This window comes from Anopheles coustani, chromosome 3, assembly GCF_943734705.1.
Source record: "Anopheles coustani chromosome 3, idAnoCousDA_361_x.2, whole genome shotgun sequence".
NCBI lineage: Eukaryota > Metazoa > Arthropoda > Insecta > Diptera > Culicidae > Anopheles > Anopheles coustani.
Genome location: NC_071288.1, coordinates 58,969,341 through 59,040,675, shown reverse-complemented (window position 1 = coordinate 59,040,675; position 71,335 = coordinate 58,969,341). Strand labels below are relative to the sequence as shown.

The 71,335-nt window shown below is 42.6% G+C and overlaps 8 protein-coding genes across 8 annotated transcripts in view; 6 read left to right on the top strand and 2 right to left on the bottom strand.

The window, feature by feature from the left end:
- Window positions 1-5,801: 5,801 nt before the first annotated feature.
- On the top strand, window positions 5,802-19,624 carry LOC131263869 (lachesin-like; the record flags this gene model as incomplete). The annotated part of the gene is made up of 7 exons (XM_058266148.1): window positions 5,802-5,955; window positions 6,071-6,441; window positions 7,408-7,558; window positions 8,729-8,883; window positions 15,688-15,834; window positions 16,438-16,903; window positions 19,422-19,624. Coding segments are annotated over 7 exons (1,647 nt in total), but the record flags the coding sequence as incomplete, so codon positions are not given.
- A 14,796-nt stretch (window positions 19,625-34,420) lies between these two features.
- LOC131259453 (alpha/beta hydrolase domain-containing protein 17B-like) lies at window positions 34,421-39,347 on the top strand. The gene is made up of 4 exons (XM_058260953.1): window positions 34,421-35,472; window positions 38,244-38,618; window positions 38,707-39,047; window positions 39,134-39,347. The coding sequence occupies exons 1-3, from the start codon at window positions 35,195-35,197 to the stop codon at window positions 38,921-38,923; spliced, it is 870 nt and encodes a 289-aa protein (XP_058116936.1). The 5' UTR covers window positions 34,421-35,194; the 3' UTR covers window positions 38,924-39,047; window positions 39,134-39,347.
- LOC131263858 (uncharacterized) lies at window positions 38,976-41,258 on the top strand. Its single transcript, XM_058266137.1, has 2 exons — window positions 38,976-38,993; window positions 39,214-41,258. Exons 1-2 carry the CDS (start codon window positions 38,976-38,978, stop codon window positions 41,074-41,076), a joined length of 1,881 nt encoding a protein of 626 aa, XP_058122120.1. The 3' UTR covers window positions 41,077-41,258.
- Window positions 41,259-48,276: 7,018 nt separating this feature from the next.
- On the top strand, window positions 48,277-49,898 carry LOC131259444 (senecionine N-oxygenase-like). The gene is made up of 2 exons (XM_058260944.1): window positions 48,277-48,383; window positions 48,474-49,898. The coding sequence occupies exons 1-2, from the start codon at window positions 48,381-48,383 to the stop codon at window positions 49,794-49,796; spliced, it is 1,326 nt and encodes a 441-aa protein (XP_058116927.1). The 5' UTR covers window positions 48,277-48,380; the 3' UTR covers window positions 49,797-49,898.
- A 486-nt stretch (window positions 49,899-50,384) lies between these two features.
- On the bottom strand, window positions 50,385-52,166 carry LOC131263850 (senecionine N-oxygenase-like). The gene is made up of 3 exons (XM_058266126.1): window positions 52,107-52,166; window positions 51,369-51,761; window positions 50,385-51,290 (listed from the first exon to the last, which is right to left on the bottom strand). Exons 1-3 carry the CDS (start codon window positions 52,164-52,166, stop codon window positions 50,385-50,387), a joined length of 1,359 nt encoding a protein of 452 aa, XP_058122109.1.
- Window positions 52,167-57,197: 5,031 nt separating this feature from the next.
- LOC131259432 (pre-mRNA-splicing factor ATP-dependent RNA helicase PRP16) lies at window positions 57,198-61,871 on the top strand. Its single transcript, XM_058260931.1, has 4 exons — window positions 57,198-57,809; window positions 57,875-60,036; window positions 60,993-61,134; window positions 61,198-61,871. The coding sequence occupies exons 1-4, from the start codon at window positions 57,232-57,234 to the stop codon at window positions 61,787-61,789; spliced, it is 3,474 nt and encodes a 1,157-aa protein (XP_058116914.1). The 5' UTR covers window positions 57,198-57,231; the 3' UTR covers window positions 61,790-61,871.
- A 5,732-nt stretch (window positions 61,872-67,603) lies between these two features.
- LOC131263844 (senecionine N-oxygenase-like) lies at window positions 67,604-68,946 on the top strand. Its single transcript, XM_058266113.1, has 2 exons — window positions 67,604-68,159; window positions 68,243-68,946. The coding sequence occupies exons 1-2, from the start codon at window positions 67,610-67,612 to the stop codon at window positions 68,944-68,946; spliced, it is 1,254 nt and encodes a 417-aa protein (XP_058122096.1). The 5' UTR covers window positions 67,604-67,609.
- Window positions 68,947-69,502: 556 nt separating this feature from the next.
- LOC131259445 (senecionine N-oxygenase) overlaps window positions 69,503-71,335 on the bottom strand; it is a 3,822-nt gene continuing 1,989 nt past the window's right edge. Inside the window, exons 2-3 of the mRNA XM_058260945.1 lie at window positions 70,380-70,938; window positions 69,503-70,314 (exon numbers count right to left, since the gene is read on the bottom strand). Of these exons, the coding sequence (XP_058116928.1) occupies window positions 69,611-70,314; window positions 70,380-70,938 (1,263 nt within the window). The 3' untranslated portion in view covers window positions 69,503-69,610. The remainder of the gene's footprint in view (window positions 70,315-70,379; window positions 70,939-71,335) is intronic.

The following is a 71,335-nucleotide window of genomic DNA, read 5'->3' as shown; positions in this document are numbered from 1 at the left end:
TGAATCCTTATAACCTCATTTGAGCCGTTGTTTTGATTTCAGGCCTTATTGAATTGAAGCAGCTTCACTCAGTTTGTCGTATGATGGGTTCTTGTGATTTGTAGCGGAACTAATCAATAGCTCGAGGAGTGATTTGAAAGCAGAAAAGCTAGTGAAACACGAACTGTTTGCTAGTGACCAGCTGTTATAATCCAACATCAAGAGAAAGTTTGATGAAAAGTTTATCGAATTGTGACCGGGAGCTAGCAGTTGGTTAAAAAATATTGTTTATTTTGAGAGAGCTGTGTGCATTGTTGATTTAAGCGAAACAAAAATGTAATATATGATAAAAATATATGACAATATAAGATAAACATAGCACACACTCTCTCAGTTGCTCTTAAAAATGCTTTTTTGTTCATTATATCACCTGGCACTGAAGACTATTGGCCGGCGGGTAAAACTTGAAGTAACATACTATGTATCCATTGAACAATGATGTTCATCACATCGTTCACATCATCAGAAGCATGTTTCTTACAATCTTCCCAGCCCAAACGTTAGACAGAAACCTCCCAACGGACTCACTGCAATCTATTTCATTTTATACACCCTACATTGGTCAAACTGTTCCAGCTTAGTCACGCCAAAAAGCTGTCGACTTGTCTGCTTTCCGGCTTTCCGATGGCTGCTATTTTATTCAGCAGACTTAAATCGGACGTAATTGAAGCCAATGGACAGGCACAGATTTCAACCGTATCCTATTCCGTTTCCGATCCAATTCCAATCGGAAACCCTCGTGCCAACTCCACACGCTGAAAGCTTTCCCATTATGCTTCACAGAAACGGACCCTGTGCCGGAATTAGTCTCAGCTGAACGCTGCTTTCGGTGCTTCACCGTCCACCCAACATTTCATACTATGTTCAATTATTTTATTGTCCCGATCCAATTTCAATTCACAAATGGTTTCTGATCCCGCCCTCACCCGGTTTCACATTCTTCGGGGTTTACTAAGTACGGAACGTATTCAAATGTGGCAATCGTTCTCGTCAAATAATCCTTCCCACTCCAGGACTTCCACTTTCAAATATATAACGCAGTACATTTCTCTTCCGCCTGATGGCTGTGGTATGTCGTGATCATTCAGAACATTGTAATGGCATTATGCATCGTTAATGCAATTTAATTCAGGTTCGTATTTCCGATTTGTTTCATAAGCTTTCAATTCAATCGAGCCAGTCCACTGGTTTAAGTTCTTCATTTCGTTTCTGTATTGACGTCGTGTAAGGTACTTCCTGCTAATTAAGACGATATTTGATCATCAACATTTTTTCAGAGGGATATTCGTTATATACTATACGTATACTATAAATATCCCACATTACTCACCCAATTGTTATTTATAAGCATAGCATTAATGATTAGCTGTGAAACAATTGAGTTCTTCGCATGCTCCTACAACGACGATTTGTTCGCATCAGCATATTTTGTATCATATCACCAAAGTTGTCTTTATCAATATATGAAAGAAACATTGCCGAAAGATGTTATAAGAACTTGATCACGTGGATCAACCTGAAAGTAGTTTTGTGATAACATAACTTCGCATCTATGTAAGTCAATCAAGTGAACCTCAAGCTTCTCGTTCGGAATTATTTCTGCTGGTAATTGCTTGATTATAATGTACACACTTGCGAATATGGATCGATGGTGCCGGTATGGTTGAAAAATGTTCAAGTTTACCATCTCCGGAAGTGAGCTACCTTAAAAAATCTTTCCCGGTTGACAAAAATTCAAATTTTTTGCAGCTGTCATGTAGTACCAGCAAGTTTTTCCATGGCAGATTGCTGGGACTCTTGCTGGAACTACATAGTACCAGCAACAATGTCAATTTCTGTCAACCGGGTTGTTTATTTTTTCGAAGTTAAGAAAATTAAGTTCAAATAACATACTATTCACCAGATAGATGGAAGAAATAGGCGAAATCAACCGGGTACTCCATTTAAAAGTTGTAAGAATTTCTAGTCCATTTATGAGTTTACTTCTACGCCAAAACCGAACAATTAGAATTAGCACATGATATATTATAATACTAGTGCATTATTTGTTAGATAAGATTTTAATGCAATGCATTCATTATATATATATTCTTTTTTTTCTCTCAAGGTTCACTTTAAACGTGTTTCTTTTATGTGAAAATACATAAACTGATTTCGACAATATGATGACCAAATTGTATATTTTTCTTGATGTCGTTATAAAAATTTTCTGAACAGATACATTTTTGCTACACTTGAACACTTGAGGCCCTGAATGTTTCTATTGATATTGTATAAGCTGTAGTTGGCTCAAGCAGCACCTGATGATGAAATGATTGCCGTCCTAAGACAAACGACAAGAAACACATCCTGCAGGAATGGTAACAAGATATGAATGGTTCCAAGTAATGTATCATAAAACAACGCGTTACTCCCGCATTCGTGAATATTGCCTTCCATTGGCAAGTGATATTTATTTCCATCTTGCGCTCTTGCAAGAAAATCATGGAATGATGGCTTCTTTTAGCAAACGCAAAAATCTTAGATCGTCAACATCTCTATGGCGTACTACAAAACTAATCAGATGAAGCGGGGGTAGTAGCGTGCAGAAGTGAATCTAATTTAAAGTTTCCATAGTTAAGTTTACCAGTTCCCACGCAGATCTAGACACCCCGGTTTTACCATACGCGAACCAATCTCCTTGAAACATTTGAAAAAAAAGGTGCGCCATACACGGCCTCCAAAATTCTGGCACAGCGCTACAACATCACCTTTGTCCAGGAAAATTTTTTTGGTATTGAGTTGTTTCATACGTCGAAAAAATGAGTACGTTGCGCCATGAAGAATTTCATCTGCGTTCATATACAAACAACCGACTATGTGCTATAGACAATGAGCCGCAGCGCTGTACGAGTAGAATGAAAAAAGTTTTTCCGTGCTTTTGCATGATAAAACAGTTCAACGTTCCTTTAGAAGACACGAACCCGACCCGTATCGAATGGGTAGACAAGAACCTCAACTGATGTTCGCCCGACTCACATGGAAGACGATGTTCCAGCAGCAGGACGTGAGAGGAAATTAGATTATACTCTATTATACATATATCAATGTCATGGCAGTAGCACTGTCTCGGCTGCATCTGTACAGGACGAACATGAATATATGCAGAAGCTCCCATAACTAGTGCAATCAAGTTGTAGCTCAGTACTATTGCAAAGATGGAAAAGCTGCACAAAATGCATTTTCCAATTACGCTCTAAGGAAAAGTTATAACGTTATTCGCCCAGTTGAGCGTGGAAAAACGGTGCTTGAAAGATGGTATGTTCCAGGGCAAAAGAAATGTTTCTTTCACTGTACCGAAGATCAAAAAATCATTTTAATCGTTTTGTAAGCCATTTTTATGTACAAAATTTTGAGTACTATTGAATGAACAACAACAATCTACCTTAATTCATGTGCAGGTATTCATGGTATGTTTAAATACTTTTATAAAGCATTTCTCGTATTCAAACCATTGATCTTTTGACATTTCGTTGCGAACGTGGAACCACCTAGTACAAAGCAACTGTTGGTTTCGTGAAACAGAAGAGAAAAAGTCGTATTAAAGAAGGCTTGAAAATGTTCTGAGAGCACTGATGCTGGCAGAAAATGGTGGTTGCGTAGAAATTTCCCCTTTACCATCGTTCCTGTTGATCAATTTTGTTGAATTTCCCTTTTTATACATTCAGTCAAACTGACGAAAACAGCGGAAATATTTCACTTGACAGGACTCTTGGCGGTTCCTGCTTGGTTAGTTTGTATTTTTTGTATGTGTGTTATTTAACTCGCTCTTGCCAGGCGACTACGTTGATTCAGTTTGAGTTTTTCTATCCTACATTTTATGTGCTTCGTTGCTCCCTTTTGTGCCACGGTGTTCATTCCTTTGGTTTGCAATGTTCAACGAAGCATAGACTCTGACCTGACATAAGTTCGTGCCTCGGGAACCCATGTTTGACGCCGTTTTGAAACGGAAAACTTTCAGCGTGACCACCAAAGCAACGAAGAGAAACTTTTTTCACTCTTTCAGTGCTGTTAGCTGCTGGTCGACAGTGATTCAGATTGGTGCGCATTTTCATCACAGCACAAAGTTCGTCGGCACACGTGCCCACCTGTCTATGGTTGTGAATTACTCGATTTGTCACCATACACGCAAGCAACGATGAGCAAGGGAAGCTTCTGGTTGATTAAAATTTAAAACTGACACAATCAACAATAAAACTATCCCGCTCACCCACTCATAGAAGAGACTTTCCTTGAACGTGAAAAAATGGACTACCTTCATTTGGAAATTCAGGGCAAAACAAACAGAAAACTATGCCACCATCACTCAAAGGTACTTTGCCGATGCTTTACCGTTGCATTTTAACATTCAAAATCCTAGCAAAATCATCAGCAAATTTCCACATCGCTTGCCAATGATTTCCACTCTGCTGCGCTTTTGGGTTTCCTCTCAATGGCACGATGAATTCCTTTTTCCCTGTGGAAGTTTCCGTGTACACCAGCGAAACATCATGGAAAAACATTTTTGAACTTGTGCAATATGCTTCGGTGTCATGTACAGGGATTGCAAATTCAGAAAATTGAAAGCTCATGTTATCCCATCAATAATTGTTAACCAACCACGATTGTGTGGTTTAACATTTGTTATTCACACATTGTTCACCAATTCGTCAAACATACCTTTTATTAGTTTGGAAAGCATGCGAAAGAGTATTATTATTTTAAATGTTCTTACACGTTGATAAACATGTTGAGGGTCACATCACCGATCTTATTCATACAGTTAGCTTTTTTGTTTTCATTCCCTATCTCATATCTCAGACACTTCGAATATATTATAATTTATTAAATAAAATATGTTAAGGCTTGGAAAGCTGAGTTTGCTCTGTACATAGACTTAAAACAGATAAACACTATAGCTCATTCTAAAAACAAAGCACATCAAACGGAGAACCAAGAAAAAGTTTATCTTACCTGACCTAACCAATAAGGAAAGACCGTTGTCGGCTATTTTTATAGTTGACTGGACATTAGATTAAAGCATTAGATTACGAGTTATCGGAAACTGGCAAGCTGTTCTGGTAGGTTAAAGAATATCAGTTTTCAAGTCGATTATGTTGCTAGCGGAATGAAATGATGGACTTTCCTAAAGACCAACCGAGCAAAGGACAAAGAAGTATCGTCACCGAAGCGATGCACAGGAATTCATAGAACTCGGACAATATTGAATTTCTCGCGTAAAGTTATAACAGGCCACCCAAGTGAAAACAAATCATTTAACCACAATGGATCACAATTTAATAAGATGAGTTCCTGGAGCACAAGGTATTATTTTTCGTTTCTCGTCTTCACTTTCTGGTTTTATTATATTCTTTGTGCCTTGAATTGTGAATTTCTTGGGAAAGCGTCAATCTTCTTGGATAAATTCGACAAAGATGTTTTTAAAATGGTAAAAAAGGTTAAAAAAGCAGTTCTGAGTTTCATAGTTTATTCTTTATTCCAGAATGTGGAACGTGTGAAGTTTTTTTACATTTGAGAATTATTATTTGCTCCTGCATTACTAATGCATTATTTACTCATGAGCTTACATTTAAACATCAACCATTATGCTTTTAAAAAAAGCGTCCATTATCACAAAAAATGGTAAATGTAATTAGGCAATGAACAATAGTTTATAATTTAGTACTTCTACACCCAACGACCAGCTAGCAAATGCAGTTTGACTCACGTTCATCCACCTTTCCATTCTAGAATCTGTCGCAACACCAACCGGACACTTCCCAGACAGTAATTACATAGAGGAGGACAAATATTCACCTGGGTTCCTCACGCTTGGCCAGAAGTACAGCATAGCCATCGGCTCAACGGTGGTGTTGCCATGCAAAATAAATGAGACAGGTAAGAACAGCGACACTCAGCGGACAACCGGAACTACCATCAGATTACGAAGATGCTCCAGTAAACGACTTTAATTTTCCACTTCTTTACCATCTGTCATCTTGCAACGGAACAGAAAACTCTAGTCAGTACGTACTGGCATGGAAGCGCGACATCGCCGTGCTGACGGCCGCAAATGTTAAGGTTACGGTCAACCCAAGGCTTCGCCTGATGCCGGTCCAGGCCCACTCCGACCAGCACGGGTCGCTGTCTACGGGCTACAACTTGGAGATCCGGGACGTTCGCATTACGGACGCCGGTGATTACATCTGTCAGATCGGTTCAATGGAGCCGAAGGAAATCGTGCATACGCTTGAGATACTGGTGCCACCGAAAATTGACTATATTTCACCGGCGAACAAGCTGGACATCCACAAAGATGCCGCGATACGAATGGAATGTCGTGCGACGGGAAACCCAACACCCAAAATTATATGGTCTAGAAAGGTAAGCGAAAAATATGACAACAACAATGCACTATTAAAGGGTATGAAAAGCGACAAAACGGGTAGGTACTAAAATTACTAGAGCCTTTTTTTGTTTTTTTGTTAAAATAAATCGTACATGCTTGTAACTAAAGCTGATCTTTCCCTTGAATTTTTGAATATTTTAGTGTGTTGGTTAGTAAAATATACAAAATATCTCGGAATGTTGTGTCGAGCTGTGGTTCGCTGCCGAAAAAATGGCTCTGTTCATAGCTTCACTCATCTGTATTCATGATTATCAACCATCACAGTTGGTGACCTTGTTTATACCGAGTTAAGCTGCTCGGCCACAGCAACCTCGAAAATACTCTGCGTGATATGCCACGGAGCCAACATGAACTCTAAACTCGTCAAAATTCTTGACCTCCTGGGCTTTGGCTACCGACTGCCGAATGCTGAAAATAATGAACTTTTCAACGAAAAATACGACAGCGTGTGCCACAGCGGACTCACTTTGCGATTTATGGGATACACTCGCCGTAGCAGCGCACTTTCCAACCGTGGTTTCCCCCAACCGGGGATTACTAAGGATCCTGCGCCCGGCCAATGGATGGACCTTTCGTATATCCAAGAGCTAATTTTGAAGCGACTATGAAGTCCGTTCCGGTCGCCTTGCTCAGTCAGCTTCTGACACCAAAAGCCAAACATGGCCTGGGTTAGAAAATGATATATGCTCGCGCTCTCGGTGGCAACTCCCCTTGGTGATAAAATTCCCCAGCAGGGAAGCGCAGGCATGATGACAAGCACTGCAGGCGTCTCCCCGGGAGACTGACTCATGCAGTCGACCGGGTTTTCCGCAAGCATGTCGCGCAATCGATCCAAGCACAACGAAAGCTATCACAACGCCTCTCAGTGCAGTGCCTCAAATTCCCCGACGCATCCTTCGCCATTTTCCATCTTTCTAATGCTACCCTTTTCTACTTCACAGAATAATGTAATGCCTAATGGAGAAGCCAACAAGACTGGGAACGTGCTGGAAATAGTGCATGCAAATCGGCACACCAGTGGCCATTATAAATGCACCGCTGATAATCGGGTCGGTCAGCCGGACTCCAGGGAAGTGCTCGTCAATGTGCTGTGTAAGTATGGGACCGAAACATTCCAACCGCATACCGTTTATCACCTTCACCATGGCGTCAAGCCGAGCCGTTCCAAACCTGATGAATTCTTGTGATGAGCCACAGAAAAGGGCATAATCTTTTGATCGTGAAAAATTAAAACAAGTTGGCTTTAGCGAATATATTTTAGGGAAATTTTGCAAACATGATAGATACAAAGAAGTTTCAGATTGAGGTTGCTCAAACCAGTTCTACGTGCACTGCAGTTTAACAAAAGAATTACGAACTAAACATCGAACGGATCAGTTCTATTTGATTCCAGTTTCAACCGGATTAATTCGCTTTGAAATTTGAGCACATAGTAAGCAACAAACCAGGAAATTTGCCTCATAAAAATTGCACACCGTACGAAGCAATCCGGCGGCTTTTGCAATGGTCATGCCCGAAACCACACTCACCGAGCCTTTCTGGATTAGACGAAAAATACAGAAGAGCATATCTCATGTCATTTGCCATTACTTATTCAGTCCGTTGCCTATTTATCGCCCTCGGTCCCAAACCGACTGCTGGTCGTCATCTGTCGCTTCTGCATCCGGGCTTAGCCGGCACTGGACGATGCCAGCATTTGGTGCAAGTTGCAGGCCAGCAACACAATCGTCGGAGTGGGCTAACGGCCATGTCGGAAAACTTTCGCCGTATCAACGCACCGTACGTCCTCTGTGGATAGGCATCGGAGGCATGCAAATGCATTGCCGGAACGAAACAATCTCAAAACTTCGTTTCCTGAGTGACCATGTTAGGGAGGGCAGAATGAATCATTGGTACTGGAAAAGTTTGGTCCCGGACTATTGCCTCGTAATGGAATTTCCCTCATTAGACGTATGCAGAGTTAAGCTGAGGGACATGCCGGTCCGGTGTCGAGCGTGCTTAGCAGACATCGTGCAGTGCCATTCTCGTTTCGACAGTAACCCAACACACCGACACAACGACAATCCATTTGCGTCAGATTTTCGCAATTTTCCTTCCGGATGCAAAAATCCTCCTTCCATTTGATTATACCAACACATTTCCGGCTAGCATTTCTAGGTAAAATGTTTGGTTCGGCAGTCGCACAGACTCTCTCCCACTTCGAGATTTCATTTTGAGATTTTTGGCTAAGAATAATTTTAACCGCTTTTGTTCATGTTACAGATCCCCCAGAAATTGAAGTGGAGCAACCGATAGTGCACAGCGGTGTGGGACATGAAGCACAGTTAGTGTGCATCGTGCACGGAGAGCCAACGCCGAGCGTCATCTGGTACCAGGACACGACACAAATTGGAATCACCGAGCAATTCTCACAACAGGTGCGATATAATCTATGCTTCCCGAATATTCAGCTTTTTATTGAGTCTATGTATCCATTTCGGATGTGTTAGTAAGCTGTACCCATTTGGATTTTATTTGCAAAGACAGGGATTTTAAACATGGTCCTTGACACAATTTTCGTAACCTCAAAATTCTTGTTGCTGTTTGCCACCAAAGTACTGCTTCAATGTGATGTACAACCTGTAAAGGCAGTTGTTGCTATAAAAGCAAATTTAAATCTTTCCCATTAAGAACAGGTGCTTGCATCCGTTAGAATTTAACGTTCCGGTAGGAGCCAGGATTTGTAGCGTTCGTGCACATAAATGAATACCGTTTTTGCATTTCAATTAATAATTAACTTTTAATAATGTTCCTCACAAACTATGTCCCCTGTACGGTGGAAGAAAATGTCCTTAGAAATGTAAGCGGTCAGAAAATATGCAAAGTGGAATGAATAATTATTCAGAGAAAAATAGCGCGTCATGCTTCGTGTCGTAACGGGATTGCCTGCATTTACGCAAAGTGTGGAGGAGTGCGCTGACTGAGAATATCTCGCGCACTGGCACCAAAACAACAGAAAAGGGCTAGGACTTACTATGCAAAACGTAGCTCAATGTCGGTAATTTTTCGTTTCTTTTTTTCTGGCCGTTTGCTGCTTCTCCAACGTGAACCACTGTCTTCCGCGACCAGCGCAGCAATGTCGGAGCTGCCCTTGTCGAGTGAAACATTTTAATGATCCTGTCTACACAGGCGAGGCTGCAAAAACGATGAATAATACCAGCTCGCTGTAGTGAAACAATGTCCGGGTGCGGCTACCACCGCTGCTGTTCGGGATCATTTTCATTATTCGCTTTAATTGCTTTATGCGGGAGAGAAAATTAACTGCTCCACAAAGTGTGTGAGGGCAGGAAATGGTCGTGCCTGAAAATATGTGGCGCTATTACTGGAGAAAAACTAGGGACCACACACACACAATCAACTACCGAAGGCATTTGTTAGTTTCCTTCGCCTCTTTCTTTTCAGCATGGTTGACAATACCCCTTCCTGGTCCTGGCTTTCGCATTAAATACGAACTAAAATAAGTTGATTAAAATCCAACAAAAAATAATTTAGGATGCAGCACAAGCTGCTACCCTGGCGGTGAAACATTTGCTTTTGCTCATTACTGAACACATTTGCATAAATATTTCAAATTCATCGTTGAGTGGTGCATTCCACGGTCGGAAGAAAATACCCCGGCAAATTGTCTCGACACATCGTGATGCTCGTACCACGCGCTAAGTGTTGTCTGCGAATATTAACGTTCGTCAGAACATTTATTTAATTTCATCACCCATGCGGTGGCTCTTGTTTGGAGAGACACGAAACCTCTGGTCATATTTTAGACTTTCTCCCATCGTAGGCTAGACTGCCCTTGGCATCATTGAAGAAACTGAATGATTATTCATACTTCTTGTCTGCAACATCGCGTAATAAAATACCATGATCCTTGCCCGACGATGGCTGATCTCTGTAGCTGCAAGTAGTCTTCACGTCTTGCCGAAGGGTCATATCTGGGCAATTCATTTACGCTGGGTGCGTTCCAATACGACGTCGGCAAACGCGCGACTCCGATTGAGATCCTCCCCACCCCAACCCGACCACCCACTCAATTCTTGAGACAGAGGATGCTCGCAGAAGATTAACTGGTATTTTCAATTTAATTTACTCGAGAACATGAGAACATTCGTCTCAGCAGATGGATCCAGAGCCGCCGTAGAAATGACACAGTACGACAAGAGCGTGCCTGGTTAAAAAGTGAGTGTCACATGTGCGGGGGGAGGAAGCGGAGGGTAGTACTCTAATAATTTATTACGGCGATAGACACTGACACCGACTCCTGCTCGGGGATGAACCACACATCATAGAACGGTTTCGTGGTAACTCGAGCTTAAGGACGACACGGCGCAAACATTATATAGATGCTTGATAGCGCACACGCATTCACAGCCACGTTTTATGCTGCTGCCACGCGATGCGAGCGCGCCAGTGTTTGTTATCCGCTGATAAGCGGCAACGTCGAAGGGTGACCAAATGTTGGGTGGGGGGAGGGGGAGAGACGGGTGCTCTTCTACTAAAGGATGTCGAACGCAAACCGGCCGGGCGCATGGCTCATCACTTGGATAAGTGCTTTGTGAGTGAAATATGCGCTACTCATAAATACGTAATCATCCAAACCAAATCCTCATGGTGCGGCAGTTCGCAGTATCTTTCAATGGCGAATTAACGTTAGCTTTTCGGGAAAGGATTTGTGATGATTGTAGCGTATGCGTTTCGGCAAGAGCAAAGGTCTGAGAAAGCGGCGTGAAATCTGCTTTGCTCCGTACACATATTATCGTTCGTCCGATCTTGGAAACGTTTGGGAAATGTGCATTGTGCGTTCCTTAAAGTCGTAAAATCAACGTGAAAATCTTTCCATACGCTGCCTTGATCTTACATATGATAAGAAGTGCATGTCAAACGAAACCTCAAAATTCGATATTGTTATGTATAGCATACATTTCTTGTCAATAATTGTGCGAAGCCTCTGCTTCATAATTTTCAACAGTTGCTTAAGCTTACTTAATTTCACATCTCATTCACACAACAACGTTTCTTATTCCGTTAATTTTATGTTTAATGTAACATCTGTTAATATTTCGTGATCTCAAATGTATGCACGAATGCAGATTTTAGATGCACTCCGGAGTACGTTTTAAGCCCATTCAAAATGTTTTAATTATGACAATCTTTACAGTTTAGAAGTTCCATTGAAAAGGGTTGAATCCTCAGTTCTTGTGTTAAAACAACTGTTACCAAAGAGAACTTCATTTTGTCTCCTTGCAACAAATACACTCCGTCCAGTTTCTATGAACCCAACCTCATGTTGTCGGATTGTTGTATTTTATTTAAATAAAATTTTTAACTACATGTCCTATTATTTTATCATTTAACTTACGATTGCATCAGTTTTAGCTAGTTAATTAAAGTCTGACCAACGTTTTTTGGTCGGAAACTAAAATTTTTAATCGTATTAGTAAATAGTAACAATCAAGTTGTGAATGTTTCAGACCTATGCTATGTTTTTTGGCGAAATGCTGTTCAATGGAAATTGAACGACCAAAAATGAACCCGCACAAATAACTGCAGCGCCGTTGGACAGATTGACATCCATAATAAAAGCAAAGAAAAATTACAAGTGTTTTTCTTTTGTACAGTTATACATAAGGTTTGTTATAAAAATAGGTTTTTACTATTTAGGTGTTCCCTGTTCCTATAAATTCACGTACTTTTTTTTGCCGATTTTCGACCTGTCATTATTCCAAGGTTGTCTTGGAGTGGTACTGGGCCAATAAGATCCGCTTGGTACCAAAACCAAATTTCCCATAGGTTCGCCCCATCGAAAAAAATCTGGGCAATCACAAAACTTCATCTTAGACGAAGTGGTGGAATATTCTTGGCAAGAGGAAGTGAACGGAGATTGCGAAAACGATGTCCTTTTCCACCATACAGGCGCTAATGCAGGAACCAAAAAACAATATACATGCATTTATGAGAACAGGGAACACGTAAATAGTTTTACGTGATATAACTATTTGTATAACGAACCTTATCTATAACTGGACAAAAGAAGAATACTTCTCGTTTTTGTGTTTTGTTTTTAATAGGTTCCCGACCTATTCAATTTGCTCAATTGTTTTGGTGCTCCAGTGTTTTGTGCGGGCTGACAGTTAAATATCCATTGCACTGCATTTCGTGAAAAAAATAGTATAGGTCTGAAACTTTTACAACTTGATTGTTACTATTTACTAATAATACTAAAAAAAATAGTTTTCAGTGGACGTCACTAGAGGCTTGGTTCAATTTAGTTATGGTCAGACTTTATGTCCGTTGCGAAAAAGAAATTAAGTAGTAGTAGTAGTAGTAGTAGTTTTATTTTATCATAAATTCTATAGTTTTACAAAGGAAGTTTACAATAATATTTACTTGTTTAATGGGTTCGGTTACACCTTTCTTCATTGCTGCTAATCGAATTGCTAGACTGGCTATTGATTAATATTTACTTGAAGTAAGATTGAATGCTGGAGTGTCGTGGGAAATTTAGATAAAACCCATAACAGACAAAATAAAATTATTTTGTTACCTTACAATCTAATCTATTATACATCTAACCTAACCTAACCTTACTCTATAAGTGGCTACACAAAAGGAGGAGTGTTTCGGAATTGTAGGCAAACGATCATCTCGGCGCAAATTCGTTAATGAGATCATTTATGTTATATGCACATCTAGAGGAATAGCTATTGCTTAACTTTGACATGAATTCTTCAATAGTACCTAAATTACACACTCTATGTAGTGTAGCAGTTCTGTACCAGGGTGAGACGTTCAGTATAGCCTTCAATAATTTACTTTGAATTCTTTGTAGTTTCATTTTGTGAGTTCTTGATATTGAGTTTAATATTGGCGCTGCATATGCTATAATAGGCCGGACACATGCAGTGTACAGCAGTGTTTTATTTTTTAAATTTAATTTTGATTTTCTATTAATGAAATTGTACAAACTTTTAAAGACTTTTTCACACCTTATGCTAGTATTTTCGATGTGGTTTTTGAAAGTTAATCATTTATCAAACGTTAGTCCGAGATATTTAACTTCAATTTTCCAAGGAATGTTAGAACTCCCGAATTTAAGTTCGTTATTTGGAATTTTATGTTGACTTGTGAACCTTGTGAAAAATATTGCTACCGATTTACTACCATTTACTTTTAGCTTCCATTTGTCACAGTAATTTGAAAAGGATTTCAAGGCAGTATTGAGTCTTTTAATGATAGTATTTGATCCCTTTCTTCTTTAATGAGACGCTGCGATCGCAACGTTATCAGCGTAAATGTATTGTTTGCAACCTTGCATTTTAGGTATATCTGACGTAAATAAATTAAACAATAATGGAGATATCTCCCTTGCGGGACACCTGCGCAAGGAACGTAGGTGTGAGATTTACAACCATTTATAAATACAATATTCTGTCTGTCTTTGAAGAAACTTTGCACAATGCGAATTAGGAAATTTGGGAATTTCCACTTAAAAAGTTTGTAAACTAGACCATCATGCCAGACCGTGTCAAACGCCTTTGCGGAATCTAGCATAGCGAGTCCTGTAGATTTTTTTGTTATCGAGTTTGTATTAATGAAATTTTTTAGTTTGTTTTACTGGTGAGTAGTGGACATTCCGGGCTGGAATCCAAATTGGACTTCTGGTATAATATAGTGTCTCTCCGCATATTGCCTAAGTTTGAAGGTTATAATTTTTTCGAAGATCAATAACTGCTTTAAGCCAATCATAAATGTACTTGAGTTCCGGGTAACGCCTGTTCATTGAAAAGAAATTAAAAAAAAAACTTGGTTTTTCTACTTTTCTATATTAAAAAAATACTCAGTTGAGTATACAGTCGAACAATCAATCAATTACTTATTGACTAACTAATTTACTAACAATCGGGATCTTTAGTTGATCGATAAGAAAAACATAATGACAACTTAACAGTTCTGACTATTGATTCACATCTGATTTTGCAAATGCTGCACGTATGAGTTTCTATCCACTTTTAGCCATTTTTAATTTAGTATTAACAAAGCCAATCGGGTGTTCCAAGACATTTTGTATCACACATGATGATCTCATAAATGGGTCATATACCGTATTCAAACATGTTCTGAATTTTTATCTTTTATGTTTCCTTTTTCCTCCTCCGCAAGAACGTTTGTGCGTCGCATTTAAAACGCTCAAAACACTACTGGGTCTACAGAAAAAGGGCAATGCGAATATAAGTAAACTTCTTTAAATTCAATTTAGGTTTCACGGATTGTGCACTAGGTGATGTGTAATAATTTTTTTGAATCAATATGAACAAAACTAAGTGCAAAAGAATGGACTTGAAACGTCGAAAATGTTTGGAAATACACTATCTAATTTTACTAAGTGGTTGTATAATTGAAAGAGGATTAAAATACGTTTTGAAATATCAATTGAGTACCCAAGATACATTTTATTAAAATGGAACATTCTATACTCGGTTAGCGGCGCCGTTGCAAATGCAAATTGAATTGGAATCCTACATAATGAATGAAGATTTACCGGTAGAACATCATCATTTTCCAATCGATCACTCAGCTTGATCAATATCACATGCTTTCTATTCGCCCTCGATGCTATGAACCACCCTGGGTGTGTGTGTCTGTGTATCTTGCAGTGGTTTTCTTCAAGAAACAGCTCGTCAATGTTTACCCTTATGCAACCCAATATGCATAATGCAATATCCGTCGCTACTATTATTATTATTATTGATATTTATAATCACTTCCAGCGACCGCCACTTTCGATACAATTTAATTAATTAATTTCCTCTCGTCCGTTCTCTCTTTTCCCGCTTACCAAAACCGTCGACCCTGGACACCATCAACCATAATCGAAATCCGAAATTGCTCCTCCCGGTGTTCACTCGGACGAACGACGCCATCAACAACACCATCCACGCCGACGACCACATCAAACCGAACCCGAACGTGTTCGACATCTCCTGGGAATGCTGCTTGGTGGCTGCCGGCAAAATGCATCCTCATCATCAACATCATCATTGCAACTGCATCGCACACATTGCTTGTTCCCTTTCTCTCTCTATGTATCTATTTGTCTCTCTGTCTTTCTCACTCTTACACTCGCTGACTATCTCACTTTCTTAATATGCTTATTTCTCTTTCTTACCATCCGACGATGACAACAGAACCGTGGTAACAAGCATAGTCTCATTATCCGGAATGTCACATACTCCGATCTCGGCAACTACACCTGCCAGGCATCGAACGCGTTAGGCAAGGATCGTGGAAAGCTGTCCCTCAGCGGTTTGCCCACCCTCTGCTACTTTGACTCGGTAAGTATCCCTTCACCAGCACAGACCGTAATCTCCGTCGTCCGTGACGTCGTCTCGCTCGTCGTTGTCACGTTTCGTTTCCAGGAGCCGGTGCTTCCGGTGGGTTTGCACGGACATTCCATCCTTTCCTTAGCACCACGGCATAACGTGGTTATGCCTCGTTCAAGCTCAACTACGGAGGTAACCGCCGAGGACGGGTTTGTGCGTGTGGTTTTAATTAAATTTTAACCCGCCATCAATCATTTCGAATGGATCGGCCCGCAGTCACCGTTTGGCCATTTATTTCGCCTTTTGCGACTTTGCCGGTAGTTTTCAACGTTTGATTTTTTTTTTTTTTTTTTTTGAGAAAAATGACCGGTTCCGTTTGGGGCGATGGAAAACGGCGGTTTTCACCAGCTTTGCTTTGCTGCTTCATTGTATCGGATACAGGGGCATGTTTGATTGCGAGCCTTGGTCAACGGGTACAACACCACCGCTAACCGTGTTAACCGGTCGTTTATTATCGGCGAAATCGTTTGAAACTTATTGCCACGTGCATTGTTGGTTTTAATCGTCCCGTCACTCCTTTTTTTCCCTTCATTTCTGCGTTCGTTTGTCGTCTAGCCCACATTGAGCAGCTACCGCGATCAGTACAACATTTCCTGGACGGTGCAAAGCTACTCGGCCATCCGCGAGTACCGGCTGTTTTTCCGTTTGGCCTCCAAGGGCATGCACCTGCTGCACCACGAAAAGCCCCTCGAGAACCACATATACAGCGACCGAGCGGCCGGCGGTGGTGCCATCGGGGGAGGGAGCCAGCATCTGTACAACGGCCAGTATGGGGTCGGCGTCGGTGAGCAGTGGGAGAACATTGTCATCCCGGAAATGACTGATCATGGGATACCGAGCCACTTTTACAACATGGTGCCACCTTACGCATCCTACCAGCCGGCCACGATCCGGCACCGCATGAGCTTCCAGCTAAAAGACCTCAAGCCAGCCAGCAACTACGAGGCACGGGTGCAGGCACGGAACGACCATGGCTGGAACAAGCTTTCGAGCATATTTCACTTCTCCACACGCTCCGAAGGTAAGTCCAGTTACAAACTCCGTCCTAAGCTGCATGTCTCTATATAGCTAGTTTTCGGTATGTATTGGTTTTATGCGTGCTTCCAGCAACGAACGACACAAAATATAAAAGTCTTAAACCATTTAGCAGAAAAGTCTGAGATAATTTCATGCAAATTTGTTTTGCTTTAACAGTAAATTGCACAAAGATACAGCTATAAATTTATTAGTACTGCATGGTGGTGGTTTTTAGCTTTGAATTAATTCGAACAACTGATATTTTGGTTACAATACCAATATTTTGGGTTTTGGGACAATTGAATGTGTGCTTTTTTTTAATTTACTAAGCTTTTGTAGGTTCTGTTTTTTACAGAAACGATTTTTAAATGTGTAACTGAAGATTTTTACATGTTCTTTTCATAAATATTTTGCGGCTTTGTACTTTAAACATTTTGTTGTTGTATAATACTTGTGTCAACTGAGAATTTTCAATAATATTTCAACCTCTTCAGTATGAATAAAAACACATTAGAACAGTGATGTCAAACTAGTTTGACCTCGCGGGCCACATTTCGCCCCAAAATAGGTTCGCGGGCCAAAACGTAAAATTGATTGGATTGATGAAAATATGTTCTTATCAGTGTGGTTTGATCCAAACAGTCAATCTTGTTAAACACCTTCAAATTTTTTAAATATTATATTACTTCTTATAAAATTTCCAATTTTCAGTAAAAGATTAAATTTTCTTTAACACTATTGTGCATTTTGGTAAAGAATTAAAAAAAGTAAATGTGCATTATTACTACAGCTAACTTATTGCACCACATCTATTATTTTATTTAGAATACTCTTGTAGTTCATGACGTTTGTTTTGTATGAACACCAGTGGCGGATTTAACGGTGCGCGGACTGAGCGGCCGCGGGGGGCCCTGAGCTCGCAAGGGACCCCGAAGCTTCAAGTGGCCTAGTTCTCAAAATTTATAGATAAACAAATATTCTATAGAATAACAGATTGGAATAGAGTAAATTTTACAACAAAGGATAATTTTACTGTGTCCTTTCAAAAATATTGCTAAGATCCACAACGAAATATAAAATCCGGTATATAATCAGAGTTGAAGAGTAACAGAAGATACATGTTTTATAGTTTATCAATTGGAAACAAGCATGTATTTGCATGAAAACAACAAAAAAAATTTATATATCAAGCATAGGATTAAAATAATGTGATGAAATACTAACACATATTCAATGCAAGCAATGCGTTTTTGACATATCATGTTAGACATTTTAACTATATCATCTGTCCTTGTACAACGAGGTACGTGTTTAAATGAATATTTCATACGGATTTAATGGAAGAAGTAAAATTATATAGTTTTCCTACCCTAACTATTGAATAAGAATTGTTAAACTAGATTTATAAAATCAAACTTCGAGAGGTCAGACAGAAAACTTATTGATTGTTGGATATAAGTAATATCTCAGATTGATTTTGTTGAAATGAATATAAATAAGATGAAATCGCGGGCCGGATCCGATGTGCTTGCGGGCCGCATGTGGCCCGCAGGCCGTATGTTTGACATCCCTGCATTAGAACATCGTTAAAGGCTACGAAATATTTGAGCAAAAACTTGGTTTTGCTATTTGCGTCTTGTGATTGCTAATGCTACCACACATTACTTCGCTATATAGCTTTATTCTGACGATGTGTTTTTGAACTATTGGTGCAGGAATAATCTATCAGAAACTGAAAGTTTTATATCCTTGTTTGCTTTGTGAACTTTTTATGTTTTTAAGTGATACTTTAAGAATCCCTTTTCTGCTCGTCATTTTCTTAAATCATCATCTTTCCCGGCGAAACAATATATTAAACAAATAAATTGACCTGCCGCATGCTATCCAAAAAGAAAATTGAGCCGGCCTGTTTAGGTTGTTTCTTGGGCCAGGAAAAATTTTTCGTGCAGTTGCTAAACACAAATTATGTCACAAATATTTTTCCTTTATTATGGTCCACTTGCCACCCTTGATTGGACCCCGGTTAGTTTTCGACCCATTTTCCACCACTTCCAATTGAGCTCCAATTCCACTTCCAGTCCACCGGAGCATGTTGGCGACCGCTGTGCATGCCGCGCATAATACTGGCTGTTCTCACTTAGTAAACCATAAATCTACAGCCCCAATGGGACCGATAGTTGGAGCTCAAGGAACGAGCAAGCTTATGTGATTTCTCCTTCACCCACCCACACATAGTGTGGACCGCGTAATTGCTCATTGGCGTCCTATTGTGCCATTCATAGATACAACATAATTACTTAATTCACTACCCCGTAAGATGAGGCGAAAGGGACTACTACGGCTGCAGAACCACCAATTACTGTCTACTAATTACAACGATTCTCTGCTCTTTCCCTCTTGCTCGCTCTCACTCGAACGCTTTTTGGCCGCGGTTTACTCTACTACTTACACCACGTCCCCCTTTTTCTCTGTCATCCTTTGCATATGCCTATAACGCTTCATGTATGTATCTCTCGTTGCAGATATGGAGCTCGAGCCATCCGCACAGCCGGCGGTCCACGGGGCCGGCCTACTAGATAAGGGCTTGCTGAGCAGCAGCAGTGCCGCCACACCGACGTTCCCCGTCGCCCGCGTCCATAAATCATGGGCACTTTCCATTTTCACCGTTTTAATTACTGCCCGCCTGCTTCCCTCACCGCTCGCCGGCATCTTATCGGCAGCATGATTTGCGTTACTTCCGCTTTCCACTGCCATAAATCATTGAAAACTCGTAACAAGTTCACCCCAATGCCACCATCATCACTGCAACCACCATCGTCATCACCACCGGAAACCACCGTACCCTCCTGTGCGTCGCGAGCCTTAGCGCGCGGCTTAGTGCCGCGGCCACAGAGCAAGACATTATCGGCAACAACGACTCCCCATTACATGGGCGAAGGAATTTTTGAGCACGCAATCGGCGCTCAATTACAATTTGCCATTAATATATTGTATATGAAGCACAGTCCCACATCCCGCATGCATCCTTCATGATACATTATGCACGAGCAAAGTAGTTGCCCTATGCATGGTTAACGAAGACGAAAGAACTGCAGGTTTAGGGAGGAAGATCAACGGCTAAACCACTCAATTAATTTCTCCAGACACATACTTTACATTCAGAGTCATTGCTTTAACGTGCACAACTCATGCAAATTACAAGATAAAAACAGAGCATAAATGATGCTGTTAAAAGCGTAGCTTATATTACTTATTTAACATTCTTGCTTGCGCCTGCAACAACAAGACAAGCTCCTGGGCGAATGCATAAGTCTGATTTGAATAAATTATGCTTTTACGTTTAAATCTTCGCTCGACACGATTGCACCAACTTATGTTCTGAACTTTCACAGATTGATGTGAGTATTGTTCTTTATAAAGGTTTACGCGTAGCTTTAAAATGTTATGATTATTACAATGCAAACTACACCCTTAAAAGAACCATGCATCGCTGACGACCAGGGCAATACCCAGTTCTATTAAATAAATTACTTATGTAAAGTATTTACAGAGAGAACAGAGAGAAAAACAACATAGGTTAGCTGCCATAAATTTTACATTGAAGCCCAACATTCCATTATCTTGCCACTGAACAGTCAAGGAAACTAGGTGAAATTAACATCTTTCAATTGAAAATGTTTGAGGTTTAGTACGAGACGTCAATGCCATTGTAGACTAGGAGATTTGTACAATCAGTACCTAGGATTACGAGGAACAAGATGTTATTTTGAGTTGAACATCATTTAAGTATCTTTGAAGAAAGGATTCCATTGGCTACCAAAGCTTTCGTCAATGCAAGCAACACTGAACTGAGAACAAACGGAACGAAATTGTAGTTTTAACAAGAGTAAGAGCAATCATCAAGCAATGAATCTAGCAGCAACAAGAAATACTAGCCAACAAACATGTGCCGATTGTAACAACTGGCCACAGTTATGAGCAGCTGGATTAGTTGAAAGAATGGGAAACAATGTGACGTGCATAGTAGGTATATTATGAGAAAAAAATTGCGACAAAGAGTTGCTGCATCACAAATATGGAACAGCTATTGTTCCATGGCTTTTAACCATCAAATTAAAATTCACAGACAAAATTGGGTATTTTATTTTATTACTACGAAACGAATTTAAATGAAGTGCAAATCAACTCTGTTATCTAACATGAAAATATCAGCTGCTTCAGTACAGTTGTCTTTATTGTGAGGAGCATGCACACATTTATCTTGCGGATCGTATCGAAAGTGTATGAAATACATGAGCACCCTGATTCGTCATTTTCTTATCATCAACATAGTTCATATACATGCCCTTTGACTACATTCAATTGTAAATAGAGCTTTAACAACGAACTTCTCCTTATAAAACACAGCTGCAATCAAAAAGGCATCCAAATCTATTGCATTTACACCCATATGTACACAAGAGTCCACGTCAAAATGTAGAGTGAAGCAAGGATCAGTTGTCGTATTTATTTTACACCAATTTATTTTATGGGACCACAAGACGGAAAAAATATCAAATGTGATTGAAAAGTTGACGAAGCAAATTTGCAAAGAGAGAAATATAATCAAACTCATGTTAACATCCACACAGAACAGAAATCAAGCAAAATACAGGAAACGGCTCAAACTCAAATTTAATCCATATTTTCTCGTGAGCGTTCGTGGTAACATTATATGTAAATGAATAGTATCCAACAAGTAGACATAAAAAAAATCTTCTTTCTTACACATTCATCTTTGCCTCACTGCAAATATTTAACGCACGTAGGCAGATTCGCAAATAAAACACAAACAGTCCATTAGAAGGTCAAGGATTTGCACTACATCATAGTCAGATTTCTTTCATATCAAATTGGATATAGAACATAAACATAATAATTAGTGCCGTTACAAACTCGCTTAAACAGTATTTTTTTTTAAGCAGGGTACTTTAGAAAGGTTGCTTATTCGTATATGTATCTATCTTGGGATCCTGCATTTGCTCTCGTATAAGACTGCCACTCGAAAGAAAACAGATAGAAATTTATGAGTGGCGATAAAAATCAGTGGGAAGCGTTTTTTATTTACAAAAACCAATCTTGGGAAGTACACCTTTCTGAAGTCGTTTACCGAACTTTATTGCACCAATACCGTCACATCGACAAACGTTCAAATCTACCAAATATTTTCCAATTCAGTCCAATATAACACAACAACGCATTTAAATCATGTTTTAAGAATCCGGTGCATGTTAATCATGAAAAAGCATAGTCGATTCGAAAAAGTTGTAAAGGTTAAATGACGAACACGTGACAAATGGTAGCGTATGCGAACATCAAATGAAGACAAATTCAATTAGAATCTAGGGGTAAAAAGGCTAGAAAACACTTCATGGTTACTGCAAAAGGGTAAGGATACCAAGCGTAGGAAGAAAAGTTTATTTATTTAAGTATTCTATAGTGGATAATACGCGAATATTGTCGTACAACTGAAGAGATAGTTGACTTCTATGCAGTGCGACCAGAAGGATATATTGAGATACATATGTACTAAATGCGCCTGAAAGTGTAACGATAAAGAAAGAAACAAACATACAAACCGAATCCACTGTACGATATACATTATAAAAATTAAAAAAACACACACAGGAAAGAAAAACAAATAAAATAAAAACATCAGCAAATCATCTCGGCAACAAATTATTACATGAAAAATTTAAATTAATGTTGATTGATCACGGTACATGATTCTAATCTAATATGTTTTAACAGTAAGGTGAGTATGTAGTTTCGTCACTACCACGACAATTGATCCACGAATTGACGAAAATTCCTGTGTGAAATATATGGAGTACACATATGGTCCTACTTGGTAGTAGTCCATCCCTGAGCGTCTGTTCCCCATGTTAGGAGCGACTCGAACCAGCGTCTGTTCCCCATGTTAGGGGCGGCTATACACCCTGTCCTGGCATCTTACGGGACGTGAAACAGCTAGGATGCGTTGTTCCACCGATGAGATAGGAGGCGGAGGGAGAGTCCTAGCAAACCACCCCCTGTACAATTGCAACGAAAAGTCACCATGAAGTAACACCGATTTGGACCAATCATGCCAGACCCACGCAACGGAAAAAGGACTACGATTGGAAACTCGGTACATGGAACTGCAGGTCTCTTACATCACCCGGGAGTACCAGAATACTCACAGAGGAAGTGAGAGCCCGCGGCTTCGAGATAGTAGCACTTCAGGAGGTTCGCTGGAAAGGAGTCTCGGAGCGCCCCTACCGTAGCGATTGCATGATCTACCAGAGTGGTGGAGACAAGCACGAGCTCGGTACGGCGTTCCTTGTTATGGGTGCTATGAGGAAGCGTGTGATCGGATGGTGGCCGATCAACGACAGGATGTGCAGGTTGAGGATACGTGGACGTTTCTTCAACCTGAGCATTATTAATGTACACAGCCCTCACCTTGGAGCAGTGATGACAACAAGGACGCCTTCTATACGCAGCTCGAGAGGGAGTACGACCGCTGCCCACAACATGATGTGAAGATTGTCATCGGAGACCTAAATGCTCAGGTCGGGCGAAAGGAGGCCTATAAACCCACGATTGGTAGCTTTAGTGTCCACCAGCTAACCAACGACAACGGCCTCCGGCTCATAAACTTCGCATCCTCGAGGCACATGAACATCCGTAGCACCTTCTTCCAGCACAAACCTCGTTTCAGCTACACCTGGAGATCACCACAGCAGACATATTCCCAAATAGACCACGTTCTCATAGACGGAAGGCACTTCTCGGACATCATCGACGTACGTACGTACAGGGGCGCAAACGTCGACTCTGAGAAGCTCTGCGCTGTCAACACACTGCGTCACCGGCCTACCCCACGCCTAAACACGGATCGGTTGCGAACACCTGCTGTTGCCGAGGGCTACGCGTCAGCGCTTGGGGAAGCGCTACCGGACAACAACGTGACCGCCACAATGTCCCTCGATGACCACTGGCGTATGGTGGAGCAAGTCATCAGCAGAACAGCCGACCAGACACTGGGCCATAAGCCACGTAACCAGAGGAAAGAGTGGTTCGATGACGAGTGCAGGCGGGCACTATCCGAGAAGAACGCAGCGCGCGTCCGAATGCTCAGAAATCTACAAACACCGGGAACACGGATCCGAAACCGAAACCAACCTACAATTAAATTATGCGATGCATCTTCTCCGATTCCTTCATTGTTACAAGAGTTTCCAAAGCTAACCGCTCCAATCGCACCTGGAACCGCTTTAAACTCCCAAGTGATGCACCGGATCGAAACACAAGGGCAACCAACTTTCGCACGACCAAGACGACTAGCCCCGGATAAGTACGCCGCAGCCCGCGCAGAGTTCGAGTCCCTTATGAGACTCGGAATATGTAGACCGTCTAACAGCAGCTGGTCTAGCCCGCTCCATATGGTTCGGAAAGCAGACGGAACATGGCGCCCCTGTGGCGATTATCGCGCGTTGAATGCAAGGACGATTCCTGATCGCTACCTTTGCCATATTTGCAAGACTTTACAATGACCTTGCAGGGGAAGACCATTTTCTCTAAGGTCGACCTGCATAAGGCATATCATCAAATTCCTATTCACCTGGAAGATATTCCGAAAACCACGAATACAACCCCCCAATACAAACCATGAATTCACCAGTATGCCATTCGGTCTCAGGAATGCAGCGCAGACTTTCCAACGCTTTGTATTTCCTTACATCGACGATATAATCCTAGCATCAACATCACAGGAAGAACATCGCGAACATCTACGTGTTCTTTTCCAACGATTAGCAGACCATCAGTTGACCCTTAACCCCGCGAAATGTGCATTCGAACGCACGGAGATCGCCTTCCTGGGACACCTGGTGACCCCACATGGGATACTCCCACTTCCAGAGAGGGTAGAGGCGATTCGCGATATGAAAAAACCAACCACGATCTGGGAACTGAAGAGATTCCTAGCCATGGTCAATTTTTATCGCCGTTTCATACCACGGGCCCTAGACGCACAAGCACTACTGCTTGAAATGACTCCCGGAAATAAAAAGAAAGTTAAGACGCCTGTAGTCTGGACGCTAGAAGCAACCACAGCTTTCGATCGCTGCATACAACAGCTGGAGCAAGCCACCTTACTGGCACACCCGGTACCGAATGCAGAGCTCTCCCTGTGGACCGATGTCTCCGACTTCGCTGCCGGAGCCAGCCTACACCAAGTAGTCGACGGCCAATTACAACCGCTTGGGTTTTTCACCAAAAAATTCGATAAGGCTCAGAGGAAATATTATACTTATCTTGCCGTTCGGCATTTTCATTACCTGTTAGAAGGTCGTGCTTTCCACATTAGTACGGATCATAAACCGCTAACATATGCCTTCCAGCAGAAGCAGCAGGACACCTCTCCACGCAGAGCACGGCATTTGGATTACCTCGGGCAATTTACCACGGATATTCGACACGTAGCAGAAGAACAGAACACCACGGCCGACCTTTTATCACGCATCGAGGTGATACAAGTAAGCCCTACTATTGATTTTGAGAAGATGGCAGAGGAACAAGACCGCGACACTGAACTGGCAGACATACTCAGTGGCAAGATAGTTTCCGACCTTTGCCTACGGAAAACACAGATCCCCGGAAGCACTAAGTCCCTTTACGCCGATTGCCCTACTGGAATAATCCGACCATACGTTAATAAGTCATTTCAGCCGCAAGTTATGCATGCCGTCCACGATTTGAGTCACCCAGGAGCCAGAGCCACCGCAAAACTGTTAACAGAGCGATTTGTTTGGCGAGGCATTTAGCGGGATGCTCAACAATTCGTAAAAACCTGCGTGGCATGCCAACAAGCCAAAGTCATACGTCACACCAAGAGCCCTCTGCAAACATACCCAGCGACGACAGCCCGATTTTCACACATAAACGTCGATATCGTTGGACCTTTTCCGGTGAGCAACGGTCAACGGTATTGCCTTAAGCGACGGCTAGACTTAGCGGGAATCGCACGAATATTCCCGCCAGCCAGCGGGAATCGCGCTGGACGACGGGAAACTCCATATGAAAAAAACGGATTTCGTTCCCGCTGTGTTTAGAAAATGCGAAACTACGACCTGGCGGGAACGGACGCAGTTGCTTAATTGAAACGTTTTATGAAAAGTTTCATTCGCTTGCTACAACAACGTTGGTATAGGCAACGTATATGGAAGCAGCCGATGTTGTTGGAGAGAAACCAAAATGCGAGTAGTCTTCTACGCAAAATTTTGGAGGAGGAACTCAACAACACCATTCATAAACTTTGATTTGATTCACAATTCCACTTTTACTTGCCGCCAATTTAAATCACGTAAACAAACTAAAACGTACACAAAGGTTCACCTTGACAGATCGGACGAATAAGCTCGTTCCCGCTGGATATTTTGTCGAAACTGGGCTACTTTTTCCCGTTCCCGCCACCGGGAATTCTCGCCATGTTTAAATAGTGGTTTACAGTAATCGATTGTTTCACGCGTTGGCCAGAAGCAGTTCCTATACCAGACATAACAGCAGCAACTGTTGTCTCAGCCCTCCTGTACCACTGGATCTCGCGTTTTGGCGTCCCTTCCTACATAACCACTGATCAAGGAAGACAATTCGAGACAGGCCTGTTCAGTGAGTTGACACGACACCGTCCGCCCTGCACTAACCACACCATACCATGGTCCGTACCCGGTAATTAATCGCAAATCAAAGTCATTTCAGGTTCGACTCAACGATCGACCTTCATGGGTCCCCGGGATCGCCTGAAACCAGCGTACATCGCCAACGAATTGAGTAGTACTCCGCAACGTACCAACTTCCAACGGGACTCTTCGCCCTTACCGATGCTACAACAGAAGACCACATCCAATAAGGCAGCGACTCCAGCCACAGAGCAGAAAACATCGACCGTTGTTACCAGATCGCAATGGAAGGTCATCATCCCGGCACGATACCAATATGGGAAACGCAACGTACATCGTAATACCCCGAACCCCGAACCCGTGCAACCGCCACTCCCACCCGCGCCGCACAAACATCGGCAGACGAAACCCAAACCACAAAACACCGTGTCAGCAAAACCCTGGGAATCAGCGAGGGTCCCCACCAGCACGCAGCTAGCAAGCCGCGCGCGTAAGGCAGCCGCGCGCGCAAGGCCGCGGAGTTCGGAAGCGTGTGCGCACTGAACACTGAAGATCGCGAACACCAACCCGCGTGGCCGCCGCATGATTCAGCGATGCATCAATACGCGCATGTATGCACCCAATGTACGGAACCCGGGTTTCGGGTTACATCGAGGAATGCATCGCTACGACTGGGAGTCTGACCGAACAGGTTGATTCCTGTCGAAACATGTTTATCGGCGATAAGCGATGGAAATCAAATCAAGGAATGCCGCGTTAGCTCGTTTCCTTTCGAAGCGTGGGAAGCGCTGCGGTGGCGGATTGGGCGAATTCGGGAACGTTTTGATAAGCGCTGATAAGCGATGGAAATCAAATCAAGGAATGCCGCGTTAGCTCGTTTCCTTTCGAAGCGTGGGAAGCGCTGCGGTGGCGGATTGGGCGAATTCGGGAACGTTTTGATAAGCGCTGATAAGCGGGAAATGGAAGGAAGGTAGCGGGCCAGCGGGGTTAGCCAAATAGTATATAAGGAATCAAAATATTGTAATAAAGGCTCGCAGTTTTGACCTGGAAGAGCCAGGGAGATATACAACCGATCATTGTTGCGTTTAATTGAAGGTCCGTTTCCCCGCCGTTTGGAAGTCCGCTTCGCATCTGACAGTAAAGTTTAAGGTAATTGGTAGAAGCCATTCAGCCTGGCCACTCGGTTCTCTTCACCGGTAACTCCGCTCTTAGTAAAGTTAGTAGCCTCGGGCAACTGAGCTACTAACTGTACTAAAACAAACCAACTAGCCGACTCGCTCTAGCGCGTAAGAGCGAGTCCACCCGAGCGATCACGAGGACACCGGTCAGACCCCATTGTCGCAAGGAGCGTACAGCTTTCTTCCATCTGCAGCATCCCCAGTGATCGGACGTCGAAATACACGCTGGACCGCGCCGCACCGACTAACTGTACGATAATCCTGTGATCCCGAAATATACAATAGCACCGACCCCGGTCGGCTAAAGCTAAACGCTTTTTATCTCGTTGACTGAGCAACCCGCGTGGGTTTTGTGGCAAGCCCGTTCTTGCCATCTCGCACGATACTCGGGGTCCACACTGCAGCGCGACGTCCCGTTTCAAAAGTAGCCCAGTTTCGGCAGAACAATCGCGCAAGCCAAGCGCGACAGAGGTAGGGGAGTATGTGGAAATATGTATCAAATTGGGGCGCAAACTCGGCTAAAATTTTTTGTTGAATTTTGAGGTAGTAATGGAGTTCCAGTTCGGCGTCGCATCAGAGCGGATGGTTAGCAGTGCACGAGGTTCCTGAAAGGGTTAGCTGAAAAGTAAGGTTATCTTAGGCACGGCCGCGTGGTGTCGCCGAGCTGGAGCTCAAGTCAGAGAAATCCTAGCCGACGCACATCTCGTGCTGTTTGAGTAATCAAGCGGATCACGAGATTCGTGCGATCTGACAAACGGAAGGAAATATTCCTTTCGTTACGGCGGGTGACCAGCCGCATTTTGACTGCGCACTAGCGTGGTTGGCTAGCAGTGCTCCTGGCCGCATGGTGGCAGTCAAAAGGCGACGCCTACAGAAAATCGAAAACCACAGAAAATCAGGACATATGGCCTTTAGTTGCCAGTCCTTAACCTAAAGAGGTCTATGTCTCCAGGTTAGCTTGCGAAGGCCCAGGAAGCTGGATTCAATAGCCGTACTGGAGTAAATCCTCGACGAAGTTAAGAAGAAGAAGAAGAGGTAGTAATGCATGATATTTGTTTAGCTACGTATTTTATGCACCCTGAGTGAGTTTGGCGCTTCTACATTTGAAATTCACTGAGAAAAGAAACTAAAACAACCATCGACGATATTTTGCCCCACCGTAGGAGGTATATATTTCTCCATCATCTCCTACGTATTGAGTGCAGTTTGTTTACGTTTCGGCACCCGAAAACACTTTGGTAAAAATATCAATTAAAACTGAGTTTCATAACTGAATTACATTTGTGAAGGCTAGAAATAAGTAGTACAACGAAAAATCCGATGTTTCGTGGAGAATATTGCTCGTTTTGTTCGCGTTTGTGTTTTGGTTTGTTTACGTTTTGTCCAGCTGTCGGCTTGTTTTCGTTTCGAATTGACATTTGACAAGAGCTATCGCGACGTCGCGTTTTTCGCTGTTTCTACACTAGCGCGATTTGTGCGACATTTTTTTTTGTATGGAGTTCGGCCGCCTGTCAGGCGACGTCGCGTTTCGTGACGGGACGTCGCGCTGTAGTGTGGACCCCGAGCGAAATAAGTTTTGCAGCGACGAACGCACGGTAAGTCTGCGGCCGTATCGTGCGGGCTTGAACCGTCAGTTGTCTCCAATGTCCGATGCCGCTACAAGGTGCTGCGGACAACCATTCCGCGGGAGGCTGCAAAGTTAATGCAGCGATGACCATTGTTATTAGAGCAAGCATGCAGGCTGTGAGTCCCGATGATTGCTTTAAAACACTCTTCCCTGCCAACTTGCGTGTTCATTTCCCATCATAATGATGAGCTTGATGTCACGCCTCGAGCAGCTGTCGTACGCCTGCTCCATTAGCGCATTAAATGCATCCTTCTCATCATCGGGCTTTCCTTCATGAGGGCAGTGTACGTTGATGAGCGCGTAGTTGCGGAATCTCCCTTTAACTCGCAGCACACTTATACGCTCATTAACGGGTCTCCATCCAATGATGCGCTACTGCATCTTACCCATCACTATAAAGCCAGGACCGAGCTCGTTGGTACTGCCACCACTTTGGTAAATGGTGGCCGCACACTGTCGAGGCTTCCACACTCTACTTCCTCTCCAGCACTCTACTTCCTTCCTGCAGCGCAACAATAGAAAAACCGGGAGGGTTTATGGCGTCATATAGAAGACGATCAGCTCCGTCGAAGTTGAGAGATCTGCAGTTCCACGTCCCAAGCTTCTAATCATTGTCCATTATTCGTAGCCTGGGTCCGGATCCGTTATTCCGATACGTATTTTGCATTATTTGTTCATTCTTAGTATATGTTAATTCGGCTGGCCTCCTTACTAGGGATGCGCAGCCTACACCTCGTGATGGGATTGCCACCTTAGGTATAGGTGACGAGGTTCCGCATTTCAGCTTTGTGGCACCCGGTGCAAATGAAGGAGCGATAATCCTACGATAACGATAACGGATGCTGGATGAAACAAAGGCTCCACAGACAAAAAGGCTTGACAGATCGAAGAGCGACAGATGCAGTACCGGTACGGGCTGAACCACGTGCGGAACGAGCAGACGAGTAGGAAACAAGTTAAGATAAATAAAGAAACAAATAAAGTGAATTTAATTAACCAGAGTGGGTACAACAAGCTTCAACCGCTCCTATCGGATAACAGACGCTCGTGGAGATTGGTGAGCCGCACCACTGGTGAACAGACGCTCAAAAAGCGCCCGCAGAGCGTACCCTGTAGACGCCCCCCTTTCCCTGTCGGCATACAACCCAAGTACCCACCAGGGTTGGTTACCTGATCTTCACAAAGGTTACTCGCATCCCGGTTGGCACCACTAGGAGGTAGGGTACGAGTTGTTTGGATGGTGAATGGCCACTATCAAAGATCGATATATGGGGCCTCATGTTGCACCGGATCCCAAACCATTTACCAACCAAATATACATGTTGGATACATGTGACATGTGTGAAGACCATTCGATTTAGAGACCACAAATAATGTGAATATTGCCCATATTACCCATATTGCATTTTTACCATTTTTGAGGTGTGGGAGAGCCACGCTACACGAGCCGCAAACTCAAAAACTTTGCGGCGCAAAGAGGGGAACAGCCGAAAAGTTTACGTCAGAAACTTTTCAGCACCGTGAGCTGAAAACTGCACCCGCAAAGTTTTTGGCAGGTAACCGCAATCTCAAATGCGCCAGAAGAAGAAGATGAAGAAGAAATAAATGTAAACATAACAAATCTCAAAAACAAAATAAACGAACATATGGTGATAAATTTACGTGTTTATTTTGCAGCTACAGTAATATTTTGTCATTTTATAGCTAGAATATCAATTATAAATTCACTATAGATCAGGGGTCGGCAAAGTCCGGCCCACCAACTGATTTTATCCAAAAGTTTCAAAAAGTTTAATGATAAAGATTAAAACATTTTATCCTACCACTTTTTATGTAACTTGAGAACATCAAAATCTTCCTTCTTCATGCGAAGAAAGCTAATTATAGTTTCATTTGCTTGCTCTGCTACAGTATTGTCCAGCAAACGGTTGCCATCTTCTTGCCTACGCACAATACGCCTGTTGCGTTGCCCCGGTGGCAAAATCATCATGCTCTCTCGTTCTGTCGGCATCAATTGTCAATTGGACAGGCACCCCTGTTGCGTTGTTGCAAATTTTGGGTACTCGATGACCCGCGATAGGGTAGTTAGCCACACTGCACTCATCAACAGATTATCCATCTTTTACTTTTTGTGTGAATTGAAATAAGATCTTGTTTGCTTTGAACGAAGATTTTTGAGTTAACTGAAAAATCAAAAACAAAAACCTCTTTGCGCCGCAAAGTTTTTGGGTTTGCGGCTCGTGTAGCGTGCCTCACAGAATTGGTACCGCAAAACGCGGCTACACGAACCGCAAAGATTTTGACGTAAACTTATACGGTTTTTGAGTCTGCGGTTGGAGTTTGCGGCTCGTGTAGCAGGCCGGGGATAGTGTGAATTCTATCCAGACAACATTGACTTTTATGTATTAGATTTGCAATGATAACGCACTTAGCTTACATGTACCTTGGTTATACCACTACCGATGTGTCAAACTGTAAATTGTCACATCATTCTTTAATATGTTACCTGTAAAGCTGTCTATAGTTTGGGTCACTCCCATCTAGGGGTGGGAAAATAAATAGAGATTTCTTCAAGGACACAGAGATAGAAATACGAATCTTAGGAATTAAATCTAGTATGAGATCTGGATCTCCAAAGCTGAGTCCTAACCCATCATATACAGTTGGTCTCCGCAGTACGCTATACTCGATATACTCGAATTCACGCGATTACTACGCAATACGCGATTTTTTACAACTGACCGCGTGACTACATTAAGCGTACCATACCAAAAACCTGGTACGGTCTAGTGACAGCCCAAGGAGAACCCTGCTGCACTTGCCTACCAAAGGTATCCATGCCTACCTAAAAGAACCTTGCCAAGTGTATTTTTACCAAAAATACTATATATATATTTTATATATATATGTGTATATTTTACCAAAAATACACTTGGCAAGGTTCTTTTAGGTAGGCATGGACACCTCATAACCTACCAATAATTTGTTTTGGGAGGCACCGCAGTGGAAAGAGGTACTGGCTGTCAAACCTTTGTTTGTTTACTGTTGGCTGTGCAAGTCTGGCCAACTAGCTGCGAGTTAAGAATAACGCTTTCGCGGGTTTGGGTGTCGGAATCGGAGTGAAGTTTATTAAACAATGTGTTAAACAACATCATGAAACATGGTAGGAAAAGGGCAGGAAAGGAAACAGGATGAGACGATGACCCTTAGCGACAGGCGCCGAAACTGCAACTCAGTGTTAATAGTTGGTCGGTGTCGGTTGGACATCACGGCGATCATCGGCTGTTACCGGGTGTAACATAGCATCGGTGGCCCGTGTCCGATAGCAGCGCTTGGACTCGCACCAGACAGTAAGTACGTGTGTAAGAACCCACAGCAGAGAGTTCTTACTGATGATGATTTGTCCGCACTTTTCACACATTTCAGTGTCTCGACAAGGAGGAAGAAGCGGCTTGAAATAAACATGAATGCATTCTACGTGTTTTCAATGGGCATGACGGAGTGGTGTTGCACATCGTACATCGAAGGAGCCTGCTACGATCCGTGGTCGCTGTTTGCCAGCACGAACCAGAGGAGGCATCGGACGATTTCTGAACATTTCCCCTGATTGCCTTCCGAACCGGACGATATGTATATAATATTATCGTTGTATCAAAATAATAAAACAATCAAAAATATTTTCCTGCATGAAAATAATTATTTTGGGAAAGAAAAGATATCCTGAACCCAGCTCATATAATCTACTACGAATGGGTATAGGTTTTTTACGCGTACAGCCAGAAATAGGTGTTATAAACACGTTGCACAGTCACGTTGTCAAAACAGTTCTCATTTGCGGTGTCCCGCAAGTATCAAGAGAATTGTTTTACCCTTCTTTTCAGAAGTGTTTTACATCCAAAATTGCATAGGAAATCTGCTGCAAAAGAAGGGGTAAAACACTTCTGAAAAGAAGAGCGATCAGTTCTCAAAAGAATTCTTTTACCCCAAAATAACGCCAAAATTTCTCGTTGGGTATTGAATCCAGCTTCCTGGGCCTTCGCGAGCTAACCTGGAGACATAGACCTCTATTGTTTAAGGACTGGCTACTAAAGGCCATATGTCCTGATTTTCTGTGTTCTGATTTTCTTTGATTCAGATTTTCTGTAGTCACATTTTGACTGCCACCATGCGGCCAGGAGCACTGCTAGCCAACCACGCTAGTGCGCAGTCAAAATGCGGCTGTTCACCCGCCGTAACGAAAGGAATATTTCCTTCCATTTGTCAGAACGCACGAAACTCGTGATCCGCTTGATTACTCAAACAGCACGAGATGTACGTCGGCTACGATTTCTCTGACTTGAGCTCCAGCTCGGCGACACCACGCGGTCGTGCCTAAGTTAACCTTACTTTTCCGCTAACCCTTTCAGGAACCTCGTACACTGCTAACCATCCGCTCTGATGCGACGCCGAACTGGAACTGGAAAGGAAATGTCGGGAACCGTCAGTTTGCTCGACGCTGTCCCATACAAAAGATAAACAGCTCGTTGAACAAAGCGAAAAAGGGCTGGCCGAAAACGTTCATGCCTGGTATCCAGAAAACCAAAGGGATGGAATCGGTTAACATCCGCAACAACTAGCTTGCTTGATTCCCCAAAAGCGACTACAATTAGATATTATAAGCTTACGGATATCCCTCAACCGGTTATGGAACAATCCCTGCAGACCCTTTAGTTAGATTCGCATCGTGTCTGAATCACAACACATCGAGTTCAAATTGATTCCTTAAAGTCTGAATTAAATTGAGTCCCTACCGAATACCATCTGAATCGAATCTGTCAAATGGGATCCAATCCGATAGAATCCGTCAAGAGATCGACTAATCGAATCTTCCGAACTCCAATTATCCCAACACTACTTCGGCCTGAGGCAGTAAAAACAAAAGCTAGTTGTGTGGTTCGATAGAAAACACAGATATTTAATTAATGTTTCCTTCGTACGGAAATGCACTGTGCTTAGCGCGCTTTGTAATAGCTTCAGCTTTTATGTAAACAATATTTTTTACTGATCAAAAGTCGTTCTGAACCACCGCCAACCAATCTTTGGCTGAAGTAGACGGTTTTCGTCATACATTTATTTTACAACTTTTGATCGTCGTCGCCCTCGCTTTCGTGTACATCGACCGTGCTTATGTTCCGTGGAGAGTATGCATGTTGTGTGCGTGTGTGGCATCGTATGTGGAAAGTGAATCTTTAAGCGAAAGAAGATAAAGGAAAACACGAAGCATCATGGAGCATTGCTACGATAAATTTGCATCGTCTGAGATGTAAACGTGTTTCATAAAGGAAAAACTAGTGATTACATTCAGTTACTCTCGCTTGTAGCTCGTTTTGCTTCAGCAGCTGACCCGCTTCGAGGTAAAATCCTAGAGTTCGTCAACACCAACACACGTCGTCGAAGTATACGGTGCAAGGTGCTTTTTCGTCATTTTTTACTCCATTAATGTGAGAAAAACCCTCCTCCCGTGCATAGTTGAAGCGTGTGACGTAGGCGAGGCTTTTGTCGTAGAAAGTCTATTGTTTGTTGCCAGTTGTTGCACGAAAACGGGGCTCAAACCGGTTGCTTTGCCAAGCTGAGCATCACAAACGGACTCCAAACTGGAACGGGACAGGAAAACTCGAGGCATCAGCAACACTTCCACCACAGCAAGAAACAACGGTGGAAGTACATCGCTAGGTGTGGAAGTGTCGGCAGAAGCGACGGCAACGACGGAAGCGGATACGAACACCACCGGCACCGAGAAAAAGAAGATGAACGGTTTGAGCTTCAGTGAACTGTGCTGCCTGTTCTGTTGCCCTCCATGCCCCGGCCGCATCGCATCAAAGTTGGCCTTCCTGCCGCCTGAGGCCAGTTACGATTTGAAACCGGAAGCCGAGAGCGCCAACAGCAAGTTCACCCTGACACTGTACGATAAGGCCGATTGGCAGTACAGCGACCGAGAAAAGGAGTGCTTGGAGGCATTTTATGCCCGGTCTTCCCGCGGCAACAGGATCGCTTGCCTGTTCGTCAAATGCAGCGCAAATGCACGGTAAGTCTGAAACGCTGGAGGATAGGAAGGTGTTGATCCACATCTTTCTAAATTAATTATCCCCATGGGTCATGAAACCTTCGTTCCCTATTGAACCTAGGTAGGTGCGTATCGTTCTAAACCCACAATGACTATTGTTTTCCTGTTTTTTTGTAGAGATGACATCATGAAATGATGAATCATTAATATGAATCTAGAATGCCTGCTTTTAAGATTAAGGACAGTTTCGAATGCCAGCAAGAATCTTGTTCGCCTTACCATAAAAAATTATCTGTTCGCCTTTGAATTACTTGAACTGATTAGATTATGTTTTATGTATTATCTGCTTTAATTAGTGCATCACATTTTTTTCTAATATTGTTCATATTTTCTTCAATCATGTTTTTTATGTCATGTCAGAAATCAGCATTGATGTGCTACTGTGTAGAAACTACGTTGAAATAAATTTTCGAATATGTAAAAGAAATTGGTGTTCTTTGGTTGTAAAAATGATCGTTGGGATTCCAAATATTTTATAACCAATAGTATGAACTAATTCTTCTTCTTCTTATTCTTTTTGGCGTAACGACCGTGTTGGTCATGCCAGCCGTTAAGGGCTTACGAGACTTTTTACCCTATGTGTACGTGGATAGTCGGTCCTTTCGTACAGGGGAGGGTCCAGTCTCGATTGGCTTTCGAACCCACGCCGTCGAGGTGGTGAGCCCCGGCTGTCGCGGACCCCTGATGGACTGATTATCAGTAGCTAATATCAATAATTAAGAAAGATGGTTAGATTGAATGCGTAAGAGTTTACTTGGCCTAGTGTTACCATTTTGATTGTTCTTGACTAGACCCCGAATTCTGTTTCCGAAGCCCCTGCTGTCGCGGACCCCTGATGGACTGATGCTCAGTAGCTAATATAAAAAATTAAGTAAAAAGGATAGATTCAGTGCGTAAGAGTTTACTTGGCCTAGTGTTTTTGTTGTTCTTGACTAGACCCCGAATTTTGTTGTTGATTTTCAGCCATGGAAATAAACACACTTAACAATTTTACAAATACATACCAGTGAAATAAACCGCTTTCGGCACAAAAGTGTTGTGAAAGTTAAGTAACTTTTATCATAAACATAATCTCATTTATGGACTTTGCAATTCATATAGTAAGGACTCGTTCACCAGCTTTTGATTATCACCAAAACCAAATGTTGACAGACCAGTCACTTTGCCATCGGTGACCAGTGTGATGAGGCTATAAAGGACCAGACCATTGACGATGCAATGATTCGGATTTCGAAAACGTCAGGTCCTCTCCTGTGTTCCACGCAAAGGAACATGACCTGTAAGTCTTGTGCTAGAGCAGTAAAGGGCTTATTTTATAATTGGAGGACTTCATTTTGCTTCAAGTAAGCAGCATGACACTACATACTGTTGCACAATAAATTGTTCTGTGTAATTTAATGTGTAAGTGCTCAACAAATGTCCTGTGCAATGTCAAAGAAGGAAATCACAGCAGTCACAGCATGGTATATTCTACATATGATCGCCGCGCTCGGGCAACCACTCGGTATCCTCTCCCCAAGCGTTAAGCAACCCTGTTTGATGGACATTTTGCCGGGCTGTTTGTCTATCCAGCTCAACCTAGGGCGTCTCCCTCGTCAGGGGTGGTGGATGTACCGCGTGATGCAGTCAACACAAAAACCGTGATTATTGATGTACCCCCGGTGATCGCTGCGCTTAACCAGCTGAAATGCTCCTACACCCCCGGTCCCGACGGCATTCCCAACTTGGTGCTGATCCATGCCATTAAAGCATTCGCCCGGTACACAAGAGGGGATGTCGCACGCCCATTCCTAACTGCCGAGGCATTGCCCTCCTTTGTGCTGTCTCTAAAGTCCTCGAGTTTGTTATCCACTCAGGCATCCTTCCTCGTGTCCAGCCTATTATCGCACTTGTTCAGCTTGGTTACATGCCAAGACGGTCCACTGTAACTAACCTTATGTCATTGTTGTTAGACATGTACCCATGTCTGGTTTTCTGGAGAGCAGGTCGATGTCACCTACATTGACTTTAAGGCGGCGTTTACCTGCTTGCCCTACCAGTTACTAAAAAAAACTCTTGGCCAATCTCGAGCGGATTGGCTTCTCGGGCTGGGAGTGGGAAGGCGGGGGGGGGGGGTGTTGCGCTTCTTCACTGGCTCCAGTCTTTCCTATCGGATCGTACGCATACGGTCAGGGTCGAGGGGTCCCTCTATGATCATAGGGGTCATAGGCCCATCCGGGGTACCTCATTGTAGCGTCTTGAGTCGCCTGCTTAAATTTTATCCTCCTATGTCCTCGTCCAGTGATCTCTTTTCCCTGCAAAACTTTACGGATACCTTCTCTGGTGCTATGCGTGGCGAAGTGTTGTGTCATCTCGTTTGATCGCACTCCTGACAAACTGGTGCACAATTACCGTCTCAGTGGCGTGCCACTCCCTCGTGTGACTGTAGTCAAGGACCATGGGGTGTGTCTAGACGATCGGCTAACTTTCAGGCCGCACTGGAGAGGGCGCAGAGAAAATTCACGTCTCCTACCGACAGACGATTCCTGAATGACCCCTCCGCTACCTTTCCTCCCTACTTTTGTCTGTCGTCGTCATGGTACCGCAAGTTTTCTAAAAATTATAAAACTGATCTGTCTATTCTGCCCAAGTGAATGATACGCTCAACGGATTTAACGATATGCTATTCAACGTAAAACAGTGGAAATGGTGTTCTTTAAAAAGTTTCTAACTTTTCCGTTGAAATGTTGCAGGTTTACCCTTCTCTTCTCACACGGAAATGCTGTCGACCTCGGACAAATGACGACATTTTTCATCGGTTTGGGTCAACGCATCAACTGTAACATCTTCAGCTATGATTATTCCGGGTACGGCCAAAGTACCGGTAAACCAACGGAAAAGAATCTCTACGCAGACATCGACGCCGCCTGGCATGCACTGCGCACTCGGTTCGGCATTAGCCCGGAAAACATCATTCTCTATGGGCAAAGCATAGGCACGGTACCGACGGTGGACCTAGCGAGCCGATACGAGGTCGGTGCAGTGATTCTACATTCCCCGCTCATGTCGGGTATGCGCGTCGCCTTTCCTGCCACCAAACGTACCTGGTTTTTCGATGCATTTCCTAGGTACTTAGCGTGTAGTTTTCGTTTACACATCAGCGGCTGATAGCGTTTGTTTATTTACTTTCTTTCCGGTTCCGGCACTGCCAAATAGTATCGATAAGGTGCCCAAAGTAACTTCGCCCGTACTGGTGATTCACGGCACCGAGGATGAGGTCATCGATTTTTCCCACGGTATGACAATCTACGAGAAGTGTCCAAGGGCCGTGGAACCACTGTGGGTGGAGGGCGCCGGGCACAATGATGTTGAAATGTACAGTCAATATCTGGAGCGGCTGAAGCAGTTCGTATCGGTTGAGCTGGTCAACTGACAAAAACTTAACAAACGCGGAGGCGGCAGTGGTGGCAAGCGTAGCAAAGGCGATGGTACCGGAACCGAAGGCAAAGACGATGGCGATAATGCGGAGGAAGAGGAGGATGAAGATTTAAACACAGGTGTGAGGGCTTACCAATTGAAAGTATGCTTTGAAGCTTTTGACCACAACCATTAAGCTGTTATTTTTTCTCCGTCCCATATTCAGATGATGAAATATTAAATGCATCGATTACAATAAGCTCAAATTCCACCAATGATGCATCGACGATTGAAAAATTACTCTAGCATCAGGGACCGGACGGGGTCAGCGAGAGTGATCTCGTGGCCTCCGTCGCACCGAAGGCTGATCCAGCCGCCCGTTCTGAAGGTGACGGGAGGGATACAACTGATGAGCAGCAGCAGCGTGAACCACCAACCGATGCCGACTGTGCTTGCAATAGCGATGGTAACACGAACAAATTGCATGATCCTTCATCAGGCGACGGTGTGTCGACGATCCCGGGAAGCACCAAAGCCACGGTGCACATTAATGGTGTCGCTGTCGACCACTTTCATCAGAACTCGGACATCGACGAGGAACGTCGCTCGTTGTGTCAGAACAGTGACATTCACGGTTTCATCTCGTACTCGTCCGACAGCAGCATGATCGAGTTGAACCTCAAGTTTCGAAAGTGCGCCTGCAACGAGAACATTATCAACATCTCGAAGGAAAATTTGCAACAGATGCAACGTACCAGCCCGCCGGGAACGGCGACGTCGGGTGACACCGGTGACGGTCGGTCGATGCCGCTCAGTACCGGTGGTGTGTTCAAGAAAGAAGGTAAAAGCAAAAAACTACTAGCATTAAACAAGGACAACTTGAATAGCTTAGTGCGCAAACTGAACGACACTTCGAATAGTTCATCCTCATCGTGTACAAAGTGTAGATTATCATTAGATGTCAATCATATTTTAAAGCAAATCGTTAGTATTAAGTCCAAAAGCGGTGGCGGTGAAGATGCCGTAGACGCCGTTGTTGACGGCAAGCATTGTGAGGGTTCTTCCCGTTCGCCTCGGGATGATTCTTGTTCGCGGCACTCGGCACTACCTCTCATCATCGATGACGACTCAATGATAGGTTTGCGTGCCGATGATTCACTAATTGGCAGCTCAGCTTCCCCACTGCCTTCGCCCAACTCGCCGATACCAGTCCTTGGGCTACCACCGCTCGAACGCCGCCACAGCGAAACGGTTGAGCGAAGATCGATCGGTGTGCAGCATGCCGGTTCCAGGCTGCCGTATCGCAAAAAGCCTCCCCTACTTCGTGCCCACGGTCGGGGCATAGCGCAGGCAGAGGAAATAATTATTATTTCCGATGAATTTCGACGTCAATCGCTTCGCGACCAGCAGTCGGTACGCGTACAAAAAAGTGGCAAAAAGATTTCCAAATCGATGGAAAGCATTGACAAGCGCAACCACCCGCCGGCATTATCGCTACGCCCGGTGGCAATAAGAAGCTTCCATCTACCGAACTCTGTGGACGGTGAGCTTGATCAGGCCGATGAGGTACTAACGATTGTGGTCGACACCGCCGATCGTGATGCTGGGAACGGAAAGACCGTCAAATCGATATCGAAATCGGTCGATAATATTTCGCTCGGTCCGGGGAACGAGGAGGTGGAAATCTTTGCCCACCAAAAAACACCGGAGGGCCGGTCGCCCGGTGCCGGAGACGATAGTGTCGAGTTGATATTCATTTCGGATGAGTTTGTCAAACGGAAGTCCAAGTCCAGCTCGGACGTGATCATCGTCGAAAATGCAGGCCACCGGCGCGAAAGTAAGCGTAGAAAACCGGTCAAACATCTATCGGTAGGCGGCGGCGCAGATGCGACTAACGTCGAGCGGAAAAAGCTTAGCGTCGCCAGGCGCCCGTCGAGCACGGAGGGTAGAATCGTAAAATCGGCCACCATACCGGCGGTCGCTACGTCGTCACCTGCTGGAAAAGCAAAGGATCCCCGCCGTAAAACTACTATATCTAGTTCGAATAGTTTTCTCACGTACGAGGAACCGTTTTCGCCAGAAACTCTCGAAAATAAAGATATAGGTCAGATGTTTGCCGATGCATCGAATGAGCAGGGAATTCTCCGTGCCACAGATCAGGGTGCCTGAAGACGATCAAAGGTTGCACGGAAAATGCATGTCCATTCGTTGCATGTGTTAGTTTATTTTACGGTTGCTCAACGCCTAAAGGGTATGTGTTTATTTTTATAATAGAATAATTTGCTGTATTCGTGTGAAATTGTAATGTATATCGTATTTGATAAGCTTTCTAGTAAATTTAAATTCTTGAGGTTTGTTTTAGGTTCTGTAAAAACACCACCTAGACACGGACAATTTATCTCATTGACTTTGCTGGCCATATGCGATGTTCTTTTTCCGTTCATATGTTTGCAACGAATGCTTAGCTTATGCCCTTTTGATAACCAGCCGGCAAATCCAGTAGTATACTTGAATCGTCAAACGATGCAAGCCCACTTTTAAGCAGTACTGGGACATTTATGGCAAAATTCGTAAAGCAATATAGTAGGATTGCATAGTTTGATGATCCAAGCATACTGCTGGATTTGCCGGTTAGTGAGCAAAATGTTGTATACCATTTTTCTCTTGAATGTCCTGTAAAGCAGTTAACAACCATCATCATCATATATTTCGAATAATGAATTACACAACAGCTCGTTTAAGCTAAGAGCATGGTCAAAACCACTTGACTGGGGCAAACATATGATGATTCAACCAGTACAGTAAAATTATGAATATATCAACTTGCATGTGACTGATCAATTCGACTGATAATCAATGTAGCAAATGTGGTAGTTTATATCATCAAAACTGGTAATCTACCTAAAATCATCGAATCTGTTCATGGAAGAGGCAATGTATGTAACACATAAATTTTTGTACGATAAGAAAACTTCATCTCCACCTTATTATGAGCTATGGACAGAGACGCGCACAGCAAAAACAGCAAGCATAGTGGAAAGCATTTGACACAAAATACTATTCAACATAAATTTACAAAAATAATACAGCAACACGCACAATGGAAGTAACACCTAGCGAAACGGTATAAACAAAATTACAGTTGATAACCACAGAAATACCAGTTTTGCTTCCATGCAATCAACACACACATGAGTAATCTGACAACGATATTCTTTTCCATAAACCTATTTGCAGATCTGATATGAAACGTAAGCATGCCGTAATAGCCGTCCTACCCATTCTTTGTTGTAATTTAAATAGCCAAAGCCATTCGCTCAACTGAATGCAGCAAAGTACTGAAACACTTACGAATCGAACCGATGTAGATTAGGGTAAAACAACAAAGCGAACTAATCTACATAAAGTATCAAGTTTTTAACAGTTCGTTTGCGTGCAGAAAGGAACGTGTGATATAATCGGACTATTTGTAAAGACATTACAGCACACACCATGCATCCATAAAGGCATACTACGGAAGAAGGCCATTGATAAACGAAACGAATACCCTGTTCCTTATGTTTTGTTCTGTTCTTATTTGTTTAAAAAACTATTTTTACTATTCCTCTAACAATCCGTTCGAGAGTATCTAAGATTGGAGCGCTTCAAGGATTCATATGTCCATTTTTGTTAAAAACGTCTTACCAATCTTCCATTCGCACGAACAATCTACATCACTTTTGCCTGGTGAAAGAATAACAAATTAGATTAAGATTGTTGGTTCACATCCCTTAGGTCAAGCTTGCTCCAAATTCCACTTTGTGATAGACACTCTTCCTCTTGCTGTGTTTTTCGGTGGGCACAAATTCCATGAGCTATACGTTTGCACTCTACATATACAAAAAATCTATGCGTTCAAAACAATCATTATCAATTGTTTTGGTACAACTGTATTTGCTAGCATAAAGCAACGGAATGAATCTAAACCCCACTTCGTTTTCGTTATGCCCCTCGGTTTTCCTATACTTCTGCCATTGTCCACCAAGAAAATTCCCCGGTCTTACGGATTAGAGGATCCGGTTGGCGAAAGACTTCCATAATTTGGATTAAATAATAAAACTTTTCTCAATGTGCACATGTGTGTGTTGTAATTTAAGTGTTTTTTAGACATCATCCAAGACCATTTAAAATTCTTCAAGTCGATCTCTCACTTCAAACAACGCACGCAGCAATTTCTATCGCTCACTTTAGAGTCGCATATTACCAAATACAATTGATAAAAGTACATGCAGTTGTGGAACATTGTTACGAATCGTCAAAACAAAGAGTAATTGTTTTTAGTGTTGATACCGATAGAACAAGAAATAGGGAAAAGGGAAAAGATTTATATACATAGATATTCGTACATATATACACATGAAACTATATTTTTATCATTTATTTACATCCTGTTTTTGCGATATAGCTGTTAGTTTATAGTGCGATTTTACGAAGACCTGTACAGCTAGCTGGATTGGCAACAGAACATTCGTGTATACAGTGCAGTAGCAAAATTGAAGCAATGGTAAACGTTAACATAATTTGTGCGCGTTGGCTATAATTATAAAAAAAACTTAATTATGTAAGTTTTATCTTCCATGTTTTGAGAGCAAAATATAATATTGTGTCGAATCGGCTTCATAACGCACATTTTGCTACCCTATAAATTATTGCCACAATTATCTAAATTAGTGCAATACACAGTTAAGCAACTTGCACAAACATAGGTCTATAGAGTTTTAGTAATGTTCGGACAAGGCAATATCATAAACACTACACGACGAAGCGTCATCAAATGTGAGCACATCGTTGACGATGCAAATATTATTACCATACAAAGACATCCAATAAATCAATGAATCTGAACTGAAAGTAATGCAATATACTTTCGCAGTCATTCGGTCAATGTATGAACATTTCGAAATAATTCAATGATTAGCGAATTAAATGTATATTTTCTCTTTTTATTTCTATTTCACCACAATCGATCAGTTTGTATTGTATAAGAGAATATTAGTGAAAAGGCGGAGCAGTGACACGAACGACTCCAATACGGCATGTTTATGATCTATATAAAAATCAAATTGTTATAACCAAACCTGCTGAAAGCGTTCTTATGTGTTTCCACCAACGGACAACTATCCGAACAAGTTATTCAATAGCCGTAAGTATGTAACCGAGGAGCCACACGTGAAGCTTTTTACACCGAACGAACGTTTTTTCGAGCGGCTGGAGCTTTCCGTGTGTCAGCACTGCCTCTCGCTCTAATGATAGTTTTCTCTTTCCTTCCTTCGGTTCACATTCGCTAGCGCACAGAAAAAGTCGAGCGAATTTTTTTTGCATTCTTCCCCTTCCATGTACGGGTAAAAAAAACAGACCAACTGTTATAAATATGATATACACCGCCTGTCGCAAAAAGCTCGGACCAAAAAATTCGGTCTACGCGTTCGTTCGCTTACGTGTCCCTACTATCACAAGCTTCGGGTCGAAATAGGAAATTAATGGGCAAGAGCGAGATGGTGATATCCTTGTCTCTTTTACACCAACGCAGAAATTCCCCCGTCCCGCCACCGCCAGAAATTTCACCCTCCCGCGCCCATCAATTTGCTCGGGTTTGTTCTAGCGCGAGCGATCGCTATATGAAGAACGAAAACCGAAACGCGTTGGCCATACGAATTCGCTCCGCGAGAGGTTCAAATGCCTTCGTTTTGGTCGAGTTTTTTTGTTGTTCTCCATCCGTTTTTTGCCTTTTTCTTTCGGACCCCCCGATTTCCGCTTAACGGGGGGTCGGATTACACGCACACAACGTTGAGTCAGAGCTGGCACGCACACCAAGCGCGCCAGTCAAAAAAAGAGCAAAAATATAGTTGCTCTTGTATTCCGTTCTCTCCCGGCTTGCAAAAAAACGAGAGAGAAAGTGCTTTTTCTGTTCCACTTACGAAAGTACTCGCCTAACAGGCGCTGAACTCTATACAAAAAAAAACCTAGCGCGATGTCGCGCAAATCGCGCTACACGCTTGCCAGACTGCACTAGGCGCTGAACTCCATGCAAAAAAAACCTAGTGCGATTCGCGCGAAATCGCGCAAGGTTTTTTTATATGGAGTTCAGCTCCTGTCAGGCGACGTCGCGCTGTAGTGTGGACCCCGAGCTAGATTTTTTTTTGCATGGAGTTCAGCGCCTGTCAGGCGATGGTGCAGTCTGCAAAGCGTGTGACAGAAAAATCGGGTTTTGACACTTGAAGTGTACCAGTTTTTTAGTATGGTACGCCTAAGGCTGGTGTCATTGCTTTACCGCACGATGTTTTGTCGGACGACAGGTCCGCCAATTTTTCTGTAATTCTTTAAATTCTAAGACGATTAAATGAATTTTATTATTTTTCTCAGATGAAAGGCACAACTCCGAGTTTATAAAGTCCAACTTTGTTGACAGATAAAATCGGATGCGTCCATCCGATAAAATCAAATGATTTTGATTTTGTCGTGCGGAGAAATCGTGCGAACCTTGCAGCTGTCAAATCCCATACATTTTCGTCTGTCAAAAGATCGTGCGGTAAAGCACTGACACCAGCCTAATGTAGTTACGCGGTTAATGAAAAATTTCACCATTCGAATAGGCATCCGACCCAAGGGGATTTTTGAAATATTTCCGGCCCCTGGTCCGACCCGTTTTCGCGTCGAAAACGGGTCGGTCCAGGGCACGATGCGCAGTAAATTTCGACCCGATTTGACGGCGATGTTGACGGGCTGTCAGATTCAAATTTTATGGTGGGTTCAAATTCAAAATGGTGGGTTCGAAAGAAATATCCGTCTAGGTTCAAAAATAATATCCTCTCTAGGTCTGTTTTTCCCTCCTCATTCCTCTATCTTTCCCCCTTCACTCCCCTCTCAGCCTCTACCTGTAATGCACACTTGATTCGATATTCTTTCTTTTTTTTACTGTCGCGGTCATGGTTAACAGTGGTCGTGAATACATTGGAGGTAGCTGTTGAAGAGAAATTTATATTGTATGGTTAGTGAGGATTGAACACTTATCGTTATACATACCATACGATGCGCAGACCGGTTGATCCATCGGCGATGTTGGAAAGTGTCTTGTTGATTGTCTGTTTTATTTTACGTAATGATGGATACATTTTCTCAAAATTGCACGCGCGGAATAAAGTAGGCAGTATAAAATCATGAAACTAGAGGTTGGTAGTTGAACAATTTGACGAAGTTTGTGCAGTTTAATAATGTGCTTGATTTTTTCATTGTGCTGTTTTTTAGGTTTTAACACTTAATTGACAGTGACTGCAGCATGTTTTGCTCAGAAAGCACCCGCCAATAAATTGTTACGAGTGAAAGTATTCATGCTACGACATCCACCGGGACAATCCATGAGAAACCAACCGAAACAACTGAAAACCAGCTCAGGATCATTCCATCGTCACAGTGTTCCTTTTCAAATTCCACCAGCATCGACAAATAACGGTAATTATTGAAATCATGTTACAAAGATAAAACTTTGTATTTGTGCCATTTATAAGACATATACTGTGTATCATTTATTTTTAGCAGGAGCTTTCAACGGCAACCTTCAAAACGATTACATATCATACAGCATCTCAGCCATCGATTTCTGGTAAATGAATCAGAGAACAACTCTTCTTTCATTAGTTGCATGAGTTTTGTAGTCTGCAAGGCTTGCATTATTACTTTACCAGTGTTTCGATTCGCCAGCCCACCAGCAGTCGCTTCATGATGCTAAGATCGATAAGATGCAAACGATCAGCTACCACGACATCCTGGACTATGTAAAAAAAAATTAAATCTTAAAGAGGTGTCATCGTTCTTTGGTGTCCTGGATAGGCGCCTTGCCTGAATCCTCCATCAGTTCGTTGTGTTGCTTGTGTCCCAGAAAATACAATGGTGCGAGCAACGCTGACGTATTGACCTACGACGGTACATTTCTGGCAACTGCTGTGACCTGTGAAAATTAAATGAAAGAAAAATTAAATACATGTGAAATTGACTGCCGATAAGTTTTGTAGTCAACCTGTTATGAATGCTCTTGCTAGAGTGTCTGCAATAATGGCCCTTAGATGTATCGACACATGTTTCCCGTTGATGTTTACTCCATATTCCACGACGTTGTTCATCTCCGTGACCATGAGACGTAAGATGCCTCAACGTTCGTCGGCTTCCTTCTACCACAGAAAATAGTTCTCGTCATCACTGGTACTTTCGGCATCTCATGGATATTACATAATATTGGCCAAAACTCCATGCTGCCACGTCTATGCAATGGTAATCCATCCATTGATATATGTTGGCATGAATAAGTGTTGCATTGCTAAAAAATAAGAAATAAAAATTTGCTATTTACACTCACAATTATAATGCTTCAAAAATGCACTGTTTGAAACAAACTTACCATAGTTGGACAGATAAAAATTTTTCTATTCCATGATACCAATACTGGCCGCCGCTTATTTCCATTATCTCGATCGATGGCTTACGGTTGGTTTCCAATCATGTTCTTGCACTTTTAGGTAAATTTGCTACCTTAGCTTTTTTCAAAAGGTCCAAGATCATATCCACCCTCCAGAGCGTTTCGTTGTTATAAAGCGCCCAATATCTCAGGCAATCTCCGATCGACATGTTCCGAAACAAAATTGATCGTGTTGTTCTTCTCCAGCACTTTCCTCGCAGGAACTGTCGTCCGAATTATTATCAAGTAGTGTTGAAAGCCCCATTTCATCCACATAAACTCCATCTCGATTTTCAACTGGCAGAAATTGCTTCCACAGGTACAGCAGCTACAGCTACAGCTTCGATATTTGCTGAAGATTGCTACGATGCGAACATTTTTTCACGATTATCGGATCGCCGATAGAAAACGGCACTATTTCGCAAACGTTTTAATTCGGGTTGCCGCCGCATTTTCACAGGATTTATGAAATAAAATATACACCAAGTATTTACAACACACTGCACGACCGTTTGTTTCAAAATGTAAACAATTCCTCAACGGGCTTATGCTCACACGCACAAGTCTATGCTGTTGGGAACATAACGCGAGAGAAAAGGACGGAACGATAGAGCAGACAGCATTTAGATTGTCATCAGGAAGTAAGGGGTATGACAAACGGTGGCGGAGTGGTTGCGGGGTAGCTCTCCGGACGTGGAGGGGTTTTTTTGTATGAAACTTTCATGGGTTCGGGTCGAAACGTCAATTTGGCGCTCCTTGGGCGAATAAACACCCTAAAATGTCCAAAATGTTGCTTGGGAGTAGCAGACTAGTACACGAATGCCCTGTTTGTCAACACTTATCAGCTGATCGCTTTTATGGAATTTTGGGAGTCGTCATCAAGCTTCGTCTGCTTCAATCGTGAAATAACGGCAAAGCTTGCTAGATGTGTGGAAGATAAGGTGGTTCGACCCTCGGTCTGCAATTGTAATGCTGAAATAGTACAATGGTAGGTATCAAGAGGTAAATGCAGTGTTAGTTATTTCTTTTAAACAAACTTAATTGATAAAAAAGATTAAATGCCATCTGCTATTTTCAGCAAAATCGATACTGTATCATCGGCGCTGGGGCTTCCGGTATATGTTCTGCCAAGACAGCACTAGATGCTGGTGGCCGTGTGACTGTATACGAAAGAACCGATCGGATTGGAGGCACCTGGGTGTACACCGAAGATGTAGGTACCGATCGGTACGGACTGCCGGTGCATTCCAGTATGTACGAAGGGCTGAAAACGAACCTTCCGAAGGAAATTATGGGATTTCCTGGCTACGAAATGCCAGAACAAGATGCATCCTACGTTCGATCGGATGAAGTGTTGCAATTTCTTCAAGATTATTCCGATTTTTACGATGTTACCGAGAGGATCAACTTTGCACATCTAGTGGAGGAAGTAAAACCAGCCACGGATGGCTCCAATGGATGGACCGTACGGATAAGGAATCTCACCGATGAGTCAATCAATACGCAATCGTTCGACTTTGTATTGATTTGCAACGGACATTACCATACACCTCACATTCCCGAGTATGTTGGTCGTGAAAATTTTCGTGGCATGCAGCTACACAGTCATGACTATCGTAAGCCGGACATCTTTCGAGGACAAAATGTATTGGTGATTGGGGCTGGTCCGAGTGGAACGGATCTGACCTTGGAAGCTGCAAAACAGGCGAAAACCGTCTACTTCAGTCATCATGTACCGGAGAAGTTAAAAAATCTGATTTATCCCACCAATGTCATTCAGGTGCCAGACGTACTTCGCATTCATCAAGATTCCGTCGAGTTCCAGGATGGGTGTAACCACCAGATCACCGTCATTTTCTACTGTACTGGATATCGATACAGTTTTCCATTTCTACATCCCGACTGTGGTGTAGATGTGGACGATAATTGGGTTCGGCCACTGTATAAACATGTGCTGAACATAAACCATCCGACAATGGCCTTTATTGGGCTACCGTTTTACGTTTGTGCTACGCTTATGTTCGAATTGCAGGCTCGATTTTGTGTAGCGTTTTACAGTGGACGACTTTCAATGCCCAAGAAGACGGAAATGCTCGATGATCACGAGTGTGAGATGAACGAGCGGAGGAGCAGAGGGTTAAAGAAACGACAGGCGCACATGATGGGTGCCGACTATCAGGGATCGTACTATCGATCCCTTGCGCATCGTGCACAGATCACTCCAATACCGGAAGTTATGACGGATATACATATAGATAGCGGAAAAAGAAAAAAGGAAGATTTACAAAATTATCGAAACGACGTCTATAGAATTGTGGACGATAAAACGTTTGTGAAGTGTCATGTTTCAGAGTTAAATAACTTGATGGAGAATCTTGCTCTTAAAAAAGCGATGAATTAAACGGAAAAGTTGTGTCTGTATCGGTTTTTGATATTAGATTGGTTTTATAATACGGAAAAGGTGTAATTATTTGCTTGTTTATTTCCAAACTACGCCTCAATAAAGAAGTTATTGAAGAATATTGGGGAGATCAAAGAAAAGAAAGAAAAAAAAGGATGAGCAAAGGTAAATAGAAGAAAATGGTAAAAGAGTAAATGAGGCCCCGCACCCCTTGGTTGATTGCGTAGCCGAAATTAACGGTACACACTACGGTTCAAATACTCGTAGGTTGAATTTAACGAATTAATGTATCACCAATTGCATACATTCAGTTTAAACGTCCACAAGAGGTGTAGCCACGATCGAAAACATGGCGGCCGGGGCCTCATTTACTCTTTTACCAAGAAAATTTGTTGTACATATATTATGCGAATTTTAAATAAAAAAAGGAGTCGAGACTGTTCGAAATTGGAAAAAATGTTCGACATTCAACATAAAATTTATTTTTGAACATTACGATTCTATCTATATCGGATGAAATAAATTCCGCCAGTTATAACTTCGTTCAGATGCTAATAGACTCGCAAGCTTGAGCTTGAAGTTATGATTTCAAGCTACTCCCGCAGCGTTGCTATTATTATCAGGAATCTTAATCTTCATAAAATGTTCATCATCAATCACGCGATATTCGTAGGATCTGAAATTGACATCCTCCTTCTTGCTGTTAATACAATCAGCGTGCATTTTGGCCAGCACCGGTTTCAACGAGTCTATTTCAGCAATTTGCGCCAGGTCATCATAATACCGTTGTTGTAAATCACCAGCTAGCATGTGTGTCAACTTGCCAGTTAAACCACGTGTCTGTCGTTCTGCATTCTCCCGTTGCCATGCCGCAAACATCTCCTCACGGCTAGGCAGTTCCTTTGCTCCACTGTAAAATTTCAGACAAAATCTTGCCTGTTGGTCCATCATGAGCATCAGGCACGCGTTGAACGGCAACCCGATAAACGCCATCGTCGGTTGGTTTATGTTGATACAATGATAATACAGCGGAGTGATGGCGTTATTGTGCACTGCTACGCCACAGTCTATGGAGATGAACGGTACCGAATAACGATACCCCGTACAGTAGATGATAACGTCAATATCTTCGTAGCTACCGTCAACAAAAATCACTCCAGATGGGATTAGTTTCGCAATTTCTGGTTTTTGTATAACTCGGTCGCCCGTATGCAAGGGATCTTTTGAGCGATGGCTTAGAATGGTTTTGCTAGCATGTAATGCTACATCTGGGGCAATGTCGACTCCACTATGGCCACCTCCAACTATCAGGACCCGATCGTCAAGGTAGTGTTCGCTACGACGGTAGTCTTTGCTATGCAGCTGACGCCCTCGGAATGTTTCCCTACCGAGGAAGTCCGGTATTACCGGTGAGTTGTAGTGACCATTGCAGACCATAACGAAATCAAAGTTATAGTTATGGTAACGGTCATTGGGTAAATCTTTAACCAGAACCTGTGTAGTAGAATAAGAACAGAAATGTGACCGTACATTAACTCGTGAATAAAACTTCAACGCTAACGCTACACTCACGTCCCACATATTATGCTGGAAATTTCTAGTCACTCGTACCACCTGTTGCTCAAACTTGATCACTTTTTTCAGTTGATGCTTTTCAACGTAACCGTTTAGTTGTTTGGCAACGTCCACCAATCCGACGAAGGTACTCGCTTTCTCATCGATTGGATAGTCCGGATAGCCCATTCCTTGCTTAACCAAATTGGTTTGCAAGTTCGCGTACATGCACGTTATATCAATGCCGTTATGGTCCTGTCCGGTGTAATCAGTGTAATTCCACAGTCCTCCAATTTGTTGAGTTTGCTCGAAAACAGTCACTTCGGAGTTATCATCCAGAGCCAGGGCATGTCTGGCGGTGCATAGCCCTGCCGGTCCGGCACCAATAATGCAAAATCTCTTCGATTTACTCTAAAACATCATTTTCAATGTACCATTGTATGAACATTTTATGTCAAACATCCCATACTCACCATCGGAGAGCACATTCGCAACTAAAAAACGAACGGTATCTCGAACAACACTGATGGACAGTCAAATGTTGATAAGCCGGGTGACCCAAGGCGATTAACACCAATTGGTGATTTTTTTTCTATTAGTATTTGTAGTCACCAGCTGGTCCACTTAACTTTGAATTAACTCGAACTGAGCCAAGTTTAAGGTGATATACATTAATTTATTTATAGAAGTGTCTGTAATATTGCATTGTACAAACTATCTATGAATGTGTGTTTATTCTGTTTTTTCTACTCATACTTGTATCGCCTGCTTTGTGATAAGTACTATCTTTACCAATATTTCGAAGAATTCCGCCATTTATACTTATCTTACCATTGCGTATGTTCCCACGTGGTGTCTACATGCGTCCATCAAACATCGAACACAATAGGCGACTTCATTGCAAAACAGAAGAACGCAAAAACTTTGCCCAAGTCATCTATTAATTCTTTAAATCTTAATTTCTCATAGAAATAGGCATAGGGATCGTCGACAACGAAATAGCAGCAAACAAAATAACAGACAAGTACAGCTACAATGATGCAACCCAAAACGCCAAACTATTCATGATACGGAAAGCTAAAGACTGGTTGAGATTATCCGTTTCAATATAAATGTTCCGTTATAGTTAATTCGTTGAGTGGATGTTGTATGAAAACACACATCACACCTGCCACGCTAAGAAAGAATGAGTTTTTCCGTAGTTACCTACGTAGACGTTCAACCGAACTACCCATATAGTCCATACATTTTGTATGGGAGATTCCGTTTCCGTGTACTTCAGACAAAATAACTTTTTATCTAGACGTCGGATTGATTTGAAATTTTCAGTAAAGATACTTGAGGGTGTTTTCTAAAATATTGTATGATTTTTATAATGTTACAAATTCATTAAGTATATTAATTTTAGGTACCAACAAATTTCACCCTTCACATCTATAACCCAAACCTGTGTAGCTCCAACATTTTAGATAGGAGTTTTCATTTTCTGTGTTTCAGTATGCGTATCTTTGATCATTGAATCTTAATTAATTGAAATTTTCAGAATTTAATTCTATTTTTTTTTCAAAACTGATGTAGAAATGTTAAATGTTCAAAAAGAATAGTTCCATTCGGAAACACGAATCCTTTAATTTAAGCAATTATGCCTTTCGTTTAGGTCTTACAATCTTAATGTTATCTTAAAAACAAGTATGCTACACATCATTTTGTTCAGAAAATGTGCGCCAAAAACACGTTTATTAATCCGCTTCTATTCGACTATGTATGTGATTCGAGGTACAAAAAAAGCTAAGTAACTCGGGGTCCACACTACAGCGCGACGTTCCGTCACGAAACGCGACGTCGCCTGACAGGCGGCCGAACTCCATACAAAAAAAATGTCGCACAAATCGCGCTAGTGTAGAAACAGCGAAAAACGCGACGTCACGCTAGCTCTTGTCACTCGGGGTCCACACTACAGCGCGACGTCGCCTGACAGGAACTGAACTCCATATAAAAAAAACCTTGCGCGATGCCGCGCGAGTCGCGCTGGATTTTTTTTGCATGGAGTTCAGCGCCTGTCAGGCGACGTCGCGCTGTAGTGTGGACCCCGAGTCAAATGTCAATTCGAAATGTAAACAAACCAACAGCAGGACAAAACGTAAACAAACCGAATCACAAACGCGAACAAAACGAGCAATATTCTTCACGAAACATCGGATTTTTCGTTGTACTACTTATTTCTAGACTTCACAAATGTAATTCAGTCATCAAACTCAGTTTTAATTGATATTTTTACCAAAGTTTTTTTGGGTGCCGAAACATACCCGGTTGACAGAAATTGACATTGTTGCTGGTACTATGTAGTTCCAGCAAGAGTCCCAGCAATCTGCCATGGAAAAACTTGCTGGTACTACATGACAGCTGCAAAAAATTTGAATTTTTGTCAACCGGGTGCTCTTCAACAAGTAGGAGATGATGTGGAAATACATACTTCCTACGGTGGGGCAAATATCGTCGATGGTTGTTTTAGGTGGTTTTATCAGTGAATTTCAAATGTAGAAGCGCCAAACTCACTCAGGGTGCATAAAATACGTAGCTAAACAAATATCATGCATTACTACCTCAAAATTCAATTAAAAATTTTAGCCGAGTTTGCGCCCCAATGTGATACATATTTCCACATACTCTCCTACCTCTGTCGCGCTTGGCTTGCGCGATTGTTCTGCCGAAACTGGGCTACTTTTGAAACGGGACGTCGCGCTGCAGTGTGGACCCCAGTAAAAGTGAGGGTTATGGAAAAACTCAATCCTTACTCGGGGTCCACTCTACAGCGCGACGTCCCGTTTCAAAAGTAGCCCAGTTTCGGCAGAACAATCGCGCAAGCCAAGCGCGACAGAGGTAGGGGAGTATGTGGAAATATGTATCACATAGGGGCGCAAACTCGGCTAAAATTGTTTGTTGAATTATGAGGTAGTAATGCATGATATTTGTTTAGCTACGTATTTTATGCACCCTGAGTGAGTTTGGCGCTTCTACATTTGAAATTCACTGAGAAAAGAAACTAAAACAAACATCGACGATATTTGCCCCACCGTAGGAGGTATATATTTTCCGTCATCTCCTAGTTGTTGAAGAGCAGTTTGTTTACGTTTCGGTACCCGAAAAAACTTTGGTAAAAATAATTAAAACGAAGTTTCATAACTGAATTACATTTGTAAAGTGTAGAAATAAGTAGTACAACGAAAAATCCGATGTTTCGGGGAAAATATTGCTCGTTTTGTTCGCGTTTGTGTTTCGGTTTGGTTACGATTTGTCCAGCTGTTGGTTTGTTTACGTTTTGAATTGACATTGGACAAGTGTTAGCGCGACGTCGCGTTTTTCGCTTTTTCTACACTAGGCATCGTCTAGCGCGATTTGTGCGACACTTTTTTTGTATGGAGTTCAGCCGCCTGTCAGGCGACGTCGCGTTTTGTGACGGAGCGTCGCGCTGTAGTGTGGACCCCGAGTTAGAATAGATAAAAACAGAACAGACGCATACAAGAATTACTAGGAACAACATTCCCGACGAAAAAAGAATAAAATAACGGAAAAAATTGTTTCCAGTTGAAGCATGAAGCGAGCGAAAGTTTATTAATTTCTACAATATTTTTTGCAACTTTACATAAAATTTCGAGTAGTTGAGAATCTATGTGCAAAGATATCAGTACTAAAATACATAAAAGGCAAACTACTATGTAAAAAGCATGAACTACACAGATAAATGGTTGTAGATGTGAAGGGTGAATGAAACTTAATGAATTTTTAAAATTATAAAAACTATACAATATTTTGAAAAACACCCTCAAGTATCTTCACTGAAAATTTCAAACCGATCCGACGTCTAAATAAAAAAATATTTGGTCTGAAGTACATACAGGAAAACGGAATCTCCCATACAGAACGTTTGGAGTACTCGGCAACGGATGAACATTTGAGGGGTATCAACCGAAAAACGTGAATGAAAATTATTTAAATTCCTTGAAAAAAAATGTGTTCTTTAGCACTACGATAGAAAATAAGTTTTTCTAGGCAGTCAAAATAAAATTCCACAAACTACCCAGGGTGAAATTTTTTGAAACCTGAAATTAACATGCTTAATACCCTTATTAGACGAGGGCTTTTATACCCTTATTAGACCTTATTGGGAGATACATTCCTTCCTCAATATCGGAATCAGGCATGACCGGTTCCGATTTTCTTTCGACTGGAATTTATATGTCAAAGTGGCGATTGGTTTACTTTTTGCTTTGTTGTTGAATCCTGAGAGATTCATGAATCCTGAGAGATTCATGAATCCTGAGAGATTCATTAATCTCGAGAGATTCATGAATCCTGAGAGATTCATTAATCTCGAGAGATTCATGAATCCTGAGAGATTCATGAATCCTTAGAGATTGAATGAATCCTTAGAGATTCATGAATCTTCATGAATCTTCATGAATCCCCAAAGATTCATGAATCCTCATGAATCCCCAAAGATTCATGAATCTTTCGTTCAGAGATTCAGATTCATTAATTTTGTTGAAAGATTCATTCAGATTCATGAATCTGAATCTGAAATACACAACTCTAGAAAAAACCCATTTTGTGGAACTTTGCGTTATTACACGAGCGGACATTATTTATATGTCAAACGCCCTGCCAGAGCCTTATTTCAATTCCTTCGAATTTTTTTTTGTTTAGCAAAACGATAGAAAATAAGTTTTTCTCGGGGGTCCGCGACAGCCGAGCGGTAGCGCCGGTTAGAAAATCGGCCCATGAGCGCCGGGGCTCACCACCTCGACGGCGTGGGTTCGAATCCCAACCGAGACCGGACCCTCCCCTGTACGAGAGGACTGATTTTCCACGTACAACAGGGAAACAAGTCTCGTAAGCCCTTAACGGGCAGGCATGACCAAGAGGTCGTTACGCCAAGAAGAAGAAGAACAAGGCTTTCTAAAAGTTTCATGCCGATACGTCAATCCAATCAAAAGTTAGAACAAAAAAACACTCCGGTTAAGTGGTTGAACGGGTAACGGTTAAAGAATCTTTATTTTAGGTACAGTCGACTCTCGATAATTCAAAGTTGGAGGGACCCAGAAAAAAGTACGATTTATCGAGAGTTCGAATTATCAAGAGTGGTAGGAAATAAGCAGCTACGGTTGGTGAGTTATGAACTAGAAATAAGTATGCGTGTATTGATTTACTTTATGCCTTTACCCACCGTTTTCGCTAACTGTTTTTTATTTACTTTTCTTTGTGCACCTTCCTACAAAGCATGTGTGCCCCAAATATGTCCGTCAGCCCGTCTACACCATGTAATCTAATTCGGACGAAAATCTTCGTCCCCGTTCAACAGAATGTTACGGGGGGTTACCCGCAATGTGGCGCGTTCTATCACGTTGCAACTTGTTCAGAACTTCGAATTGTTGCGAGTTGAGTGGATAGTGGACAGCTTCGAATTACCGCGTGAAGAGAGCAACCTAGCTTCGAATTTTACTTCGCTTTATCGAGTGTACCAAATCGTATTTTTTTTATTCGAAATAGTGAGAGTTTTCCAAGGGACTACTGATATAGGCAGGCGCGTCGGCCAGCGCGTGCCGAAAGTGTCCGAAAAGATGTTAGTTTGACAGATTGTAGATCACATTCGGAACACGGACGCGTCGGACGCGCGCCGTCTATTTTCGGCCTTTTAGAACCTACCTTGCATTTTCGTCTGTCAAAACCTGACGCGGTACAGCACTGACACCAACCACTGAATGATGTAACCTACTCGCTCGGTCTTAGACCCTTGATAGGAGTGTCAAACCGTGAATCAAAAGTGTTTTGTTTGGAACATGGTTTGATCGAGAAAGTCTATTTCGCCAAAAATAAGAAAATAATGGAACGATTTACAGCCGTCGAACAACTAACTGACGATAATCCAAAAGGAGCAGGCTCGAGTGGTTTAGTAATACGTAAGGATAAAGGCAAAGATGATATCGTTTTTAAACAACCGCAACCATCGCTGCTGGGATTGGACAAACTCGCCGCTGCTCGTCGTGCGGAACGCAAAACAAACAACAAACTTTCTTTTTACGGACACGAAGTGGAAGACGGGGACGATACTCCAGATGAGAGGAACCACAGTGCTAGGAGTAGCAGGAAGGATTACCCTTCTCCGCGGCATCGTCGGGACCGTGACGACAGAGAAGCCCGGGACCGGGACGAGCGAAGCAAGCGTAGTCGGATGGAACGGGAGCAACACTCGCGAAAGTACAGGGAGCGAGCCGTTGAAACGCCTTCATATGGTGGCGGCGTGAATGAAAAGGCAAGGCAAAAGCTCACCAAAGGATCGTCGGACTGGTATGAGGCAAGTAAGAAAAAGGGTAGCCTATACGCTTCATCCAAGGATATGCACCCTAAGCGTGAACGACATTACACACCGAGCGTACGCGCTGGCTCCGAATCGCGGCGAAGGTAAATATTATGATGCTATCTCTTCAGAACCTCTTTGTCATGCTTTACTTTTATTTTCTTTGCAGTACATTCTCAAGGTACGAACCGAGCACTCCGAGAAGTAAATATCGCTCGAAGCAAACATCCAGCTCTACCTGGTCCGACGGTGAAGATGACGGTGATACGGCAGGACCTCGATCATCGTGGGATTTTCCTACACCAAAGCCATTCTCTGGCACTGAATTTTCCGACGCCGATCGTGAGCAGTGGCAAGAGGAACAGCTTCGTCTCGATCGCGAATGGTACGGCAGTGATGATGAGCGACAGATGAACGAATACTCCGAGCTGAACTCGCAATATCTACAGCAACGTGAGCAGCAGATTCAGTCGCGTAACAACCGCCGAATATCGGCCCAGCAGCGCCAGATCAACAAGGATAACGAGCTGTGGGAGAAGAATCGTCTTCTCACGTCTGGCGTGGTGATGTCGGTTAACGTTAACGAGGACTTCGACGAGGAAGCCCTCGAACGGGTGCATCTGCTAGTGCACCATACCGTACCACCTTTTCTGGACGGACGGATCGTGTTCACCAAGCAGCCGGAGCCCGTAGTGCCAGTCCGTGAGCCGACGGCTGATATGGCGATAAATGCCCGCAAAGGTAGCGCCTTGGTGCGCACCTACCGCGAGCTAAAAGAACGTAAGCGTGCTCAGGCGAAACATTGGAAACTCGGGGGTACAAAGTTGGGCAACATTATGGGCGTTGCGAAGGACAAAGACGATCAGGATCCGGCCGAGGGTGAAGACGGATCGTACGATTCACGCAAGGATCAAAAGTACGCTGATCATATCGATGACAAGCAGGGAGATAGTTTCGAGCATGCCCCACGCCGGAAGACGATCCAACAGCAGCGCCGCTCGCTTCCGGTTTTCGCCGTGCGGCAAGATTTACTAAATATCATACGTGAAAACTCGATCATCATTATCGTCGGTGAAACGGGTAGCGGAAAAACGACACAACTCACGCAGTATCTGCACGAGGACGGATACAGTGCCAACGGGATGATAGGATGCACGCAGCCGCGCCGTGTAGCGGCCATGTCTGTGGCAAAGCGTGTTTCCGACGAGATGGATTGTGCGATGGGACAGGAGGTTGGCTACGCAATCCGCTTCGAAGACTGCACCTCTGAGAAGACGGTCATCAAGTACATGACCGATGGTATTCTGCTGCGAGAAAGCTTACGCGATAAGGAGCTCGACAACTACAGTGTGATCATTATGGACGAGGCGCATGAACGTTCCCTTTCGACGGACGTGTTGTTTGGGCTGCTGAGAGAAATTGTCGCCAAAAGGAGGGACTTGAAGTTGATCGTTACATCCGCTACGATGGATGCGGGAAAATTTTCCAACTTCTTCGGCAATGTACCAACCTTCACTATCCCAGGACGTACGTTCCCGGTGGATGTGTTTTACGCTAAGAATGTGTGCGAGGACTACGTCGATGGTGCGGTGAAACAGGTACTGCAAATCCATCTCCAGCCGACGGAAGGGGACATTTTGGTGTTTCTGCCCGGTCAGGAAGACATCGAGGTGGCCTGTGAGGTGCTGGCGGAACGTTTGGGTGAAATCGATAACGCACCAGCGCTCTCCATTCTTCCCATCTACTCGCAGCTACCGTCCGATTTGCAAGCCAAGATATTCCATCGGTCGTCCGATGGGACGCGCAAGTGTGTCGTAGCCACAAACATTGCGGAAACGTCGCTAACTGTCGACGGTATTTCGTACGTGATCGACGCTGGCTATTGCAAGCTGAAGGTCTATAATCCTCGCATCGGTATGGACGCCCTCCAGATCTATCCCATCTCGCAGGCAAACGCAAACCAACGCTCGGGTCGTGCCGGCCGTACCGGCCCAGGCCAAGCGTTCCGGTTGTACACCGAGCGGCAGTACAAGGACGAGCTGTTACCGCTTACGGTGCCCGAGATTCAGCGCACCAATCTGGCTAATACAGTACTGCTGTTGAAGTCGCTCGGAGTGAGTGATTTGCTTCAGTTCCATTTTATGGATCCACCTCCGCAGGACAACATTCTCAATTCACTGTATCAGCTGTGGATTCTGGGTGCGTTGGACCATACCGGAGCGCTCACTCCGTTGGGTCGACAAATGGCAGAGTTCCCACTGGATCCACCGCAGTGTCAGATGTTAATCGTGGCTAATGAAATGGGATGTAGCGAGGAAATTTTAATCATTGGTAAGTTTTATATATTTTCCTTTCTAATTAATTGGTTTAATTGTTGGTTAAAAGATAAAAAAAAACATACACAAACACAAAGAATTAGACCTGATTGTATCTCTCAATCAGATTAACTTTTGCTCTCACGAAATTTTTTTTTTTGCTTATTTTGTATCTTTCATGTCCTTTTACTGCGCACAACATTTTTTGTTCCCAAATTTAATGGATTTAAGGATTGATTCGCGTTATTTGCGTCACGAGAAATATTAACAAGCTGATATATGTTTAAGCAATGTGTTTGAGATCAAAAATTTCAATTAGATGTCAAAAATGTTTTCAGCTTTTTATGTTATCATTCACTATATTCTATAGAATCTATGAATACATTTTTATTCAAGCACTTTACACGAGCATTAACGAAGTATCAACTTATAAAAAGTTGGAATAATCAATTCGTAAGCATTGATTGTTCATTGCCACTTCGAACAAACACAAAAACGATCCTATATTCAAGTTTTATTTATTTTTCCATCTCATTTAAACACTTAAAATAACTGGTGCCGATAGAATTGCTTAAAATATATTTTCTTTCAATACCGATAGAAATGTTTTCTTTTAGCTTTATAGATATGAATATTCCAGTACATATGTAAAAGTCCAGCATCAATCTTGCTGGAATCGTTTCACAAGAACGAATGATTGCATTCGGAAAGTACCAGATTAGCAAGAATGAAAGGTTTGATAATTCAATTTTTTAATGAAGATCATGATTCATGATTTCATATTATTATACTTATTATTACCTAATAAGAATCATCCCTGACGCGGTATGTCTTATAATATTGTATCAATTAGCAATACACTGCCAAATGGTTTTTAATGCAACCGAAAAATAATTTGTGTGATAAGATTCTACGTGGTGTACGTGTCCTATTGATAGCTATTTTATAACACTGTTTTTTTTTCTTCACTAGTGTCAATGCTGTCGGTGCCGTCAATATTTTATCGGCCTAAAGGACGCGAGGAAGAAGCAGATAGTGTAAGAGAAAAGTTCCAGGTACCTGAGTCGGATCATTTAACGTACCTTAACGTGTACCAGCAGTGGAAGATGAACAAGTAAGTTGAATTAAGGTTAAAATTTCTTACATAAAATAAATAATGGCGTAATCTCCTTTTCAGATATTCGGGCTCATGGTGCAACGAACACTTTATACACGTGAAAGCGATGCGCAAAGTGCGCGAGGTTCGTCAACAGCTCAAAGATATTTACAGTCAACAGCAAAGGCTAACGCTGAAATCGTGCGGCACGGATTGGGATGTGGTGCGGAAGTGTATTTGTTCGGCGTATTTCTACCAAGCTGCACGCCTGAAGGGCATCGGAGAGTACGTAAATTTGCGGACGGGTATGCCTTGCCATCTGCATCCCACCTCTGCACTGTACGGGCTCGGTACCACTCCGGACTACGTCGTGTACCATGAGCTGATCATGACGGCGAAGGAGTACATGCAGTGTGCAACTGCTGTCGACGGTTACTGGTTGGCCGAGCTGGGTCCGATGTTCTTTTCGGTGAAGGAAACGGGCAAAAGCGGTCGCGACAAACGTCGCCAGGCTGTCGAGCATCAGAACGCGATGGAAGTACAGATGCGCGAGGCGCAGCAGCAAATGGAGCAGCGTAAACATGACGAGGAGAAGCTCAAATTCACGATAAAGCAAGAGATCGTTACACCGGGAGCCACACCAAGGCGAACACCGGCCCGAATCGGATTGTAAACATCTGGTATCCAATTGTTCTGTGCTAGTATGTTGAATGGACTTAGGAATAAAGTTAAAACAGAGAATTACCCTTCCTACATTAAAATTACCATAAGTATTTTCTATACTTTCTATATTTATGTTATGCTTATGTTAAATATATAAATTTGGGGTTGCCCATGGCGCAGTGATAGCGCGAAGAAACACCACGCTAGAGGTGCGGGATCGAATCTCGAGTGTGGCACCCCCGGGTATTACGAACGGCTAACCACCAATCTATAATATACCGTCTTTCGGTCACACAAACTCTCTTCGGAGAGAGGCCTTGTCCCACTAGGGGATGTCGTGCCACATAAAAAAAAAAAAAAAAAACCACCAATCTATGGTACACAGTCTTACGGCCACAGTAACTCTCTTCAGGGAGCGCCCATAGTACCACTAGAGGAAATATTGTACCACTTTATTGTGATTTATTTATACCTTGATGTTACATCTAGTGTTGTGCCTTATGAGTCTTTAGACGAGAAATTCATTCATATTGATTGATTAATGAATCTTTTGGGATTTGAATCATAGAAAAATCTTTTGAATCCTCAAGGAATCATCATGACTCTTCTTGATTGTTTCATTGACGGGGATCAAGCGAAAACAAAAATCAAAGAGGGGCCTCTTTTCCTATTTTGTTTAACATCAGTTAATCTTTGGGATTCATGAATCTCTCATTTATTGATTCATTCATCTAAAAAACGAAGCAAGTAACCAATCATGTCTTTCTGAATGTTTTATATACTAAAGCTCCCAACTTTTACTGCAATCATTTTTTTCAAGTGTAATACACATTTTCCTATGTATTAAATTTTGTCATTTGAGAAGGTAGAATCTCCCAAAGAATATTGAACATCCATAAGAAGTTTAATATAATGTTTTAACGCAGGACAAATAATCATCGCAATGGAATTAAAGTATTGGTGGACCATAAATGAATCAATTTTTATTCGAATTCAAATACCTACTTTTAAATTACATTATTCATTTTTCAAATATTCAGCTATGTTTGCCACTGGAGTAATATATAATTACCACAACTCAAGTCTGTCACAACTCGATACACACTACGATATACTAGCAAAAAATGTAAAAACTACCTTGCAACATTGTTCTCGATTTTATTTTTTTCTCATTTTTACACAACTCAACGTAGTATTGTTTTGATAATTTTATCAAAACTCAGTGAAATTAATAATTTCAATATTTTATTAATAATTAGCGCATTATTGGCGGAAAAAGGTGAAGTCATTTTAATTTGCAATACGCAAAGAGAGCTAGAAGCGGAATGATGATCACAACAAACATGGGCAATGTATGAATTTTATTTTTATATATCACATAGACTCCATGCGAAAATACAAATGAACAGTAAACTTGGCAAAGAAATTACCTTTTTTAATAAAATTAATATTGAAAACTTAAGTTGCAGTAGAAAAGGTCTCAATGAAATAATTTTTCAGTCACATTTTGTATTGTTTTCTGCAATGTAATAGATCCTATAAATTGAATTAAATTTTGTTAAAATTGAAAATTGTTCAAAACGACAACAAAATGGTGCAAATCAACACATGGCAAAGCAGTTTACTAAAAATGCTAAATTATAAGGTTCGTAGAAGCGTTAATCGCTTTTTTAGATAATAGGGATTGAAATCCTGGCTGAGGGTTCCCCATGTCTACGAAATATATAATTTAGCAGTTGGCACAGCTTTGTCCGTTGTGTTCTGAGATGTGATACCAGAGACATGTAAATTTAATTAAATTTTGTTTTCCATCCGGTTGTGCGATAGTTAAAAAACCGGAATGGCCTCAAATAACCCGCGATAAAGGATACACCGAAACATTATCAAAAGGGCAACAAAACGGTACAACTCAACGCTTGGTATAGAAGTTTACTGGACAAGGCAAAGTTGTATGGTTCGTAGAAACAATCACTTTTTTAGATAAGATTGGTTTCCAAACTGGAGCTGTAAGACGAAGGAAACGAGTTGTTTTCTCAGAAAACCACAGCCAGTAAATTTGATTGAATTTAGTTTTCATTCATTATTTTCTTCTTAACTGAATGTCAAAACGAGCATGCGACTGTAAAAACAACCAAAAACATCCGGGAAATACCACAGATAACCCGCAAAGCGCGCGTAATGGGGGAATCCTGTATTATTTAAAACAAAATGTTTCGTTAATGTATGAAGCAGTTCTTTATTTGATTCAATGGAATCCCGTCCTGTTAGAAAATCAGCCTATGAACCCCTTGACGGCGTGGGTTTGAATCCCAACCGAGGTGGAACCTGTTCGTGAGAGGACTTGACAAAGGAACAAGCCTAGTCTCCTTCATGGGACAGAAATGACCGAAAGGGTTTCGAATAAAGTGCTTTGTAATCTACGACTTGCTAACGATGTTAATCTGAAACAGCAAAGGCTAACGCTGAAATCGTGCGGCACGGATTGGGATGTGGTGCGGAAGTGTATTTGTTCGGCGTATTTCTACCAGCTGCACGCCTGAAGGGCATCGGAGAGTACGTAAATTTGCGGACGGGTATGCCTTGCCATCTGCATCCCACCTCTGCACTGTACGGGCTCGGTACCACTCCGGACTACGTCGTGTACCATGAGCTGATCATGACGGCGAAGGAGTACATGCAGTGTGCAACTGCTGTCGACGGTTACTGGTTGGCCGAGCTGGGTCCGATGTTCTTTTCGGTGAAGGAAACGGGCAAAAGCGGTCGCGACAAACGTCGCCAGGCTGTCGAGCATCAGAACGCGATGGAAGTACAGATGCGCGAGGCGCAGCAGCAAATGGAGCAGCGTAAACATGACGAGGAGAAGCTCAAATTCACGATAAAGCAAGAGATCGTTACACCGGGAGCCACACCAAGGCGAACACCGGCCCGAATCGGATTGTAAACATCTGGTATCCAATTGTTCTGTGCTAGTATGTTGAATGGACTTAGGAATAAAGTTAAAACAGAGAATTACCCTTCCTACATTAAAATTACCATAAGTATTTTCTATACTTTCTATATTTATGTTATGCTTATGTTAAATATATAAATTTGGGGTTGCCCATGGCGCAGTGATAGCGCGAAGAAACACCACGCTAGAGGTGCGGGATCGAATCTCGAGTGTGGCACCCCCGGGTATTACGAACGGCTAACCACCAATCTATAATATACCGTCTTTCGGTCACACAAACTCTCTTCGGAGAGAGGCCTTGTCCCACTAGGGGATGTCGTGCCACATAAAAAAAAAAAAAAAAAACCACCAATCTATGGTACACAGTCTTACGGCCACAGTAACTCTCTTCAGGGAGCGCCCATAGTACCACTAGAGGAAATATTGTACCACTTTATTGTGATTTATTTATACCTTGATGTTACATCTAGTGTTGTGCCTTATGAGTCTTTAGACGAGAAATTCATTCATATTGATTGATTAATGAATCTTTTGGGATTTGAATCATAGAAAAATCTTTTGAATCCTCAAGGAATCATCATGACTCTTCTTGATTGTTTCATTGACGGGGATCAAGCGAAAACAAAAATCAAAGAGGGGCCTCTTTTCCTATTTTGTTTAACATCAGTTAATCTTTGGGATTCATGAATCTCTCATTTATTGATTCATTCATCTAAAAAACGAAGCAAGTAACCAATCATGTCTTTCTGAATGTTTTATATACTAAAGCTCCCAACTTTTACTGCAATCATTTTTTTCAAGTGTAATACACATTTTCCTATGTATTAAATTTTGTCATTTGAGAAGGTAGAATCTCCCAAAGAATATTGAACATCCATAAGAAGTTTAATATAATGTTTTAACGCAGGACAAATAATCATCGCAATGGAATTAAAGTATTGGTGGACCATAAATGAATCAATTTTTATTCGAATTCAAATACCTACTTTTAAATTACATTATTCATTTTTCAAATATTCAGCTATGTTTGCCACTGGAGTAATATATAATTACCACAACTCAAGTCTGTCACAACTCGATACACACTACGATATACTAGCAAAAAATGTAAAAACTACCTTGCAACATTGTTCTCGATTTTATTTTTTTCTCATTTTTACACAACTCAACGTAGTATTGTTTTGATAATTTTATCAAAACTCAGTGAAATTAATAATTTCAATATTTTATTAATAATTAGCGCATTATTGGCGGAAAAAGGTGAAGTCATTTTAATTTGCAATACGCAAAGAGAGCTAGAAGCGGAATGATGATCACAACAAACATGGGCAATGTATGAATTTTATTTTTATATATCACATAGACTCCATGCGAAAATACAAATGAACAGTAAACTTGGCAAAGAAATTACCTTTTTTAATAAAATTAATATTGAAAACTTAAGTTGCAGTAGAAAAGGTCTCAATGAAATAATTTTTCAGTCACATTTTGTATTGTTTTCTGCAATGTAATAGATCCTATAAATTGAATTAAATTTTGTTAAAATTGAAAATTGTTCAAAACGACAACAAAATGGTGCAAATCAACACATGGCAAAGCAGTTTACTAAAAATGCTAAATTATAAGGTTCGTAGAAGCGTTAATCGCTTTTTTAGATAATAGGGATTGAAATCCTGGCTGAGGGTTCCCCATGTCTACGAAATATATAATTTAGCAGTTGGCACAGCTTTGTCCGTTGTGTTCTGAGATGTGATACCAGAGACATGTAAATTTAATTAAATTTTGTTTTCCATCCGGTTGTGCGATAGTTAAAAAACCGGAATGGCCTCAAATAACCCGCGATAAAGGATACACCGAAACATTATCAAAAGGGCAACAAAACGGTACAACTCAACGCTTGGTATAGAAGTTTACTGGACAAGGCAAAGTTGTATGGTTCGTAGAAACAATCACTTTTTTAGATAAGATTGGTTTCCAAACTGGAGCTGTAAGACGAAGGAAACGAGTTGTTTTCTCAGAAAACCACAGCCAGTAAATTTGATTGAATTTAGTTTTCATTCATTATTTTCTTCTTAACTGAATGTCAAAACGAGCATGCGACTGTAAAAACAACCAAAAACATCCGGGAAATACCACAGATAACCCGCAAAGCGCGCGTAATGGGGGAATCCTGTATTATTTAAAACAAAATGTTTCGTTAATGTATGAAGCAGTTCTTTATTTGATTCAATGGAATCCCGTCCTGTTAGAAAATCAGCCTATGAACCCCTTGACGGCGTGGGTTTGAATCCCAACCGAGGTGGAACCTGTTCGTGAGAGGACTTGACAAAGGAACAAGCCTAGTCTCCTTCATGGGACAGAAATGACCGAAAGGGTTTCGAATAAAGTGCTTTGTAATCTACGACTTGCTAACGATGTTAATCTGATGATTTTGTACACTAATACTCAACCTTTAATTCTAGATCCTTGCTTTCTGTATGTGCTATAGACCATTTCACCTTCATGAACAACTGTTGTATTGTTCATATTATTCGCGGTCGTTCGCCTAGTGTCCTTACCCTTCCATTGTGTTAGCGTACGCTGCCTCCGCCTCGCGAATGACCGAGTTAGCAATAGACAAGAAACGACAACAACGAAACCCACGCTACACCCGTTATCAATTGATTTCACGTTTCAATTGACTCCATTATGGAGGGCAGTCGCGAGAGTGAGAATGCATCGGTTGCACCTGCTGCATCTGGGGCACTGAATATGTTGTGAAAAGTAGAGGCGGTATAAATGTATCACTCTGGTAGAAGCCACTACAGTAAGGCCGACTTGCCTGAGTTCGCGGGTGTTACCAATTGGTGTCGAAGTTTAGTAAAGTTAGTAAAAGTGACCATGCGCTACTGCATCATAGGGGCAGGTATGGCCGGAATAGCTGCGGCACGCCGTGTACTAGAGATAGGTGGTGAAGTGACACTGTTCGAGCGGATGGACCAGATTGGGGGTACATGGATTTACACCGATGAGGTCGGAACGGACCGACATGGACTTCCCATCCATACCAGCATGTATCGGGGGTTGAGAACCAACCTGCCCAAGGAGGTGATGGGCTATCCCGATTTTTCGATACCGGATGAGCCGGACTCGTATATTGGTTCGGAGCGTATCCTCGCTTTTCTACGCTCGTACGCCGATCGTTTCAACATCAAAAAGCACATTAAGTTTGAACACCTTGTGCTCGCGGTGAGTCCTTCGGCTGACGATCGTTGGACGGTGGAGGTGGAGGATCTCGTCATGCATCAGCGACAGCTGTACAGCTTCGATTTTCTGTTCATCTGTAACGGTCACTATCACACGCCAAACCTGCCATCAATCGAAGGGCAGGAACACTTTGCCGGTGCACAACTGCACAGTCATGACTATCGTTGTGCGGACCATTACAAAGGTAAGCTTTCCGCGCGCATGTTACGGAACCTGGTGCACAACGGAGCAGATTTTAACTCGCTGCCTGTTTTCCTCATGCCTTAGACAAAGCGGTTCTCGTGATTGGCGCCGGGCCTTCCGGGATGGATATAGCGCTCGAGCTTGCGAAAAAGGCAAACCGTGTTACAATCAGCCATCATATGGAGCCCCTGACATTTCCCTTCCCTCCGAACCTAACGCAACAGTCTGATGTGGCCTGTCTTACGGAAGCTGGTGCTCGGTTCACCAACGGCCACAACGAAACGTTTGACGTGGTGTTGTACTGCACCGGTTTTCGGTATAATTTTCCATTCCTAAGCCCCAGCTGTGGCGTATCTGTCGAGGATAACCATGTCCAGCCACTGTACAAGCATTGTATCAACATTAACCGCCCGACGATGGCCTTCATCGGCCTTCCGTTTTATGTGTGCGCCGCTCAGATGATGGATCTGCAGGTTCGGTTTTGTTTGAAATATTTTACCGGCAGCCGGCACCTGCCCACGGGTAAGGATATGCTGGACGATATGCGACGGGAAATGGAGGATCGATGGCGGCGTGGTTACCGGAAGCGGCACGCACACATGATGGGCCCCGAACAGGGTCAATACTACGCCGATCTTGCCAGAACAGCTGATATTGAACCGATCGCACCGGTAATGACGAAACTGCACAACGAGAGCAGCCAACGTTTTGTAGACGATTTAATTCACTTTCGTGGGGACGTTTTTCGTATTATAGACGATGAACACTTTGAGTACGTCAAGGGTTAGGATTGGTAAAATTGTAATGGTAGACGGAAATATCATCAAATAAAAAAAAGAGGTCCCCCCGGAAGCTGTAGCTGTGAAGCATGATAGATACTGTCAGCAAAAGCAATTATACTCAGCGAGGAATCTGCACAAAAGTTGTGATTATTGAGCAAGGTTGAGTAAATAAGAAAAGAACACGTTGAATAAATAAGGAAATAAATAACACGCATGTTTGATAGTTCTCAGTGCTGTAAACAAGTTTGTTTTGCCCCTTGTAACATACTGTGGCAGTTGCGGAATGCGTGTTGCGCCAATAAACATAAACTCAATAAACCCTTTATGTGCCTTTGTTTCGAAACAAACACTCAGATATGACGTCAATGAGTATGAAATCAAATAAGTTAATCATCCGTGTGTTCTAACTTAATCATCCGGAACTAAACTGTTTAGATCTGTACTGAAAGGATGCCTACGGGTGTTTACGATTGACGTACTGGGACAACAGAACACAGATATATTCAAGCTTGTGTTAAATATTTATTGACATTATCATACAACTTCTACTATCAAGCTCGTACATAGTTTGCATCGATATCTTACTTAATTTAAATCAAAAATCACATTCCCATCCTTCTCCCAAGGGCTTTACATATTCGCTCATTAGACAACCCCCGGAAAAGTGCACCTAGTTCACTTTCACGAAGGTCTCATCGTCCACGATCCGGAACTTATCGTTGCGGAAATTCACTAGATCCTCCGAGAAGCGCATCGCACTGACCTTGTGTAGCTTCTTGATGACCGGTTTGATCGGTTCAATTTCGGCCGTCCGCGCCAGATCATCGTAGTAGTTATCCTCAACCGGGCCCATCATATGGGCTTGCCGCTTCTTCAGGCCACGCTTCCAGCGTTCCTCCATCTCCATGGCCGTGTCCGCGCTCATTTCCTCCTGCGTCGGCAGCGCCTTTCCACCACTGAAGAACTTGATGCAGAACCGTGCCTGCAGGTCCATCATCTGCGCCGCACAGACGTAAAACGGAAGTCCGATGAACGCCATCGATGGGTTTCGGATGTTGATGCAATGTTTATACAGCGGCTGCACGTAATTATCCTCGACCGTTATGCCGCAGTCGACACTCAGAAACGGGAACGTGTATTTGTAACCAGTGCTGTAGCAGATTACGCTGAAATCTTCACTGGTGCCATCTTCGTATAGGACACCCGTCTCGGTGAGACGCGCTACGTCCTGCTTCAGCGTGACATTGCTCGGGAACACCGTTTGCGGCTTATCCTTCAAGTGATGGCTTAGCGTTACACGGATCGCTTTCTTGGAGATCTCGTACGCCATGTCCATCCCCGAAGGTCCCGCTCCAATAACGAGCACAGTTTCTCCTGAAAAAAAAAATAGCTCATTTTAATAACTAGTTCGCATTTAGGAACTAGTTCTAAGTTGTTACCTTCAAACGGTTCATTACTGCGGTAGTCGTGGCTGTGCATCTGTTTGCCACGGTACACGTCCGCACCAGGATATTTGGGCAAGTTCGGTGTATGGTAGTGGCCATTGCACACCAACACGTAGTCGAAGGTGTACGTCAGCAGTTTATCGTTCGGGCAGTCACGCACGATCACTTCCCACGCCTTGTCGTCGATAGTTGGCTTCACGCGCACCACATAATGGCTGAACCGGATGTGCTCCATGATGCCGAACGCTTCGGCAAACTGCTGGAAAAAGTTCAGCATATCCTCCGCCGGGATGTACGAGCTGTCCTGCTCCGGAATCGGGAAGTCCGGGAAGCCCATGATCTCCTTCGGCAAGTTCGTCTTCAGACCCTTGTACATGCTCGAGTGCACATCGATGCCGTACTCGTTCTTGCCTGTCGCCTCGTTGAACACCCACGTTCCGCCGAGCTGCTTGCCCATCTCGAACACCATGACCTCTCCGCCGGCTTGTAATGCGTGCCGGGCAGCACAAAGCCCTGCCGTACCGGCTCCTATCACGCAGAATGTACGTTTGCTCTGTGGATCACAAACATGTTTGATTTATTTTCCCAACACGACGATGAATAACTATTTGCAATGCAGACACAAAATCAACGGACATTCCCATCGAACGTAGGATAATTAAAACGAGAGGAAATTCCCATTCACAACCATTTGCTGTTTCGCTGATAACACGGAGCCATTCGAAGCCGGCTCAAACTGGTTTAACACTGATCGTATGTCGTCGTTTTGTACCATTCTTACAAAAGGTTATAATTAATCAAATAATTAGCGCCGGTCAATTAAGTACTGCAAGCCCTCGTCCATGCCATGATAGCCCGATTTCGCGTGTTAGGCCACAGTCGTAATCACAATTCCCATCCCTACCCGGCCACGCCTTGTCCCTTAATCGACCAGTCTTATCAAGCCAGTT

Excerpts from the sequence above, each read along its gene's own strand:
- LOC131259432 (XM_058260931.1), top strand. The coding sequence starts at position 57,232 with ATGGAACGATTTACAGCCGTCGAACAACTAACTGACGATAATCCAAAA. Across the intron at positions 60,037-60,992 it reads CGAGGAAATTTTAATCATTG|TGTCAATGCTGTCGGTGCCG; the intron begins GTAAGTTTTATA and ends TTTCTTCACTAG. Across the intron at positions 61,135-61,197 it reads CAGCAGTGGAAGATGAACAA|ATATTCGGGCTCATGGTGCA; the intron begins GTAAGTTGAATT and ends TCTCCTTTTCAG.
- LOC131259453 (XM_058260953.1), top strand. The coding sequence starts at position 35,195 with ATGAACGGTTTGAGCTTCAGTGAACTGTGCTGCCTGTTCTGTTGCCCT. Across the intron at positions 35,473-38,243 it reads AAATGCAGCGCAAATGCACG|GTTTACCCTTCTCTTCTCAC; the intron begins GTAAGTCTGAAA and ends GAAATGTTGCAG. Across the intron at positions 38,619-38,706 it reads TTTTTCGATGCATTTCCTAG|TATCGATAAGGTGCCCAAAG; the intron begins GTACTTAGCGTG and ends ACTGCCAAATAG.
- LOC131263850 (XM_058266126.1), bottom strand. The coding sequence starts at position 52,166 with ATGGCGGAATTCTTCGAAATATTGGTAAAGATAGTACTTATCACAAAG. Across the intron at positions 51,762-52,106 it reads TCACAAAGCAGGCGATACAA|AGTAAATCGAAGAGATTTTG; the intron begins GTATGAGTAGAA and ends ATGATGTTTTAG. Across the intron at positions 51,291-51,368 it reads TCCAGCATAATATGTGGGAC|GTTCTGGTTAAAGATTTACC; the intron begins GTGAGTGTAGCG and ends TCTACTACACAG.
- LOC131263844 (XM_058266113.1), top strand. The coding sequence starts at position 67,610 with ATGCGCTACTGCATCATAGGGGCAGGTATGGCCGGAATAGCTGCGGCA. Across the intron at positions 68,160-68,242 it reads TTGTGCGGACCATTACAAAG|ACAAAGCGGTTCTCGTGATT; the intron begins GTAAGCTTTCCG and ends CTCATGCCTTAG.